Here is a 52,115-nt window from a genome sequence, read left to right as displayed (position 1 = left end):
TACACAATAACAAGTAGAACTGGTTTTTGAGTATGGGTGTGAGAGGCTAAGGGTGAGGCTCTCAAATGATTTATCACTGTGCTTAGGGAAATAACTTAAGTTTGAGTGGAAGACCACTGCTACTCCTCCACCTCGGCCTGTTCTTCAAGGAATATGACAGTTTTGATGACGGGGTGATTCATTTAGACTGACATATTCATCCTACTGTAGCCAGGTTTCAGTGAGACAAAGTCAATTTGTTGATCACTTATCAAAATAAAGATTTAGACAAGAGAGACTTGATTTTCAAGAATCCACGTTTGACTGTTCTGTTTTTCTGTTCAGTAAGAGGAGTGGTCTAGAGCCACAGCACTAGCACAGCTAATCATCCAATCACGAACTGATAGTAAATCGGTTTCAGTCCTGGTACAGTGGTGCCCTTATTACAGTGCAATACAAGCTAACGGTTTTTTTTTTTTAGTGACAAACTGATACTTAACACCAAAGACCTATCATAACCTTATTCTGCCACTATTTCAATTAAAATAAATACACATTATATTTGTTGAATTCCTTTGCTGCCAAATCAGACTTTTTTATTTTTGTTTCTATCAAAACCAGTCATCTGCTGATTATATTTGATGTATTTGTCACTGACCTGCACATCTGTTCTGCTCCCACTTATGTTTCCCTCATGGCATCCAAACAGAAGAAATATGTTTTGTTTACACAACCAGAGGTTTTTTGTTTTACACTGGTTTTCTGTCTGAAAGCAGCCATGTTGTTTATGGTGGAAGGAACCAGTTTGTTGTTTCTTCCCTTTCCTCTGTTTGAATCTACAGGCAGTAGTGAAGCTCTGTTATTCTGCTGTGTCTACAGCTGGCTTGTGCTGAAAAACCCCAAATGTTTCCTCTCTCTGAAGACCTTCTCTTTAAATAGCTTTCCTTTTCTGCTGCAGACATTCAAGACAAAAAAAATGAGCCTGACCCCCTCCCTGTGCTGTCCATGTGGCTGTCAGTTTACTAGCTTGATAGCTCAACAGAAAGCAGTGCAAGCAATGCAAATATACATCGAAGCCATATTGAGATTAGAATATGTGTAATGTGTAATCTTTCCAAAATGGAGAACGAGCAGTCGTGGAGGTTACTGTTCTGGATGTTTCTCTGTCTGCTGAGCTCCCTTCCCCCAACGCATAAAGAACTGAGCTGCAGGGCTGGCTGCAGAGCAGAGCAGCTTGGAAGTGGTCTGGTCTGACAAGTGACACTGTGGGGGGAGTGAAAACTGGAGAGCCTGACCTCCACTGTTGCTAGCTGGCTGGGTGCTTACCACCACTGCAAACCTCACTGATAACTCATGTGAGGTCTTTTACTTGGCAAAACATTGCAATCAAATTTGGTGTAGAGCCAAGACAATGCTAAAAGTGACAGACGGAAAGCGAAGACCTCAGTAGGGAAGTGATTAATCATTAGTCAATTAATTGTTAAGAATTTAACCAATTAAAATAATAATCGACTGTTTTGCATAACATTTCTCGTTGGCCCTCATGGGTTTGCATATCTATTAACTTGTGGACCACAAGAGAGCCTACTTCAGTTCAGCCAATTGTTGGTGCTGAGAGAAACAGCAAAAACGCTGCCTGTGGTAAAATGGAGAGAGAAAACCATACGTGGAACTCCGTCCTCTCAACAAACCAGAAGGTATAGCGATGTACATGCAGAGGTTGTTACTCAGAAGCTTTGCTCTGTGATTGAAAGGGACATGATGCCTATCAACATGGCAGATGGCACAGTTTTTCATGAGCTTCTAAACGACATTGAGCCAGGCATCCACTCAAACGGTATAAATTGCAAAAACTGCATCCCTAGTTCTCACAGACACTCTCTCTAGTCTCTCAAGAAGAACAATACAATAAAAATGGTTCCCGAGGTCTGTGGTTTCAGCTCGCTGAAGTTCTACTGGAGAGAAATGTGAAGCAGTAGAGTGGCGTCCAAACAACTCTGAGGAAGGTTCAGCTTTACACGAATGTCCTCTGGTGAGCAGCAGTCCATCTTAGGAGTAAAACCCACAGAGGTGGGTCTGTGTCTGTGACCCAAGAAAAACAGGTCCCTCGATCTAGAAGAGGCACAATGACCAAACACTAAAGTTTGTGGGGAAATTACAAGATCGTTATTTATCTGGAGTATGTGAAGAGGGCTGAAGGGCAACCCCTGATCACCAAAGGATACAAACATTTGGGTGAGTATCAGTTTTCACACAAAGCACTTACTCAAAAAGACACCACCTCAGTGGACCAGCATCAGATTTCCTCCAGGTCTAGGTTTAGAGGAAGTAAAATTCATCATGACAAGTAAACGGCTGAATCATATGTCCCATCTTGAACAAATGGCTCTAGGAACATGACTCAGCAAAAGGGGTGGGTACCAACACTCAGTATTTAACAGGCCCCAGGAATAAATTAACGACTGTAGCATCAATAAACTCTGACATGATTGCTTCTGCTGTCAGTATGGAAGAATCTATTGAAATAGATTTCTAATTTATTATTACTGCATTAATGTTATCTTGCACATTTATCAGAAACTCAGTTTCAGATAAGGACATTTGTCTGTGATGTGTTCTCTCTATTGCTAATCCAGAAGAGAGTTCAAACCCTGCGACTGATTCAAATTATGTGCATTTACACAGTAAACAAGCACTGAGTGCTGCTGGAATCAATATGAAGACAATTTGTGGACATTTCTCGCAATGGTTATTGGGGTTGGCTGCCTGACAAGCCCTAAGACATTAAGATAAAAGAGAGAGAGCCTGTGTTTGCACATAACTGATCACCAAACTTCTGCTCTTCAATCAGTCAGAATCACCCTCTCCTCACTCATTGGCTAGACCTGATCTGTCCCTGATGGACCTTCCTATAGCTAATGTTGGCTCCAAGGAATGTCAGTCAAACTATCTTTATAAACCAAACAAACTTAAGAAAGCCTATTCTGAACAGGAAGCACAAACGAAAGCTATAAATACTAGTAGAACTGGTGGAGCAACATAAAGACAACAACCAGTATATTGAGAAAGATTAAGAAGAAACTGTCAACCAGCCCACCTATGTCTTGTGTATGGGTACAATTTCATACACAACTAGACTAATTATAGCCAGTGTAGCAACACTGGGCCACTGGGTCATTTTGTCAAAATCAAAGATCAGTGGCTGATGCCCAAACAAAGACAACCTGAGGTGAAGTGCTTGCCACAGTGAGGAACTGGAATTAAGACTGCTTCAAACAGTCACTGTCTCTCCCAGGAAGGATTAAAGTCCTTTTGATGTTACTGAGAAACAGGTCCTGAACAAAGACAGCGTTAAAGACAGACAACAGGACACTAGGCAGAAACACTGCCAGTTTGACAGCAACAAAAAATAAAGTTGTCTCTGGATGACAACTCTTAGAAGGGTCACTAGCACTTCCCTCTGATTAAAACTGAATCCTACAGTCTCTTTAATTTGTCATCTGTAAAATCTACCTTAACCCCCTGGGGTTGACGAACGCGCCGGCGCGTTTTGACGCATCTTTTCCTGATAAGGCCGAAACAAACTTAAATTACTCTGTCAATTCTGATCGCACAGATAAAAGAAGTATATCATTCAAATCTGTAAAGGGTCTAGTTTTAGTGGTATACCATCATAATAACAACAAAACGTTGTGCTTTTTTTAAATAAAGAAAGCCGACAGGGTGCGCACTTGGCCCTTTCTGTCTCTGCCATTTCTCTTCACAGACGCGTAAATAAAACAACCAGAATCTCAGCAAATACTTGCCTCATAAAAATAGGAATTATATGGCTAGAAAGCTTGAAATGTTTTCTTTTGAGTGAAACAACTCAAAAACAAATCATCACTTTTTATTTAATCCGTACGAACGTAAGGAGAAGTCCGTTTTTTCCTATCTCACCTCATTACAGGTAACAGTGTCCCGCCTTGTACACTGTCCACTGTTCATATGTAAATAATCTCAGGTGAACCAGGTAAATATGTGCACACCCCCGAGAAATGACACAAAATATCAAACTTCATCATAGAATTTACTCGCGTTTGGATGATGGTGCGTTACGCACGTGAAGCGGCGCTCCTTACATTCCACACAGAGACAAATAGTTTAGCTTGTCCTCAGAGTAAAAACACTGATTTTAACTCAAATGAGGATCGTTTGGCTCCTCATTGTTTTGTATTGTGCTGCACTAATCCGTCCCATCTACATTGACTGAAAGGCTCATTATGCGCGTCTTTGTCTGGTCGTTCAGTGCGTCTTTTGTGTTCTCAGGTAAATCACATGACTATTCATCCTCAGACACACCCTCTTGCATATGGCCTTTCTGGACAAAAAGTGTCTTAGAAAATTTAAATCAGTGTATTGTTTACTGTGAATGTGTGAACAAGATGACATTCACAGCATTCAGAAGTAAACACTTTAGCCTAGAACATGCAGGTCTCCAAAGTCTTGTGAACCAATGTTCTGTTTGTGTTTTATGGTCTTATTTCAGTGAGTAAAAAATTGTAGTTTTTCACTAACCATGCATAACCACTTTTTTCTCAAAAATACAATAATGTATAAACTTGCTGCTCACATATTATTGTAGCCAATTTTGTGCTGATTACAGTGTTATCAGACTTTAGACATTAATATGTTTAAAAAACACTGAAAAAAGCACAAATGTCAGGACATGTCAAAATTTGTCCAGGCCCAAAAACCCCCTCAGACCCCAGAGGGTTAACTGTGTGGACAAAAAAGTAAAGAAATCAAAAGAATCACTATGTGAAAGTCCAGTGAAATAAAAAAAAGAATTATATGGAACAAAGAGAAGACTCTCGCTCAGGCACACACTTTTAGAAGTTTCAAATTTTCCAGGTGTATAGCCTTTTCACTAAGAACGTAACAAAGCAACAAAGAGTCCAGTCCATCAAGATTGCGCCCTGCTTCGTGCTGATCAACAGCCCAAAGAGGACCAAATGACGAGCGAAAAATTAGCTAGCGACAAGGGCATTTCTATGGCCAGCAGTCAAAAGAAGCACCAGGGACTCCGCAGAACATCTCTACTCAGGACCCATGGGTTCAGAATCACAGGCTTCCTCCAACAGACCGAGCTAGCCTATTCCATTATGCTTTAACCAACGTCTCAAATTTCAGACGCCTAAAATAACTCACACTTGGTAAAGAAAACTGCAGACATGTCAGCACACTGTTGGTAAAATGACTGCAAATGCAGCTCCAACTGCATTACATCAATATATCTAGTATTAATACAGGTACAACCAATAGCGCTCAATATACAGCATAAGGGCTAAACAGTTTGCACATAACAACACAAAAGAAGGTAATTTAGGTAAGGTACCTTATGGGATTACAAGGTTAGAAGTATGACTAATTATCTTGCATGGACACTCCCAGGTAGGAACACCCCCTGTTCTGCCCATTATGTCATAATTGTTGAATGCAGCATAGGGCACTCTTAAGTCAATTAACAGTTCAAAACATTTCCCCTGTACAGGTATTGCATACTTATAGGTTAGAAACCATAAATTTACTCAGTTCCATGAGCAACATTTCAGATTCAATACACTCAAAGAGTATGAAGGGTTAAGCCTTCAATAATCTCTGTAGCCTTAAGATCCTTTCACTGTACTCTTGTTTCAAACCAAGTCAACTGGAGACTGTTTTAAAAACAACATGGAAAAACACTGATTACCTAAACTAGCGGGCTAACTACAGTACAGTCATAAAAATCCATAACACACAATTTCACTATGTATGTATTCTTACCATATAAATGTGCAAAATGTTTGGGGAAAAAAAAATGTCACTCACACAACACCGTTAGAAAGGCGTCTGATCAGGCCCCTGCCTCATGACCTCATGAAATCCAGCCACAGTCACAAAGAATTATGTTCAGAGATGAACAATAAGTCCTGAAGCAGATGGCCTGGTCCCTGATCTCAACATCATGGAGTCAGTCTGGGATCTCATGAAGAGACAAAAGACAGCCTGAATCTATAGAGAACCTCTCCAAGATGATGGAACAACCTACCTGACAGGTACCTTTAAAAAGTAAACTTGCAGCAATGGTGGATACACCAAATACTGACAATGTTTTTAAAAGCATCCTCAGTTTATCAGTAGGTAAGTAATATATTTGCACAGTAGGCCAACTGCATACAATGAAGAAAATTGCAGTATTCACGTACATACACTTTAAAAAATGATCTTTATATTTATAAAGAATGAATGCACGCATCAAATAGATAACCTACAACCCTCTCATATACAAACAAGATCAATAATCTAGATGTGGCCAACTAACAGCCCAGTACAGACTAACAACCACAAAGGACAGGTGACCAATATTAAAAGAAACGGGAAAATCCAGGAGCCTCGGCAGACTTTGTAACGATCCCGGTGCCTGAATAGACACCCACAATAACACAACAACTTGAGGCAAATCAGGAACAACAACAACTGCACTAGTCAAGTAAACATACTGTGTCACAGAAGCCATTTTCGCAGATCCCAAGGCTCGGGAGCAGGCAGGTTAACCACTAACTATAACTAAAGGCAATTGATTGGGACCAGAGTTAAGGGTAGATTCGGATTGGGTTAAGGATTCGGATTGGGTTAAGGAGAAAGATAGCACATGTCTTCGGGGAAACAGACTTCAAAAACTCCCAGAACCTAACGTTACTCCCGAGCATTGAGTCCTAACGCTATGAAAATAGAGTATAAAATGGAGACTGTGCATGACTTACGATATGAAGACAGCTGTTCTTCTCCGTGGAGGCAAACTTTTCGTTATCCAGCCTTTAAATGTCCAACTGCAAATATTGCTGCCAACGGCGGAAGTCAATCTTTGCTTCTTGCTAAGTTTACGCAGCGTTAGTTAGCATTAACTCGGCTAATAGTGTTAGCAACGGTTAGCTAGCGTTTGGTGTTCACTTAGTTTAACTTTGTTAACTTTCCACAGTTCGCTACGCCCAAAGACGACTGTCTTAACAACGGTTTTACACAGTTTTGTCCAGTTACTACACCGAATATTTCAATTAACTTCACCTGGACCGACAACCAAACGCGACCCGCCCCTATTGGAGCGGGGCACCCACGCTGTTACCATCGTAGGAGTAGCTAGTGCTAGCTAACTTTGTTTCTCACAGACACGCACACACACGTGTATTTTATATAAAATTAAGTATTTTCAATAGTCTTATATATTTTTTAAAACCCTCACATAAAAAATATAGAGAAACAAGATAAACCTAATATTTGCATTGAGTGAATTTAATGAATTAAGTTCCGGACTACAACTTGAGCCTCTACATTTTGTAAACTTTACTATAACTTTACTAAATTCGCTATTAACAGCTCCTGTTGGTGTAGCTTATACCAGTAAAGTTAGATATAAAGACAGCCATCACTGGATTATTGAGTATTAAACAAATCTTCAAAATTTGATGATCTTTAGTGGTATCTTTTTCCTATTATTTCATCATTGACTTTATGGACATTTATTCAGGATGGGTATTAGAGATTAGTTTTATCACTTAAAAGTGCATCTAAAATGTGTATCATGTCTGACACAGTTATTCCACTTTTAGACAACTTATAGCAACTCGAGAGTTACAATTTATGGTACCCCTTTTTCACTGCAATTTACTATGTTACATTGCAGTTAAGAGGGGGTGCTGCTTTGGTGGTATTTTTCCATAATGTGAAATCCAACTTCCGAGTGTCCAGTGATTTATTCAATGTTATTCAACGTCCATCCATCCATCATCTATACCCACTTATTCCTATTTAGGGTCACAGGAATCTGCTGGAGCCTTGTTCCTCAACACAGAAATACAAAATTAAAAACAAATAAATGAATGCAGTTTAATATCACGGCAATCTAATTTGATAATTTCATCTTTATGTCTAAGAATAGTGCTTGATGAATGCCTCAGAAGATGCAAATTTGTTTTTTGGTAAACATTATCAGCATTGGAGCTGCTGTTAAGAGTACTGTACCTGCTCAACAGAATAAATCTCTATAAAATGTTATAGTTGGGGGAAAAAATACACACTCTTTTCAGATCAGTTTTATTGAACAAAACGTCTTCAAAGATGTAGGAAATACAATATTATACAAGTGTTGCACAAACAAGACTAACAGAAAAAAGGTCTAGAAAAGAGAATTGTGGGTGAGCATGAACATGACTTACAGAGAGACTGAAGAGGGGCACAAAGAAACCAAAAGACTCTCCCAAAATAACGATGTGAAAATCTGTTTCAGTCAAAACAAGGGCTACTGAGTTATAATTTGAGAATGAAAAACAGATTTTCACAGCAAATTAGTTTAGTTCTCTCTACCTTGCAGTTTTTTTTGTCAAATAATTGTTTCCAAGGCCAAAAATTTATTTTAGTGCTCTGTAATGCATTCATCTTGTGGAATTTGGCTTTGCCTGAACAACACTAACAAATATTTTAAAGTAATCTGAAAGTTTTCATAGATAATAACATGAAAATGGACTGAGGTGGTTCCTCATACTGCAAACCCTTTAGAAAGTACACATGGCGGTTTGGTATGTTCATCACAACCTGCAGGGGACAGCAGCGCAATCAGAGGATAGCCATCAAAAGAAGTCACTGATCTTAAATGCTCCAAGCTGGACTAAGTGGTACGAAACCAGATGACACTTAAGTCAGCACCAACATTGCGAAGTTAGCACCTGTAGCAAAAAATGAGTTGAAAGAAAGTCAAACTAAATTTTAGAGATTATTTCAAACATTCCCTACATGCTGAGGAAAACAGTGTACTAACTTTCATGTTGAGGAACAGGTGATAATCAATTACATCACACTCTCAAAGTGATTTTTCTTTTTTTAGTTTTAGGCAGAGCCACAAAAATCTAGACACAGCTGAGGAATTCAAGAAACTATAATATATTTTGTTGAACAACTTCTGATAGGAAATAAAAGTTTCATTTTAACTGGTCAGGAAACAGGCCTGCAGCTCAAGTTAACAGATTTCACCACCATTTTTTCAGACTTTTCCAGCCAATGTCTTACATTAGTACTTTGGCCATCTTTGAACTATAGACATTTATTGGGCAAAAGAGCTTGAGCATTAAATCAGCAATTGATGGTATTTTCCTAACCCAAGTGCACCACTTAGCATTTTTGTGTTCATCTGTAAAATATCTTAAAACTATGAAGGAGGACTAGTGCCACATTATGGAATGGAAGAGTCTAAGAGAAAAAACCCTAGTCTGCAATCAAGTATTAACTATGAGAAAACAAGACCAATCCTTTAAGGGTGAAGAAAGAATTCTTCTTTCTCAGTATTAATAATTCTTTAAAATTTATTTTAAGATTAATCTTAAACATTTTAGCAAGGCCAGGGTCCTCTTCCATAGTCAGTTTTCTGCAGTTTCCTTCACTGAGACTTTAAATATTACAGTCAAAAATACCTGTTAATCCATCTTTTGCCTCCATGTGCAAACTAAACCAAAGGAACACTTTGTGAAGGACTGTAGTTTAAACAAACTAGCCAGGTATCAGTCTATCTGTCTTTGTGCTGTGGGCTCACTTCCTCACTGTACTCACTCCCAGGGCCTTCCTGTTTTCCATTGGAAACAAAAATATATATAAAAAAAGAAGCTAAACTAAGAGTTCTCTCTCCCTCCTTTTGTTTCATTTTGTTTTGCTGAAGCCAACCAACCGCCACATTGCTTGTCTGAAGACTCTGTAAACTGACCCTGATTTTCCACCATTATGTTGGCCACCTGTACCACCACTAGCTTAATTTTCTCCATATTTCCAATGAACAATATGCTATTGTGGAGTGATAGTACTGTTTAAGGTCTACAAGGAAAAATACTGAACAAATAGCACTGTACTTCAAATTAGGTATAAATACTCTTCAAACTACTGAGAATCACCCCTATGCCATGGTTCAAGGGCTGAGAGTTCACCTTCGACCTTACAACTACAGTGAGTGGTACTGCCATATATTCATCAGCAACATCAGCTGGCAGCCAGTCAACTCAAAGCAGAATGATGGTTGGTTAAAGTAAGGTGTAGCATAAACTAATGTTGACATTTAGCCAATAATCATTTCCCAGCCTGCTAGGAAAAGCATCACCCAACTTCAAATGCCTTTCAATCCAGAGTGCCCATGTCAGGACCAACAACATCCACAAACAGACTAACTTTTTCTACCTCCAACATCCAGCAGATGTCACAAAAAGCATCTGCTATTAACAGCGGAGCTCAGCCAGTTAGAGGCTAATAGATATAAAACACTAACATCTGCTAAGGGAAACCATGTGTGTGGGTTTTGGGGGGAATTGTCACTTATTCTGGTATCTGAAGTTTCTCAGAACATGACTGAGCGGTTGGATTTGAATCACTGGAGACAGGTTGACCTGTAGGATCTTCTGCGCTTTCCTGCGGGCCTCAGCCACTGATCGAGAGTCATCCACCTTTATCACTTTCCATCTGAAACTGTTCTTGTCCTTCCAGTTGTTTCTTTGCCCAGTTGGGTTGTTTAGTTCCTTGGGTCCCCGAACATCTTGGTGGAAGCCGTTGCTTTTCCAGCCATTGCTGGTCAGCTCTGTGTGAGTCTGTGGGAAGAGCCGTCCATTAGCATAGAAGACAGGTGCAGAATCTCCAATGAGGGCGCCGTCCAATCGGATGGGGCAAGACAGGCTCTTCTGGCTGAACAAGGCCACAGCTTTGGTGGGTGTCCCACCACCATTCTGAGAAGGCTGCAAAGGTATTCCTGAAAGCACTGGATGGTGCTGTTGCTTTGAAGAGGCAATAGAGGTCACCTCCAAGGACGAGTCCCAGGTAGTGTGGATCTGCAGTCTGGCCGTGTGACAGCCCGACACACCTTGAATGTTGGTCAATCTGAGGCATGGCTGCACCTGCATTGCCTGTGACATTTCTACAGTCCGACTGGATGTCCTGCTGCAGAAAATAGTGCGATGGTCCACCAGCAGGTCTAGAGGGCGGACCCCTTGAATCCTGGGGTTGCTCCTCTCAGGGGTGTTCCAGGATGGGTGCACCTCTTTCTTCTTGACTAGAGGCCTCTTTCCCCGCCTCCTGGCAGTGGGTCTGACGTTTCTGTTGGATGGCTTCAACATGTCTTCAGTCAGAGGTTGGTTTGTGCAGGAGCGGTAGCCATACACATCCTTGCTGCGCAGCACAGTGGGCTTGTGACCCTCCTCACTTAGCTCCTGCATGAAGGTGACCAGCTCCTCAGTACTCAATAGGTCATGGGACATCGGGCTGAGGATCTTCAGAGCATCCAGGACGACACTATGCCCCGCTGATGAGATCCTGGACCAAGAGTGAATTGCCCTTTCTTCTTCATTGGCAAAGGCCAATGGCTGGCTGACCACGGGACCTTGTGCCGCGTCAGCCATATTTATAGTCCTGCTGGGGAGAAAAGAGAAGGCATTCGGTTCAACAGAATCATAGTAGAGTAAAACTCAAGAATTTATACCAAAATTAGTGATAATCATTCAATCCTTTTCAGTCACAAGTTTCATATGTTGCATCTTCTTTTAACCCCTATTTGCTATATTCCTGTTTATTGTATAAAAATGTGGATAGATTTAGCAGATGGTAGTATAAAGACCTCCATGCTGTAAATTTGCCCAAATGTATCCTTTTTATCCAATTATCCTTCTTGGACATCAGAGATACTGCAGTTCTTGGAATCTTTGAGTTACATTGATTTTATTTCAATTTGTTGTGCTGCTAACAAATATGATGTGTATTTTAAATTAGTTTTGAAATACAAAAGGCCAAGACAACACTTGTCATTTGGGCAACAAAATTATCTGTATTTGCATTTCTTCAGAGCAGATTATCTGTTCAAAGCCAAAAAAATCTATTCAGACTCAAGTCCCAGCTGTAGAGTGTTTTGGATAGCATTGAACCAAAAAAAAAAAAAAGAAAATTCTGTATTATTAAATTTGTCCACTTTAATGCATACATTTTCTAGGTCTTTACTAACCATTTCTTCATCATCACTTCTGCTAGCCCTTGGTGCTGTGACCTTCTGACTGCTGAGATACTTCCTACTCATTAAATGTGATCAAGAAACTGAAGCCTTTTCTGCAGCTGAGCTCACTGTGTGAGGTGTCTGTGATAAAGGTTGCATAAATATAAATTATTTGCATTAATATGTACTGCTGCAGCTTTAAACATACACTGGAGATTTATAATAGACAGATTAATGCTTGGGGGAGAACCTAGTTTACTGTCAGCCACAGTGCAATCATAAACCGCACATAGCCAGGCCAATGGAGTGACAGCAAATGTAAGGATACATCTCATCTGCACTCTCATCTGCTGAGACTGACCCCAGCTGGCTTGTTACTCTGAACTGACAAGCAGAGGCCAGTCTAGACTTTGCTAGTTCACTGGCAGTTTTACACACCGTTAAACCCTTCGTCTAAATGACCTGTTAGTTGCCATGGCAACCAGGACCACTGGGACAAGAAAAGCAACGCCCTGGGATCCTCATCCACGAAAAGAAAGGAACCTCCCAAATATTTACACCTTTATTTGCAGCATCACAAACAAAAAGACAATGAATAAGAAGTATGAAAAAGATCTAAAGACTACATTTTCAGTTTTTCGATGATCAACAGTTCTTCAAATATTGCAGTTTTGAAATGTCTTCCTGTGTCAAATGGACAAAGACAAAAACATGCAAAGTCTTGGTATCTTATTTATTATCCCTGAATGATGAGGATTTATTGTCATTTGCTTCTTAATATAAAGTTCAGAGAAGAATAGACGGCTATTTAATGTATTATTAAAATAATAATAATAATAATATATTATAATTTGTTTGCCAAGCATTGGTCTCCATAATTGTAAACTGTTGTCTTGGACTGTTAGTCACACAACAGGACATTTAAAGATATCAAGAGGGGCTTTAGGATCTTGTGATTGTTAAAATCCTGATATTGCTTTGCTTGTCTTTTTTTCAATCCTTGGGTGAGAGATGGGGTACAACCTGGACAGATCACCAGAATATCACACGGCTGACACTAATAACATATGATAGCTATAGTATTAGCTGCACTGAGACATGACAGTCATGAGTGTGGTTACAGTCAATGTAAGAAAAGATGTGTTGATAACACTGTTTTTACAGCAAGGATCAACAGAGGTCGAGGAAACTAATCAGCTCTCGTGATAAGAGACCAGAAAGTCATCAACACAAACGGTAGAGGAGAAAAACCTACAATCGGAGTGAAACGACCCATGAGAATACCTGTAGCCGTTAATTAGCTGCCTGATAGAAAAGACCTAATGATTACAGCATCAGTCTGGTGACTGTTGGTAATTTTCCACCTCAGACATTATATTATATTACATGGCATTTCTGTTTACCTTTCATCAAAGCTGCAGACAAGCGTTTTTATAACAAACCGCTCAGTTTAAACCGCCCAAATATGAGTAATTCATGTAATGCAGAAGACAAAGCCTGCAGAAACAGAGCAGGCCAAGGAGTACTGTGACTTGTCTGCAGTTAAACATGGACGCCAGCAAGTCTATTAAACAGTGGCAGCAACACACAAAGCAACTCTGCTGCTGCTGAAGAGACGAGGACTGCACACCCCCAGTAATTTCATTTTTCTTTCACATCTCCACCTGAATTACTGATCTGTATCTGCATAACTGCATCTGATTACAGGTGTTTGCATTTAAAACTTTTATTAATAAGTGAATATTGTTATCACTGTTCTGCCAACATTGTGATTGGGTCTCATCCTGCAAATCAGAGCGACAACGCAGTATGAATTCCATCAACAATAAAAAATAAAAAATAAAAAAATAAAAAAAAAAAGAAAAGAAAAAACTGTAGCCCGATCAATAAATATTACTAGACAATATAATATAATACAATAAATATTACACTACACAAAACAAAATGTTAAGAGATATTTTTGTTTATGCCGTGATTTGGAAAAAAGGAGCTGATATATTGGCCTATCATATGTTAAAATCATCAAATATCAGAATCTGTATCAGTCTTAAATATCCTGCAGCAGTCAGACTAGTGAAAAAGGATAAAAACTGTGGGACTGCTGAAAAGTTATTTGAAATGATCAAATATCTGCACAGAGCTTATAATATTTCTAGATCAGCATAAGGTTGGATGAAATTGACAAAATGTATGAGTTATGTATAATAGCATTAAAAAAAAAAACATGATACAAATATAAATAGAGTCAAGTGATTAATTAAAAAAATATATATATATTTAACAGTTCAGACAAGCTATTGGCGTTGAGCGAAACAGGAAGAAGTTGCCTGTGGGAAGTTAAGAGATGAAACCATATTAAAGTACAGCTTGAGTAGCATGCTACTGGTGTACCAGCTGAAAACCCAACACCCAGTGGTTGCAGTGCAGGATGAAAGTGGAACTCCATCCTCTCAACAAACTATTACGTCCATGTTAGCTACCAGAAGCTGTAGCGACGTGCATGCAGAGGCTGTTACTCAGAAGGTCTCTGGTTGAAAAGGACAAGATGCCTTGGAGCGTATTTGATGGCACAGGCTTTCATGTGCTCCTCAACTACATTGAGCCAGGCTGTGAATCCCTTCAAGAGGTATGATCATTTATGATTAATCAATAATTGATTGCTAGTTGAGAAAAACAAAAGATTTGCAACCCTAGTTAAAATCCACTGACAGTAATCACCTTGAGGCCCAGACAGAAAAATACTGACAATACAAAACAGCATCACTTCCACTCAAAATTTGTTCAGGGCTTGAAAAGGTCAAAGGCGAAAAACAAAGAGCAAAGGAATAAGACAGAAGGATGGGGAAAAAAAACAGAATAGAGAGTAAAATGAGTCAAGAAGCAGAGGTAAGAAAAACGATATAAAAGAAAAACCAGGGGGACATTTGCTGTTTCCAGAGATCCAAGATCCAACTTCAAACAAGGCAACTTCCCATGACTCACCATGTCCACACGACTCTCGCAGGGAGTCTCTTCATGAGCAGTTTCCTCAGTAGGCAGGCAGCGACAGAAGGATGAGGGGGATGGGTGAAGAATGAGGCTGGTGGGGGTGGGGGTTAGGGAGTGCCTGATCCATTTCAAAAGGAATGTGGAGATCACCTTTAATATATATATATCTGTTACATGTTAAAACATGACTTCATGTACACTAATCTTTGACTCATGACACTGCTCAAGACCTTTGAGTCACGGACTACATTGGATCTATTCCAGTGAGTCAAACATGTTCACCAACAGCTGTTTGAAACTGAAAACCCCACTTTTCCAATCAAACTTCTGAGAGCAGAATTAACCATTTGGGGTCTTAGAATGTTTTGGGGCCCTGGACAAATTTGCCCTGACATTTGTGCTTTTTTCAGTTGCTTTTAAACATATTAATGTCTAAAGTCTGATAACACTGTAATCAGCACAAACTGGGCTGCGATAAGTGAGAAAACAGTTTTCACTAACCATGCATAAATGAACATTTTTGAGTCACTGAAATAAGGTCGGGGCAGCATGGTGGCTGAGTGGTTAGCACTGTTGCCTCACAGCAAGAAGGTCGTGGTTGTTCGCAACCCGGCCTTTCTGTGTGGAGTTATCATGTTCTCCCTGTGCTTGTGTGGGTTTTCTCCAGGTACTCTGGTTTCCTCCCACAGTCCAAAAACATGTATGTCAGGTTGATTGGTGACTCTAAATTGCCCATAGCAGTGAGTGTGAGTGTGTGAGGTTGTTTGTCTCTATGTGGCCCTGTGATGGACTGGTGACCTGTCCAGGGTGTACCCCTGCCTTTCACCCAAAGAGAGCTGGGATAGGCTCCAGCAGATCCCTGTGACCCTGGTTAAGGAATAATAGTATAGAAGATGGATGGATGGATGGATGGATGAAATAAGGCCATAAAACACATACAGAACATTGGTTAACAAGACTTTTGAGAACTGGATCTTGTAGTCTAGAGTGTTTGCTTCAAAATGAAATGAAAATCATCTTGTTCACTTGTTCTCAGAAAACAATACACTGATTAGACTTTTCTAAGGCCCTTTGTTGTAGAAAGGGCATATGCAAGAAGGCCTGCATGATCATGAATAATCATGTGATTCACCTGGGAAGACAAAGACTCGCATAATGACCCTTTCAGTCAGGAATGTGGCTGAGAGGGAATTAAATTCCTCTGCTTGGTCCAGACGCTCTTCAAATGCAAACGTTCATCTCATCTGAGTAACATTTTTCCTCTGACAAGAAAGTAAACTATTCGTCGTTGTCCAGAACCATCCAAAATGCTTCTTCACCCGCGTAACGTGTCATCACGCATACAAGCAGAAAAAGTGAGTAAATTCTATGATGAAGCTTGATGTTTTATGCCATTTCTCGGGGACGTGTACATAATTACCTGGTTCACCTCAGATTATTTTCATATGAATATCTATAATGAGGTGAGACAGGAGAAACCATACCATTTCTTACTTTTATATGGATAGCATAGAGCGCACCCTGTCTGCTTTCTTTATTTTACAAAAGCACAGCGTTTTGTTATTACAAGAGTATACAAATAAAAGCAGAGCCTTTACAGATTCAAATGATATATTGCTGTTAATCCGCAGACAGTGCCATTACTTTTTTTTGCAACTGTAGTTGGTATTGTTAAAGGTTGGATCACTGGGAGAGACACTATGTTATGTGGCACTGGCATGCTCCTGACTGTCTCAGCATTCTTATCATTCTGTGCATTCCAGAGCAGATAAAGCAAAACATTCAAAAATGTGGAATGTATCAGGTTTTGCTTTTTTGGAGCATTACCACTAAAAAAACAAACAAAAAAACAAAAAACAAAAAAAAAAGAAAGAAAAAAAAGAAAAGAAATATTAACTGCTAAACTAAAACAAGGATGCGGTTGCAATTTTGATTCCAAAATGTATTTATTTCAACAAATTGGTATAGAACATATATATAATGAACCATAGAACAATCTTCACAAAACATTTAATCAAATAAGAAATAATGATTAAAAATGAATGGAATATGAGTAACAAAACTGTATAAGAAACTGGAACACTGAAATTCCCTGTTAATTCTGTGTGGTAAACATTGAAATTAGTAGGAAAATGATCCTACCTATTGAATGAATAATCAATGTGTTAACTTTATCAAACAGAAATACAAATGTTTTATCTAAAAAACCAAACAGCATTTCACAAAAGCTAAAGCGCAATACAAATAATTCTTAAAATTATGTAAAACCTCTGAAGCCTTTCCTTTAACCTCTACAGTTTTGCCAAGAATACCAGCATGTCAGCCTTTGCCGGTTTCAGACATGAACACTGACACGTCAAAAGTGTCCCCAGTACTAAGGAGTCTCTCTGATAGAGAACTCAAGGCTGATATGCACAGATATTTGTGAGCAAGTTTGCTTAGCATTGGAAAGCTAACACTGTGACACACACACACACACACACACACACACACAGGTAGAGAAAGAGGGAGAGAGAATTACACTTACCAATAGCCAGGTGCAGCCTGTGGCCAAAATACTGGAGCCACATCCACTGATTGAGCTCCACAACTTTAACGACGTTAGCTGCATTGTCTGTCGTGATGAACTTCTGGCCCTCGTCTTTTGTAAGCCCCAGCTTTGCAAACTACTTTAGCCCACTAGCTACATTTTCTCAAGTGTCCTCAAGACAACAGTAAGATGTTTGTAGGCAGATGCTCCTCAGGTTAAAATCGCCATCAATAAAATGCACTGTGAGGGTTAAATACGGCTCAGTGGTTCTGCTCAACCAAAAATCTGTTGTGGCGTAATATTCTACAGCTTCAACTTTACCCCTATATTTGGTGTACAGTTGCAGGATTGCCACTGAAGTATGTGCAGGATGGAATGGTGTATCTTTTGGCCAGTGTTAGGAGCAGGTTTTGAAAGCCATTTATACTTATTGTATTAATAGCATTAATACCATGTCTTTCATGAGGTAATGAGTAATAGTAAATCATGGTATCTCCGTGAGCCCATATCAATGGCATTACTGTTGCAATGACTGTGATGGAGATTTGCTTCCTTCTGTCTTGGACAGCACCACCAGCAGTAGTAGCACCTTCGTGACCTTTTTCGCACTTAGAAACTTTACAATTGTCATACTGCGGCCAATGGTGATTTTTCAAATGTTGATACAAGTTCGTAGTCTTTCCTCTGGAGGTAGCTATGGTCTGATAGACTTTGCACATGACATTCGTTTGTAGCACATCACTTCTCCCAAAGCTGAAATACTGCCAAATAACTGAAGTGCACTAAATCCTCAACCTCCTCCTGCATTTCAGGCTCTATAGTAGCCATTTTCACACCATGAGAATCTTTACTTGTTTTTTTGTTAGTGGACATATACACAGATTTTTCAACTGCAGCTTCTTCTGATTGGTGAGCATGCCAAAGTCGTGATTGGTGCGTATGACTGTCTGTTACACAAGGATACAGACATAAATTTAAAACGGATAGCATAAATGTAGATGTTACATAACATAAATAACTGCAGCTAAATAACTAACATGCTAATCACATTAAATAAAATTTCAATTTCAGTTAAAAAAAAAAAAATCATTCAGCCCTAATTGATTTTGAACAAGAGTGTACTCAATTTTGTTGCAAACTTCACATACTGGATTTTTAAAATGGGTATCTACAAGTGTAAACTTCAGTATCAGTATCACAAAGTTGAACACTTTTCCTTAATATAAGCTTGTTTCAAATAATGGCTCACTTCGCTCTCTAATTGAAGCCATTACCTGAAAGTTTGCTCTAATTGTATTTTCAAAATTATTAAATTCATTTTAACTAAACCTGCAATCAAGTATTATTGGGGTTCAAGCACTCTGGGAAATTCAGACCCAGAGGTTAACTGACCCAAGCAATCAAGGAACCAACAGCAGTGGCCAACAGGGCTTAACGCTGTGTCCCATTTACCCACTTATCGTCCAAATGTGCTGTTGAGTTTTACTTCCTTGGCATACCTATTGTTTTCATATCAAATGATTGTCTGTTCATGGCATTTAATATGGTTTTTGTCAGCCTGCATCCTGTTTGCTTCTGTTGAGTGCCTGTCATTTAAGGACCTCAAAAATGACCAATACCTTGCTTTTGAGTCAGCACAATGTTCTACAGAATGCTACACCTTGCCTTGAAGCAAGACTGAGTGTGAAGCACAATGTTGTGGCGCAAAAGTAGCACTGATCATAGTGCATATTTTAGTGGCTTCTGAAGGAGGCTTCATGTGTTTTTGATGTAGTCAATACAGTAATATAAGGATTGAAAGAAAGTTTACACAATTGCCTTAAGCTATTACAACACTGTGCTGTTAAAAAAAAAAAAAAAAAAAAAAAAAAACAAGCTATGATTTTATAACAATGTAAAAATCTTCAGCCCTCAAAAACAACAACATATACCTTAAAAAACAAAAAAATAGACCTCAGCCCCACTTCTTCTTTGGAGAATGTCATTAACATCGCTCTAATGCATTGGGTCAGAAGTGATTGGCTTTAACCCTCTGGGGTCGACGAACGCGCCGGCGCGTTTTGACGCATCTTTTTCTGATAAGGCCGAAACAAACTTAAATTACTCCGTCAATTCTGATCGTACAGATAAAAGAAGTATATCATTCAAATCTGTAAAGGGTCTAGTTTTAGTGGTATACCATCATAATAACAACAAAACGTTGTGCTTTTTTTAAATAAAGAAAGCCGACAGGGTGCGCTCTCGGCCTTTTCTGTCTCTGCCATTTCTCTTCACAGACGCGTAAATAAAACAACCAGAATCTCAGCGAATACTTGCCTCATAAAAATAAGAATTATATGGCTAGAAAGCTTGAAATGTTTTCTTTTGAGTGAAACAATTCAAGTCAAAAACAATCCCTATCTCACCTCATTACAGGTAATGCGGTCCCGCCTTGTACTCTGTTCACTATTCACATGTAAATAATCTCAGGTGAACCAGGTAAATATGTGCACACCCCGAGAAATGACACAAAATATCAAACTTCATCATAGAATTTACTCACTTTTTCTGCGCGTTTGGATGATGGCGCGTTACGCACGTGAAGCGGTGCTCCTTACATTCCTCACAGAGACAAATAGTTTAGCTTGTCCTCAGAGTAAAAACACTGATTTGAACTCAAATGAGGATCATTTGGCTCCTCATTGTTTTGTATTGTGCTGCACTAATCCGTCCCATCTACATTGACTGAAAGGCTCATTATGCGTGTCTTTGTCTGGTCGTTCAGTGCGTCTTTTGTGTTCTCAGGTAAATCACATGACTATTCATCCTCAGACACACCCTCTTGCATATGGCCTTTCTGGACAAAAAGTGTCTTAGAAAATTTAAATCAGTGTATTGTTTACTGTGAATGTGTGAACAAGATGACATTCACAGCATTCAGAAGTAAACACTTTAGCCTACAACATGCAGGTCTCCAAAGTCTTGTGAACCAATGTTCTGTTTGTGTTTTATGGTCTTATTTCAGTGAGTAAAAAATTGTAGTTTTTCACTAACCATGCATAACTTTTTTCTCAAAAACACAATAATGTATAAACTTGCTGCTCACATATTATTGTAGCCAATTTTGTGCTGATTACAGTGTTATTAGACTTTAGACATTAATATGTTTAAAATACACTGAAAAAAGCACAAATGTCAGGACATGTCAAAATTTGTCCAGGCCCCAAAACCCCCCTAGACCCCAGAGGGTTAATAGCAAAAATGAAGTGTGTTGGCATCAAATAAGTCACTTCTGTTGCTTATTTAGCTTATTAACCCTCAGGGGTCAAAGAACGCGCCGGTGCGTTTTGTGCCATCTTCTCCTGGTTACGCCGAAACGAACTTAAATTACTCTGTCAGTTTTCATAATACAGACAAGAGGAATATATCATTCGAATCTGTAAAGGGTCTAGTTTTATTTGTATACACTAACAAAACACTGTGCTTTTGTAAAATAAAAAGGAGCAGACAATGTGCGCTCTCTGTCTTCTCTGTCACCTCTCCTCACAGACACGTAAATAAAACAACCTGAATCTCAGCGAATACTTGCCTCAAAAACATAAGAAATATATGCCTAGAAAGCTTGAAATGTCTTCTTTTAATTTGAACAATTCAAGCCTAGAACAAATCATCTCTTTTTATTTAATCCATATGAAAGTAAGGAGCAGTACGGCTTCTCCTGTCTCATTAAAACTAATGTGATCCCACTTTGCATTGAGCGCACTGTTCATATGGAAATAATCTGAGGTTCTGTACACGCCCCCAAGAAATGGAATAAAACGTCAAGCGTCTGAGTGATGGCACGTTACGCGGGTGAAGAAGCGCTTTGTACGGTTCCAGACAGCGATGAAAAGTTTACTTTGTCCTCAGAGGAAAACGTGACTCAGATGACAAACATTTGCATTACATCGCAGTAATTCCCTCTCAGCCACATTCCTGACTGAAAGGCTCATTATGCGGGTCTTTGTCTTCTCAGGTGAATCACAAACCATGCATAAACGTTGTTTTCTCAAAAACACAATCATGTATAAACTTGCTGCTCACATATTATGGCAGCCCAATTTGTGCTGATTACAGTGTTATCAGACTTTAGCCATTAATATGTTTAAAAGTAACTGAAAAAAAAAAAGTCACGGCATGTCAAAACTTGTCCAGGGCCCCAACACACCCTTCGCCCCAACTAGCGGTGCGTGATTTTGAGTAATGCTATCTACTTATCCTTCCTGTCTGATTCTTCTCAAGTTCAGTGTCCTTGTCACTACTAGTAGCATGAGCCAAGATATGCAGCCCAATCAATTTGCAAAGGTATTAATTGCTCTGATGAAACTGATGCAACTTGGATGTGCTTGTGATTTTAAAATTTCATGCATATCCTCAGTGTTATTTTGAATACAGCCCTCCAAGGGGTGAAGAATTTGCCTTCCATTGGATGTTTTTTTGTCATTTTGCTTTGAACAATTTATACAAAAGCCATTAGTAAAGATTTTCAACTTTAATAATTTGCTCAAGAACTAATGTGTGATTTAAGTGTTCCCTTCTTTTTTGAGCAGTATATAGGGTTATAGATAAGGGTACAGTTAGCTTGAGCTGTAGAGGACTGCATGGTATTGAGATTGATGGAAAGTTTTCTCATGTTCAACAACAGGAACTAATTCAAATGCTGTGTCAGGTTTCAACCCAGACACAGACCCAGTCAGACAGAAGTAGAAAATGTAAAGGTCTTTACTGTGGGAATTAACCCTCTGGGGTCGACGAACGCGCTGGCGCGTTTTGACGCATCTTCTACTGATAACGCCGAAACAAACTTAAATTACTCTGTCAATTCTGATCATACAGATAAAAGCAATATATCATTCAAATCTGTAAAGGATGTAGTTTTAGTTGTATACCATCATAATAACAAAACGCTGTGCTTTTATTAAATAAAGAAAGCCGACAGGGTTTTCTGTCTCTGTCATTTCTCTTCACAGACACGTAAATAAAACCACCAGAATCTCAGAGAATACTTGGCTCATAAAAATAAGAAATATATGGTTAGAAAACTTGAAACATCTTCTTTTAAGTGAATCACTTCAAGTCGAAAACAAATCATCACTTTTTATTTAATCTGTATGAATGTAAAGAAGTACGTTTTCTCCTGTCTCACTGCATTACAGTTAATTTGATTCCGCCTCACGCTGAGCGAACTGTTCTCATGTAAATAATCTGAGGTGAGCCAGGTAATTCTGTGCACGCCCCTGAGAAATGACATAAAACGTCAAACTTCATCATAGAATCTACTCACTTTTTCTGCGCGTTTGGATGATGGCACCTTACGCAGGTGAAGAAGCGCTTCTTATATTCCACACAGAGACGAATAGTTTAGTTTGTCCTCAGAGTAAAAACACGGCTCAAATGACGAACGTTTGGATCCACATTGTATTGTATTGTGCTACACTAATCCCCTCTCAGCCACATTGACTGAAAGGCTCATTATGCAGTTCTTTGCCTGGTCGTTGGATGCGTCTTTTGTCTTCTCAGGTAAAATCACTATTCATCCTGAGACACACCTTCCTGCATATGTCTTTTCTAAACAAAAATGTCTTAGAAAATTTAAATCTGTGTTTTGTTTTGTGAATGAGTGAACAAGATTACTTTCACATCATTTTGAAGCAAACACTTTACACTACAGCATCCTGTTCTCAAAAGTCTTGTGAACCAATGTTCTGTATGCGTTTTATGGTCTTATTTCAGTGACTTAAAAAGAAGAAGTTTTTCACTAACCATGTATAAACATGATCATGTATAAACTTGCTGCTCACATATTATTGTAGCCCAGTTTGTGCTGATTACAGTGTTATCAGACTTTAGCCATTAATATGTTTAAAAGCAACTGAAAAAAAGCAAAAATGTCAGGGCATGTCAAAACTTGTCCAGGACCCCAAAACACCCTCACACCCCAGAGAGTTAAAGTGTGACAAACAAAAAAATAAGAAGCCAGGAAGGGGGCCAACACTTTTTCACACCACCAGTGCACACAAACCCACCAGCAAGATTCATTTTGGCCTGTCATCAATTCATATCATAGAATTACCATTAACTAGTGGTACCTTATATGATCTATTGGCCAAATCATCAACAGCAAAACTCTGTCCAACCTAAAAATGCAATGTCGAATGTTGTGTACCATGAGCTTTGCTATGAAGTGTGAGAACTTTTGGGGTAAAAAGCCCCAACTTGGGAAAGATGTGGTCTATCCAACAACACAAAATAAAATGAATAAAACACAAAAGACAAGCTAAAACTGATGTGGCACTCTTGAGCTACATGGAAAGGCTAAAATACACCAGTTAGGTATGAGGAATTGAGCAGCTTGTGCGCTTCCAAACTCTCCCTTCTATACCATTTCTGAAACCCCTCCTATTGTCGAGCGTGAAACACTAGCTCCCTCTAGATTTGTTTTCTGGAAGATTTAGAACCTTCCAGAAATACCTATCATACACTGGTTTTCTATTTACTTTAAAAACTAAGTCTAGCAAGTGGTGATTGGAGTATATTAAAAGATACATAAAAGTAGATTTCTTAATGCTAAATCACACATTTCAATCCTCAAACAACATTTCTATATTATCTTACTTTACACAGAACTCAAAGATTCAAAAACCCTCTAGTTAATTGACATGGAGAACTTAGCTGATTAAAACGTATTAATCGACAATGTTTGTTTTGCACGCTTCTCTGTAGCGGTCACACAAACTCAAAAAACATTCAACAGTCCAAACAAGCTAATGCCGCTGAGAGAACCAGAATGAAGCAGCCAATGAGAAACAGAGATGAAGCCCTATTAAAATACCACCTCAATGCTGTACCAGCTGTAAACACAACACCCAATAGTTACAGTGCAAGATGAAAGTTTAACTCCGACCTCTCAACAAACTAACTATGTGAGCTAGAAGAAGCTGTAGTGAAGTAGGTGCAGTCGCTGTTACTCAGACGCTTTGCTCTATGACTGAAAAGGACATGATACTGAAAAAAGGAATAGGCATTCATGATGGATTTAGAGCACATCATAGTACAGAAACAGCACTGTTGAAAGTTACCAACGATCTTCTCTTAGCCTCAGATAATGGACTTGTTTCAATACTTGTCCTCCTAGACCTTAGTGCAGCATTCGACACCATTGACCACAACATCTTATTACAGAGACTGGAGCATGTGATTGGTATCAGAGGAACAGCGTTAAAGTGGTTCCAATCCTATTTATCGGACAGATTCCAGTTTGTTCATGTCCATGATGAACCTTCCACACGAACAAAAGTTAGTTATGGAGTTCCACAAGGCTCCGTGCTAGGACCGATTCTGTTCACCCTGTACATGCTTCCTTTAGGATATGTCATTAGGAAGCACTCTATTAATTACCACTGCTATGCAGATGACACTCAGTTATATCTATCTATTAAACCTGTTAACACAAACCAGTTAACCAGACTTCAAGCCTGTCTAACTGACATAAAGGCTTGGATGACCAGTAACTTTTTACTTTTAAACTCGGAGAAAACAGAAGTCATTATATTTGGGCCTAAAAATCTCAGAAATAACTTTTCTCAAATTATAGCTACTCTAGATGGCATAACCCTGGCCTCTAGCACTACTGTAAAAAACCTTGGAGTTATTTTTGACCAGGACATGTCCTTTAACTCACACATAAAACAAATCTCTAGAACTGCATTCTTTCACCTGCGCAACATTTCCAAAATTAGGAACATCGTGTCTCAAAATGATGCAGAAAAACTAGTCCATGCATTTGTTACCTCAAGGCTAGATTACTGTAACTCATTACTATCTGGATGTCCCAATATCTCCATAAAAAGCCTCCAATTAATCCAGAATGCCGCAGCCAGAGTCCTGACAGGAACTAGCAAGAGAGATCATATTTCTCCTATATTGGCTTCTCTTCATTGGCTCCCTGTAAAATATAGAATAGAATTTAAAATCCTTCTTCTCACATACAAATCCCTTCATAATCAAGCTCCTTCATACCTTAAAGACCTTATAGTACCAAATTATCCCAATAGACCACTTCGCTCTCAGAGTGCAGGTCTACTTGTGGTTCCCAGAGTTTCCAAAAGCAGAATGGGAGGCAGAGCCTTTAGTTATCAAGCTCCTCTCCTATGGAACCAGCTCCCAGCCTGGGTTCAGGAGGCAGACACTCTCTATACTTTTAAGGCTAGACTTAAAACCTTCCTCTTTGACAAAGCATATAGTTAGGGCTGGCTTCAGGCAACCCTGAACCATCCCTTAGTTATGCTGCTATAGGCCTAGACTGCCCGAGGACCATCGGGCACTGAGCTCCCCTACCCTAACCCCCCCCCTTTCCCTTCCCCTCCCCTCTCTTCTCTCCTCCCACCTTATGTATATTCCACCATTGAATGTTACTAACCTTGTGCTCTCTCTCTCTTCCCTAGTTTGTGCTCTCTCCCTCTCTCTCTGTTCTCTCTGTACCTTCTGCAGGTGTCCCTGGTCCTGGAGCTGTATATCGCTGATGTGCAGTTACTGGTCCCACCAACCTGCAGTGTCTATTTGTTGTTTATTGTTGCTGTTCTTTTCTCTCTGCTCTATCCACTCACCCCAACCGGTCGAGGCAGATGGCCGCCCAAACTGAGCCCGGTTCTGCTGGAGGTTTTTTCTTCCGTTAAAGGGAGTTTTTCCTCTCCACTGTCGCCAAGTGCTTGCTCATAAGGGAATTGTTGGGTTTTTAGTTTTAGTTTTTGTAAAGTGCCTTGAAATGATTTGTATTGTGATTTGGCGCTATACAAATAAAATTGGATTGAATTGAATTAAATATATTGATCCAGGCTATCACATCTTAGTACACTACAGTACAGTAACCTACTGACTAAACTATTAAGGATTTTTAATATGTTTTAACTATCGGTTAAGGAAAACACACCACATTCGCAATCCTATTTCAAAAAGCTTTCTTGATTTCTGATTCTCTGGCTCTTGTTTGTTGCGTGGATAATCAACGCAGTTACAACAGATAACAAAGCTCGCGAAACCGTAATCTGACTTACATCGTTACATGTGATGCTCTGATCATGGTGATTTATTAAAAACGAAGGAACTGCGCCATTTTAAACACTGGAACATTCATTGGTCACTCTCCAACAACAGCACTGTCAAAACACTAGCAACAAACATTTGATATGTTTACTTAAGTCATAAGAACAATCTAAGACAATCTTATATAAACTCAGAAATTAGATCAGAAACACTAAAAAAAAAACACAGGCTAGCTAACAAGTAAACGTGCGCAAACCTAACGTCACGTCGTTTTGTAGCTCTCGCGCGCCCCCTTTATAAACGTGCGGAAAAGTCTCGGTATAATTTCCACATCACAGCTCAGCAACACTGAACTGTAGTTAAATATACGTCCGTGTAGTCGTCACAATAAAGCTCATGAACAACTTTGACCGCTTTGGTGGAAAACGTCGCCATTTTTCACACGGACTTGTGAAGTGCCAGCTTCGCTCCCAGCAATCTTCCCTCTGTCTAAGCAGCTACTAGTTGTTGAGGCTCCCTCAGCCCCTCCGGGCGGCCCGCAGCCCGCCACACATTCACCGAGATATTTGCCGAATCGGAGACGTAATAGTCACCGACAGGAACGACAGCGCTCAACAGAAATGCAAGATTACCTTTTAACGGTGCTGTGTGGACATCCTCCGGTCGCCACTGCGCCGACGCTCCACGGTAAAATGGCTGCAACAACAGCGGTGTGGATGACAGAGCAGGGAAGGGAGGCGGAGGCTGCCGGGGAGGGAGTGCAGGGGGCGGGCTCTGTTAACCCCGCCGATGGGGAAGGGGTGGAGAACGGAAACAAGTTACCACAGAAATTTTGTGAACTCGGAAAAATTCTCGAGAAACTGCAAATGAAGAGCAGTGTGACATAGATGTACACATCTCTGAAAGGCAAACAGCGCGCAATCCTGCGTGATACGTGGCGTCACCACTGGGCGGGGCTTATTAATTTGGGGAGTTTTTTTGTGACCAAAACTTTTAGCCTCTCCAACCAACTAACCAACATGGTTAACTACAACCATTACACTTGATATAATCTTATAGCTACCACTTTCTTTTACTGTAGTTGCTGCAGAAGTAGTATAACAAACCAAGCCTTACAAAGATTTTGTGATTCCAAGCGTTAACAATCGGCATCCACATTGTTTTTGCCAAGGAACATAATAGCTAAAACAATATTTCAGTAGCACTTATTTTGAGAGGGACCATAGATGGTGAACTGTGACCATGATAATAGGTGGTCATCCTCAGCCAAAATTTATCTACTCTTTCCAGAAGCCTGCTTAGGGGCTAAGGTTTATGTTAATGGTGCATTTCGTTTGAAACGGAAGTCGTAAATTCTGAGGAATTTCAGTATTTTTTCAGTTTTTTTGTGATATCAAAAACTAATCTGGTAACCAAACCAGCTGTCCATCATAGCGATATGCCCGAGCCTATCCCAGCTCTCTTCAGGGGAAAGGTACACCCTGGACAGGTTGCCAGTCCATCGCAGAGCGGTAACCAAACCATTGATACAAATTATACATTCATTTTTAAAAACCAATTCAGTTAGTAGATTATGCCATCTTACCTTATCACAGCAAAATTTATTTGCACATGTTGAGGATTAATACAAAGCGCAGCATGGTGATGAGTGGCTAGCACTGTTGCCTCACAGAGAGAAGGTTCACAACCCCACCTTTCTGTGTGGAGTTTGCATGTTCTCCCTGTGCTTTCGTGGGTTTTCTCCAGGTACTCTGGTTTCCTCCCACAGTCCAAAAACATGTATGTTAAGTTGATTGGTGACTCTAAATTGCCCATAGGAGTGAGTGTGAGTGTGAGTGGTTGTTTGTCTTTGTGTCTCTATGTGGCCCTGTGATGGACTGCCCAGGGTGTACCCCTGCCTTTCACCCAAAGAGAGCTGGGATAGGCTCAAGCAGATCCCTGTGACCCTGGTTAGGAATAAGCGGGTATAGATAATGGATGGAGGATTAATACAGTAGTTGGTACCCTAATAGCTAAATAGTAATTATGGTAAACCATGTATGTAGGCATAGTCTATGTGCAGTGATAGGTGTTTGCATTAAGATAAAAACAAAAAACAAAAAAAAAACTGTAGACATACTTAGGCATGATATCATTATTTCTGGACTAGACAAACAGAGGAGTGGTCAGTGGTTTAAGCTCCACACCAGGAGGAATTTGGAATCTGTATAAATAGACCTGCCACGGAAGGCTACGTTCAGTTGGCTTCCCTGGGGATCAGCTTAAGGTTTATTGATTGTACCCATGGACATTCTGAAAAGCAAAATAAACCTTTTGCTTCAGACTTTGTTGAGACTCCAGTATTTTACTCAAGACTTAAGAGTTGGAGAACAAGTGTTGGTGTGCTATCCAGACTATATCCAGCCCTTGCCAGGATTTACTTCCACAGTGTACAACCAAGGTCATGAAGTAAATGGTGTATTGAGAAGATTGAGGGTGTTGGGTATGAAGTTTCATTTGTGAAAAAACTGGAAGGTGTAGGAATCTAGAAAGTGAGAATAAAAAGATAAAATAAGAGTGTACTACGGTACATTGCACTTGCTGAAACTAGCTTGGTCACAAACTGGACAAAAAGTTAATACTATGCATTCAAGAAGTGTTTGTTTTATTGGGTCCTGGGTAGTGACTGACTGCAGACTGTGCTTCTTTAGTAGAAGGCTTTACAGCTCATAGGGTTACATGAAAGCCTCTGTTTGAAACTCCCAGCTTCTCTATTCCTCAAAGGTCAGCCCTGTCTGCCATAGCACACTTGGTCAGTCAAAAGTTAATAGACTTAGATACTGCTTTTCTTTTCTTTAACAAAGTGCAATCACACACCATCACTCAGACACTGCCAACAGGAGCAACTTGGGGTTCAGTGTATTGCCCAAGGACACTTCAACATCTGGAGCAGATAAGCTGAGGATCAAACCACCAACCTTTTATATTTTGCACAACCTGCTGTAGCTCCTGAGCCACAGCCTCCCACCTGTTGGGGCTGATTAATCCAATGTGTTTTACAGCATAGAGAGAAAAACAAAGCAAAAGGCAGAGAAAACAAAAATAAATAAGAAGGGTAAACAATTATAGTAATAATTAAAGAAATAATCATAACATCACATAGTAACACACTGTAAAATGATACAAACAGTAGCTTTAGGAGAAATATTTGAGCTAAAAATGTGAAAAGAGTGACAATTTGAAAGTGGTTGCATATAATCTACACAGGATAATTGCCTGAATCCAGTCAGCCCACAGATTTACCGTACTGGTTGAGACTTACTGCTCTCATTGTGTCATTTTTGGAAGCTGTGGAACAGGTCTAATCCTGTTGTATGCAACCTGCTCAGCAGCAACAACCAGTTAATTTTGTACAAAAAGTATATATAGTTTTGAAGGATATTCACCTGCCTGGACTGCCCCATATATGGGCCATCAATAAACCTCTGAACACATTTATGCACAAAACAAGAACTTTTAATCCTAATTTATTTCCCCTAATACATTTTAGAAGGGGAATTTTTAATTGCACTAGATTATCACATTCACTATAGATGTAGCAATATTTACAGTAGCCTTGCAGTATTTACACTGTTAGCACTATACAGTAACAGTTCTCATAGTTAAACACGATTGATCTGCTGGGCTGATAACATCTCTCCATCCCTGTTAATCTGATTATTAGTTAACAGATTACATTCAATAGCAGAAAAGATAACACATTCTCAGATACAACTGGATTAAATATTAATCTTATAGCAATCAAAATATTCAGCAAAGGCAGTCATTGCCATAAAATACCTCCCTTCACTAAGAAATATAATACACTATGTCTGGACACTTGACAAAAGCCGCATCAATAAAGCTAGGCATGCCTTCAATACCCTGCGGCCCATCTGGAAATCTACCGCACTTTCCAGGCAGACAAAAATCCGCATCTTCAACACCAGTGTGAAAGCAGTTTTACTGTATGGTTCAGAAACCTGGAGACTGACCAAGACAACAACCACCAAACTACAGGTTTTCATCAACAGATGCCTTCACACTATCCTACGCATCAGATGGCCAGAAAGGATCTCTAATACCACCCTGTGGGAAAGAGCAAAGCAGACCCCCATTAACCAAGAGATCCGAAAGAGAAAATGGGGCTGGATAGGCCACACTCTGCGCAAGAGCCTGGATAGTGTCACAAGGCAGGCGCTGGAGTGGAACCCACAGGGAAAGAGGAAAGTAGGCAGGCCAAGGGAGACGTGGAGACGCTGCACTGAGCGAGAGATGAAGGCAGCCGGATGGACATGGGCTCAGTTGAAGAGAGGTGCCCAGAATCGAGTTTGCTGGGGAAGTGTTGCTGAGGCCCTATGCTCCCAAGAGGAGCAAAATGGATAAAGAAAGATGTCTGGACACTATAGAAATGAAGGAGCATCTCTTCCATAATAAAATTCCCATAGTCTTTTTAAAGTTTGGTGCATTACAGTCATAACAGTATTTTTACCATCTAGTGTGACGTGGCTGCTCAAACCTATCATCCCCTCCAGGTGAATCTTCTCACTGAGAGGTGTTGTCACTTTGTTTGAACCTGCACCTTCTTTAAGCCAACAAAACATTGAATTCTTGCTTTTCACCAGTAGGTACACATAAAAATTGGCTGTGCATCACTGTACATAATTGCTTCCCCAATTGCCCGCTTGTGGAAACTAACACCTAAATATTTTTCTTTGGAGAAATGTATTCAGAGATTCACAATATGCAGGCAAAATACAAATAAATGAACTGGAAGGGATGTGAAAATTTGTGCAATTATTTGGGAAATATTACTTCGCAAAACCCCCAACAACAGCAGACTTGTAGTACAAACATATATTTGAAATGACAGCAGTACAGGAAGTGTGGGAGGTTTGGCAACCTCAAAGCTTTCTGAGTGCTTTTACACACACAGCTGTTATTCACTGTGCTAGCCTACTAGGATAGCATTGATCTCAAAGTAGCTGAAGCTGATGGGAATTTGGTTATTGATTTGGCAGTATCTTGTCGTTAACTGACAAGTTGGACAAGAGGACATTTTGAGCAGTGGGGGCGCTACAGCTATTACTAGGAGATCCTAATTTACAACAAAATCCTGAAATTAATTTTGTAATTTTATAACAAAGTTATTAGGATTTCTCTCCTGGGGAACTTGAATGTCTGTACTACATTCCATGACAATAGTAGTTGAGATATTCTATATTAGTATATTTATATTAGTGTTGTTTTATAGAGAGAACTTTATAAAACAACACTGCCAATATCACAGAAAACTGCATATTTAATAGTGATATTTCCAGCTATAAGGCTTAAACTACTGCTCAGTTTACTGCATTTAGAAGATGCTCTTCTGGACTTGTTTCATCCCACCTTGCTGTTAATTACACTGATATGATGTATCATAAAGGAGCTTTTAAACAGAGCTGCTTGTGTTGTGAAACCACCAAGACCTTTGGACATTGTGATGCTACCTGTTTTTTTTTTTTTTTACAGACTTTATTCTTTGGGATGTTGCAGCTACACTGTATGCATCTTACTGCATTTTTTGACCAATTCAATACCACCAATTAAGCTTTTAGCATAAATTGAAGCAGGGACAAAAGAGCCAGCTGGGCTCATCCCAACATCACACACCACGAGCACCTTGTGTACAAAAGAATTCTTTCTCCAATTATCATCTTAGCTGAGGAATCTTTAAACAACCTTACTGATGTTGTCTTTCTGCTCATACTGCAGTCTATGCCCCCTTGCAAATTAGCCTGTTCACTGTCTAGCACAGTGGATCTTGAATCAGGCTGCTGTTCAAAGTGATTCATCTCTCATTTTGTTGAGGTCAATGCCAAAACCCTATACAAAATTCCTGCATTCATGTTAATTTGTGTCTCTACTGACTGAGGGTCTGTATTAGTGGAAATGTGCTGCTTCAAGTAGCTGTGACTAACCTGGAAACAGATTTCTGCAAGGCTGGTTCCAGGGATGAATTCAAGAGTATAAAGATTTTTTAAGCACTCATTCAATAGTTGTACTACTCAATGAGACCCAATTTTGTAGATCTGAAAAGTTACCACAGTGACAAACCATCTATCCTTTGCCACTACAATTGTGAGAGTAAATAGAAATATGGTGTAATCTACCAGGAATGTGTACATATGTTCAGGGCTTTGTTGGACAACATGACATTATGTTACAACAGAAGTCGACACCTCTGTGTCGCTTTCAGGATCCCTGCTCTTTCAACACACTGAATTGATTTAAATGAATGAGAGGGGTGCTACTGTGAATGTGTGGGTATAACTGTGGCACCCACCTGATGCAGCCCTTTGATTGGCTATAAATTCGTAAGTGTAACCACCCACTGTTGTGCTTGTGTTTCTCGAGGTCTGAATCAGGCCTGAGCAAAGAGGCATTCATGCAGGTTTTGTTCTATCTCTGTAGGTGTTCACAAGCTGGGTAACAAAATTCTATAGAGGCTAAATGGCAGAAAAACAAATAGGACCTCAGCACACACTACCATCATATGCATAGATTTAAACGAACCAAAACTTTTGTACCACAGAAGTGTATTTCCCATTTGTCATTCAAATGTAAGTAGGCTGAGGAGGAGTCAAGGTTGTAATTTAACGATAAGGTGTTAAAAATGGCAAAGTAGATGACACTACCACAGAAACACTAGAAGCTGCTCCATAACACACTGGCTGCTCATTCAATTTAAAGAGACAGAGATGACACATGCTGAAGCCTCATATTAGCTTCCAATTAACTTTTGAATAAGACTGTGGATATTGTCCTCTATCACCTACATTGGAAGGGATTTCTTGATGATCACTATGGCCAGGAATGAGTACAGCAAGAAAAACCTGTTCCAGTGCTCATATGTGCACCAGGCTCTTGTTTAAAGACAGATGAAATGTGACCCTATGCTTTACTTTGTTCTAACACTGGATGGGGAAAAAGGAGAACCCAGGATTGTAGTGGAGGTTCTGAAATGTATGATAAAAAACAGATCCTTGGTTTCCTGGTTTCTGTATTCACATTTATAAGCGAGCACATTCGCTCAGTATGTCCAAGCGAATGAAATTCAAGGCTTGTCAAACAGAGATATCACCTCTGATAAAAGACAGCTAGAACATAGATACATTTGACACAAAAATGCTCGATGAGAACATTCTGAGACAGTGCTTGTCACAATTTGACCAAAACAAATTCCAAAAGAGCAGCAAGATGGTGCAGTGGTAAGCACTACTCACAGCAAGAAGGCTCCAGGTTCAAATTGCCATTCTGCATGTTCTCCCTGTGCCTGCCTGTAGGTGTGACTGTTTTTCTCTTTCATTCCTGCTATGATGATCTGCCAAGGGATCTGTACAAGGTGTACAGCACCTCTTGCCCAGTGTCAGCTAGGACTGGCCCAAGTCTCCCAACAGCCCTCTACAATAATAAGAGCTAAAGATAAAGGATGAATGGAAGTTACAAAAGTACAATTAGCTAAAACATGACAACAAGCTGCACCAGCATCCTCAACTGGGCATCAGATATCATAACCATATTAAGACATAAAACATTTATTCATTCATACAGCAGTGATTTGGAATTTCACTCAGACCATTTTATACAGACCATTTTCACTATTTCACCATTTTCAGATATTTTATTATATTTTATTTTATCAGCAGTTAATATTCATTCCTATTTACACATTGCCAGATATGAAGCTACCTTATACTACATGGCCATTTGAACACTGCAAGACATAAACTGATAAGAAATATGATTCCACTTGCATAATCATGCTCCAGTTTCATCTCAGATGTGTTGTATGGGGCAGACATCAGGGTTCCTGTGCCACGTTGAATTAGAAAGCACCAAACACAAAGTGATGACACAAAGATGGAAGAAGCCTATTATGAAAAATATGATTGTGTTGGAGAAGCATCCATATACTGTGAATATGATAAAAGGTCAGATGTTTATGTTTCATGATAATGTACCTAATGTGGCTAATGTGCTAGCTACCTCTCAGTGGGCAGAATGAATGACTGAAAAACAATACATATCCTTCAAAACTAACAAATGTCTGTCTGCAGAAACCAGAATGACATCTTCTGTCCATTCTTTAGTCATTGACCTTGCGAACTCGTCGGCAGAAAGTCCAGTGATGTTCCACAGTGTTCTCATTAGCCCGTTCACTCATGTGATGAACGCGTGTGTTGCGTATTGTGAAACCCTGGAAAATAATAACAAAAAAAAAAAAAAAAAAAAAAACAGACAGCAGGGATCAGCTATGATCTAATTACTTGAATGTGTTCTAGATGCTGTTTTCTCCCAGATAGATGGTTTCTACACACAGTGTTAAAGGTGAAATTAAAGCCACATACTGCTTTAGAGATGAAGTCAAGCAGGTGGACACGCAGGCTAACTTCCTGCTGGTGGTCACATGGTCCAAAGGTAAAGGACACCTGGTAGTCTCTGGTGTCCATCATGTGTTTGTTCCACTTTGTGAAGCTGCTGGAGATGGACTCCAACACAGAGTGTACCTAAAGATAAACAGAGTAATACTGATTAAACTGTACTTTATTAATTTTGTGATTTTATACCATAGTGTTATCACTACATTCAAATACATTATTGTTTCTTGTAAAAATATTATTATATTACACTTGGATGTAATAAAAATTAGCACACTGCTTGTTGCACTTGAAATTTTATTGAACACAATGTAGAGACTAATTTTGTTTTTGTACCAGGCAGACTGCACTGTATATAACTTTACTGACCCCTCAAGAGAAAATAAATCATAAGAAGATAAATCAGTTACAACTGACACAGAACTGTCCTTCTTACCAGGACCAGAAGGAGAAAGCTCTTTACAACTGTTAAGGTTCCAACGTTGCCTGCCTGTCAAATTTCTGCAGTGTGTGATCCAGGATGGCCTCTCAGATCTTCTGGCATATTAAGTTTTTCAGTTGGTTCCAAAGACAAAAACCTTTGGTGATGGAGTTTTTAGATTTTATGCTCTGAGCTGGTGGGATTTAAGAAAAGCTCAAAGTGTTGATGTTTGTGTTGATCAGCTGCTGTAATGTAAAAAATGAAATGCAGGACTTTGACAGTATTTTTACTGTACTAAATCCATCCCTGCTCTGAGCGCTCTGAAACTGTGAGTTTCTCAATGACAATTCAGACGACACTCTGACAATTTGAATTTATGAATGCAGTTTTTCTACATGGTTCCACAGGCTGCTGGTTCCGCCCTTAAATGCAAAAGACTTGTTGCCACACAGTCAACATCAACCCTAGTGAAGTGTAACATCACATACTGTAGTTAGGCTAAGGTCTACAAATAGTACTAGTTAAGATCTATCTACTGGGTGTGTGCACTACATGGTGCTGCAGTCTGTGTCTGAGCGCGTGTGCGTGCGTGTGTGCGTGCGTGTATGTGTGTGTGTGTGTGTGTGTGTGAGAGAGAGAGAAACACACAGCTGCCCCCCCTCCCTGCAATGATATAGGTTAGTGTTTTGGATTGGAAAAAATGTGCAAGATAACTTTTATGTAGAAATAATAAATAAATGTGTTTTCTTAATTTCTCTATCGGTATCAATAGTGGAACCGATAATGTCAGGGCTTACTGATAGTTTGGTCATTAATAAATTACCCCTGGTTCTTGTTTAATACTGCGATTTGTTACCCATCCCTAACCGCGAACCCAATAAAGTGGGATTTTCTATAATTGTATTGACATGATTATGAGGGTTAAATGATTGTAAAGGACTATAAGTGATGGTCTTATGGAAAACAATCTTGTTTAACAGGGTGATTTGAAAACATAATGTGTGGGTATCTCTGAACTTGTGCTTGCAGAGAGAAGAACAAACAGGCAAAGATGCTTTGGTAAAGAAGGGACGGCCTTGTCAAGAGCTGTAGTCTGTCACAGCAACAAAAACACTAGTTCAGGGCCAGGTAACGTGACAGACCAAATAATTTTTGCATTATATAAATAAGGCTTGGCTACACTGTAAGGGGCCACTGCTACAGGAAGGCTGTGATCCTCTTTCTATTTCTGTTATTTTGCTTTTTTGTTTACCCACCCACCAACCCTGTACTCCAACATCAAGCTGGCAGCAGCTCTGAACCCCAGCTCCTTTGCAGGGGCAGTTACGAACAGCCAGGGCAGCTTCCCTTGCAGCACCCTTCATCAAAGGCTCTGAGAGGGTCTGAAATACTCTGCTGCAGGCCCCCTGTTGGGGGGACAGGGGGCGGTTGATTGTTTCAGAGTAAGAGCTTTGTGAATTTGAGAGGAAAACTAATACATCATCTGCATAAAGGCTTATTTCATGATATACATGTTCTGTTTGAACTCCAAAGATACTGTTTTTGTTTTGCAGAATAGCAGCAGCTAGAGGCTCGATAAAAATGGTGAATTGTGAAGGAGAGAGCTGGCAACCCTGCCTGGGGCCCCTTTGAAGACTGAACTTTGAGGAAGTTTTGGTCATTTGTACTGATAGAGAACTATACAATGCTTTGATCCAATCTATGAAGGTGTTTCTGAATCTAAATTTATGCAATGTGGCAATAAAGAATTTCTAATTAACCCTGTCCGCATTTAAACAGATAATAGTACTTCTGGATTTATTACTGGTAGTCTTTTATATTGATTATTACTCTTCGAGTATTGTTAGCCACCTGTCCACTCTTAATAAATCCTGTTTGAACAGGGTGTGTTATGTGAGGAGTCATTTTTTCTAGCCTCCTGGCTAGAGCTATGCAAATGATTTTGAGATCTACATTAATGATTAATATGGGATTTTCTTGTTTTATCATAATCTGTACAGGGTTTCCTCCTCGGTGATGTAAAACTACACATTGTTGACCAAGCTACATCCAGAGATGAAGGTTCTTGTCAGACTCTGAAATTAACATTTCCTTACCAGCAAAAGTATAACGGCAGCTTGAATAATTTCCATAACATCGGTAACAATAAGAAGGAAGCTCTTGTTACCTAAAGTGTTTTCACCATTTAGATCAGGCCTATTTTCAGGTGACAGTCCTAACAACTGTTCCACTGTGACGTCCCTGAAATCCCTTAGTAGACCCCACTTTCTAAAACAAATACGATAAATACTGTTGCTCAGTTGCATTTTACAATAGAATCCAATAGAAAAATGTTACCAGAAGGAAGGCTGTGTAGATTTGCACTGAGCAGAAGATATTAGAAAGAAAATGTTCTGGATTTAGAGAAAATTAGTGGCTAAAACAAAGAAAACAGAAATGGGTGTGGAAAATAAAGTAATTTATATAATCATGTTTTTGTGTCTCAGAATTTCTCCACAAACATGTCAATACAACCCTAACCAGAGCTGCTTTCACTGACCTTGGTGGTGATGGTGAGCTGGGTGATGATGACAGCGACAGGATTTGAGTACTTGGACAGCTTCCTGGTGCTGGACAGCTCCACCACCTCTTCATAGGTGTCAGTGGGGTAGGGAAGCAGTGGTTTGGGGTCTCCCAGGCACTGGATCAGGGGCTCGATCTGGTAGAAGTCAGCCTCCTTCCTGAGCAGCTCGGTCTCTTTGAAATCACATGGCAGCGTCAGCTCTGACGTCCGCAGGAAGTTGAGGATGTAGCTGAAACAACAGTAACAGAGACAGGATCAGACCGGACAGCTGAGCCTGTGATTTCATTAACCCGATATACGCGGCAGTGCGTTTTGTGGCATCTTCTCTTGATAACACTGAAAAGAACTTAAATTACTCTGTCAGTTTTGATAATACAGATAAGAGCAATATCTCATTTGAATCTGTAAAGGGTCTACTTTTATTTGTTTAGACTTGTAATAACAAAATGCTGTTCTGCTGTTAAAATAAAGCAGACGGTGTATTCCGTCTTCTCCGTCTTTGTCACCTCACTTCACAGACACATAAATAAACTAACCTGAATCTCAGCGAATACTTGCCTCAAAGACATGAGAAATATATGTATCGAAAGCTTGAAATGTCGTCTTTTAAAGGAAACAATTAAAGTTCAAAACAAATTTTTACGTTATCCATATGAAAATAAGGAGCGGTACTGTTTCTACTGTCTCACCTCATTATAACTAATGTGATCGCACTGAGCACAATGTTCATATGGAAATGATCTGAGGTGAGCCAGGTAATTATGTGCACACCCCCGAGAAATGGCATAAAACGTCAATCTTCATCATAGAATTTACTTCTGGACAGCAATGAAGAGTTTACTTTCTCCTCAGAGGAAGAACGCAACTCAGATGACAAACATTTGCATTTTAAAGAGTGACTGGAGGCAGCGGAGGATATAATTCCTGACGAGTAACTCCCTCTCAGCCACATTCCTGAGTGAAAGGCTCATTATGCAGCTCATTATGCGATTCTTTGTCTTCTCAGGTGAATCACATGATTATTCATGATCATGCAAGCCTTCTTGCAAATGCCCTTTCGAAACAAAAAGTGTCTTAGAAAATTTAAATCAGTCTATTGTTTTCTGTGAATGAGTGAAGAAGACGATTTTCATATAATTTTTGAAGCAAACACTTTAGGCTACAATATCCAGTTCTCAAAAGTCTTGTGAACCAATGTTCTGTATGTTTTATAGTCTTATTGACTTAAAAATGTTTTTCCCAAACCATGCGTAAAAACACAATCATCTATAAACTTGCTGCTCATATATTATTGTAGCCCAGTTTGTGCTGATTACAGTCTTATCAGACTTTAGCCATTAATATGTTTAAAAGCAACTGAAAAAACCACAAATGTCAGGGCATGTCAAAACTTGCCCAGGGCCCCAAAACACCCTTAGACCCCACAGGATTAAATTCTGGGCTACAAGTTAAACCAGGACATGAGAGAAGAGAGCTCAAAATCTGATTCAACCCCAACCTTATTGAGAAGCTGGTGTGTTACTCATACATTTTTTAACAAATCCAATGAAAAAACATAACAAAAAAAAACTCTCAGACTCAACACGACAGGCTCAGCTCCACACTGTCAGACTTAAACTTTTATACGGTGGAGTTTTTAGGTCATCTCGAGCCTTTTTAATACAGTGAAACTCCTGCCACGAACAGGAAGTGTAAAGGGGTTTCAGATTCAGTTTGGTGGGCTCAGCTCTTCACCAGGCTGAACTTTGATCTGGCTGAGCCAGACTTTAACATGTTATAGTTTGAACGCTGATATGCATGTAAATATTAACACGCAGCGTGCCACATAACTGTAACTTTAGTTTCAGCATGATTAGCGTACTGGCATATCTGAACAGCTAGCTGAAGATTTTACTATTCAAAAACATGTCATTCTGCCACACAGACACACACTCACCGAAACAGTGGCCCGTCGCGATCAATGAAGTAGTTTCCATGTGCGTCTCTAACGGTGGGGAGGTCTCCTCTAAACATGGCTCCCAGCATGGAGTCTGGGTAGCGCCGCAGAGTGGACAGGGAGGTGCTGTACACACACCCACCCACATTCAGAGTCACAGGCTCCCCCATCTAGAGACAGCAGGACCAGCAGTCAGGGACAATACTAATGGTCTTTGTGTATACCAAATAAAGAACTAATAGTAATTTGGATTCTTTGGAATTTAAACTTGGCAAGTATGAAGTCCTGAGGAGGATTTGAAGATACCTGTTCATCTGTTATCCTCACTCTAACATATATATAAAATAAAACCAATCTAATCTACACCAGATATGACCTATGGTGCAGACATAAACTGAACTTAAACCTAATTTCACCCTTTGCTCTAAAACCACAAGTTTTATCCCCCACACAAACTTTAAAAGAACCAGCCAAAATGACAATTAGCTAAAATGTCAAGTTACAAGTTAGCTTACACTCATTTCCTGAAGACACTAAGCCCTGAAGACCCTTAACCCTAAGCACTACATGTCTAGCTCTGACCCAAGCTTTAAACCAAGTCAGCTTTATAAAATGTAATGACATATATTAGGAATATGTTTTTGCTCCCATATGAATGTTGAGCCCCCACATGGGTGAAAAGGCTTAGATCCCCAAAACTGAGTAATACCAGCCCACACACACCATGTGACCCAGGTCTCCATTCTCCATCTGTATCTCTATGATGGCAGACTGTTGATTCTCTTCAGGTCAGACTGTTGAGAAGAACATTTCTGTGTTTCCACCAATATCTGCAACAAGAGAAGGAACAGCTGTGATGCGACTAACAGTAAGATGGTTACCATGGAGATAAGCAGCCAACTGATGCACCAGCGTTGCCATGGCCCAGACATCATCTGGCTGATTAGTCTTGCATCCCTGATGTGTCTGCACACTGCCAGCCAGTAAGAAACTGCAGAATTTCTTAAATCTCAAGAAAACCAGGACTCAAAACAGATGAATAAAGCTCCCTGCCACAAATTAATGAAACTGACAAAGCATTTTAACGAGCTCTGATTAAATCATATATCACAGTAAGCTGTAAATAAAAGGCTGGGGAGCACTCAAGTTCAACTTATTGTGATGCAAATTATGGACAAAACCTTTCATGCCATCATGCAGCAGAACCACTTTTTAATTGTATGCATTTTTTTTTTGTCATCAAAATTTCGTACCTACCTTACCCACAATCCAACACTAGCACCAACACTTTGGTCAGAGATTCAAATATGTTATGCTAGCAGTGGCTAACACATCATAGAGACTCCAGCAGAGATAAGGTAAGGTCCCTTCTTTTTAACTTCACATCCAGAGATGGTTTTCAGTTTCAGACTTGTAGTATTCAGAACAAAGCCAGACTGATACATTGCCCAGACCTATATAATCGACTGATACTAGATTACTGCAGATCGCCATCAGTATCTAAGTCAGCCAGTAAGTCACAAGTAATGCCAAACTAGAGCTGAGGTAATTTAGAAATCATGTCCCAACTGTCACATATAAGTGTTTTATACTTGAGAGTTGCTAGTTCTCTAAAGAATAAAAAAAAAAAATAAAAAAAAAAAAACTCGTGTTGATGAATCATTTCTATGGGAGAAAAATGATAGAGGGGTAAGATAAGATAAGAAGAACCTTGATTTGTCCCACAGCGGGCAAATTTCCATCAAGATAAAAAATAAGAGCAGAATAAGAAAAATGAAAAACACTGTATTGACAATACAAATATATTAGAAATGGAAAAGAAATACAAAGTAAAGTTTTTACAGCCTATACGTGATGAGGTTATTAGCTGGGGGTCTACTAGTTGCAGTGCTGGTTGTACAGTCTGATAGCAGCAGAAAGGAAGGACCTGGTGTGGCAGGTCACATACTGGGTGAATGTGGAGAGTGGAGGACAGAGACAAAGACACATGGTTGAAGTCCCCAGAGATAAGCAGAAGGGCCTGTGGGTGCTGTGTCTGCAGCCTGCTCACAGCTGAGTGCAGGACGTCACAGGCCGCATCAGTGTTTGCAGAGGGGGGATGTACACAGCCATCACACCCTCTGTAGATAGCACGGCCTCATGCTAACACCAAGCAGTCAGCATGTCTCCCACAAACAATACTGGTAAATGTATAAGTTGGCATCCTCTCATATATTCATATACTCACGTTTTGGTTGATGAGATTCAGTAAAGAGTGGAATGTGATCTAATGCTTTCTATGTTCAGTATTCCTATTGATGTAAAACCATCTGGTGGTTTGCCAGCACTAGTGGCTGCCATATTGTTGGATAACACCAATAGAGTTGAAAGTCAACCTACAGGTCAAACATTTGACAATTAATTTTTAGAAGCTTGTGCACTTAACAAAAATAAGAATAAAAGAAACTTAGTGTACTGAGCTCCACAGTCGGTGGATGTGTTTAAAAGGGGATAAATACAGGAGGTCAAGAGCACCAGGTTCAGCTAAGTTCCTGTGAACTCAGCTCAGTCTATTGTGTGTCTTTTTCAAGCCCGAAATAAACCTTTCACATCAGCCTGTACTCAGAGCATTTTTGAGAAGACGTCTGCACATTTTTTGGGAAGTTATTGAGGCTCAGGTCAGCACTTTCATATTTGACATTTACAGTGTACCAGAATAGACGGGTCAGCGTGTCTCAAACATCTTTCTTCATTTAGTGTGTAACTGGACAAAAGATTCACCCTCAAAGAGAAAGACATTCAGGTGCCTGTTGTCCATTATGTTCAGGCAGCTCCTCAGGAAATAAACCTTATCTTCCTAGTTTTCCTGCAGCCCAAGCAGTGCTAAACCCATTGTCTGCTTCATCTTAAGCATTCTTCTGGGCAATATAACAGCAGCCTCTCTCAGGGCTGGTTATCTTACCATTCTTTAACACAACACCCTCGATATGACCCCTTGAAAAAGCTCCCACTCATTTCACTACTGGGACAAGACTTCTCATCCTCCACAAACAATAACCCACTGATACATAATATCTTTGACCCAATATGTTTCACTTCCTACAAATCTACATATTTCACCCAACAGAAAGCGCCGATACATTTATTTTAACACCTTAAAATGACCCATGGAGTACATACCTTGGTTGCAATTCCTAAAAATGTTAAAATGATTTGTATTAAGACTGTTATTTTTATTATGTTTTAATGGTATAAAACATTACTATTGCTTGTTATTGGGTTTTGGACCCAGAGGTGCTCAGATATATTTCAGTCAGGCTATGCTTCAGACTGAGCTGATGCTAATTTCAGTAACATCACTTCACAGCACAAAGCCTTGGTGTTGGTACATCCCAACCTGAGTAAAAAGTCTGGGCAACAGCGTTTGTTAATTTGTGAAGTAAAATAAGTTTTTAAAAAAACTGAAGCAAATGGAAACAACTTACTTTTTATTTCTTGAATTTACCAAAACAGTAAGTGGGACATGTACAAACATCTAAGGAGTCGAGGAAAGTCGGTTTGAGGTACAATTTACATCACTGTCCTGTTTCAAAAATCAGCCTCTCTTCCTAGGTGGGCAACCCTGGTCCTCGAGGGCCACTGTCCTGCTTGTTTTCACACTATCTCGGCCCTAGCCACAGCAGATTACATGGATCTGGTGTGTTTAGTCAACCAGAAGCTGGAAGATACCATCTCAGATGAAGCTGTGAAGTGGGGGATGATAAGGAGCATTTCCCCATCCTCTTATCAGATTGTCTCTTGATGAACCCTGAAGTTGCTCTGGTCTGCCATGATGAAAGAAGTTCCAAAGCTCTTATTTCTGCTTGGAGGACTGAGAAGGCTGTCTGTGGAAGTTATAACCGCAGTTTGACAAGTCCCTTTATCAGTTTGTCATTGGATGCTCCACATTAAGAATCTAAGAAAAAAAAAAAAAAACATCTGATTCTACTTCAGTTCTGATTCAGTTCTCTGTCCTTGTGTCTTTTCCTTGCATTGTATGTAGGTGGGAGTAAGATGCAAGGAAAAGACACCAGTGAGGAAACACCCAAAATGAAGCAGCATCTTCCAGGTTCAGACTGACTGGACAGACCTGATCCAGGTAATCAGCGGCAGGCAGTGGCCCTGGAGGAACATGGGTGAGATACCTTGCTCTGTTCAGTTTTAGTTTACTGACTCACAGACTGACAGCAGTTGAATCTATTCTTGCCTCCATTTGTAAAATGATATTTGTGCCACACAACCTTAGGTTGAACATTCAGTCTTTTCCACATATTTATTTTTTTAAGACCCTTTTTAAAACCTTTGCATACAAATATAAATGGAAAAGCTCCACCCACGGAAATAGGAGGTGTTAGTCTAAAGGCTGTAGCTTGTTGTGTTGTCCTTTTATTAGACGATGAAGAATATTAGCAGCCTAAATATGATGTAAACAGCTGTGCATGTGATAATCAGCCAAATACTCGGTCTAACAGAAAGGCTAGCTAACAGCAGCTAACCTAGTTAGCTAGTTAGCGAGATGGGCAGAAAAACCAGGCGACACACAGCTAAAAATCACATTTGAAAGGTTGTCCAGTCTTACCTAGAACTGCTCCATCACTGCTCAATGCTGCTTTCACCGACTTTAACGCAGCTGCAGGTTAAAGCTCCAAGCTAACCTGGTCGTTTACCTCCATATTTACGCCACTGTCACCTCAGAAGCTTCCGGTCCGGCTTATCAAAATAAGAGTTAACATTTTGTGTTGTTTGATTTAGATTTGGTCAATTATATTAATGATTAATCCAAAATTAAACTGATTGTAAGGTCATCATAGTGATTGGTCTAGTAGTAAAATTAGCTCCAGAAATACCAACAAACAAACAATAATGCATTAATAATAGTAATCCACTTTAATGTGAAGTGTTTCATTCTACATAATGAATTATTTTACTGTTAGAACTCCAAGTATACTGTGATATTAATGCTTTTGTATTTAAGTAAAATTCTGTTTTTTGTTTGTTGAGGATCTGGATGACTTGTTGAGCCAACAGAGTTACTTTTCCAACTATTGTTAAACCAGCTCCTCTAGTTGAACAGATCTTGTTTATTTTGATGATGCCAGCTACAAGACAAGTCGGGGGGAGGGGGGCAGAAGGGATAGGGACAGAGAGTAGATAGATAACAGTAAAAGACAGACAATAGAAAACAACAACTGCAGTGATGCATATTCAATATAAACAAGAGTGCTTGTCATTGGTAACAGTGCAATATCCATTCATCCATCATCTATACCCACTTATTCCTTAACCAGGGTCCCAGGGATCCGCTGGAGTCTATCCCAGCTCTCTTTGGGTGAAAGGCAGGGGTCCACCCTGGACAGGTCACCAGTCCATCACAGGGCCACATAGAGACAAACAACCTCACACACTCACACTCACTCCTATGGGCAATTTAGAGTCACCAATCAACCTCACATACATGTTTTTGGACTGTGGGAGGAAACCAGAGTACCTGGAGAAAACCCACGCAAGCACAGGGAGAAATTCTACACAGAAACACCTGCAGGGTTTCAAATCAGGAACCTTCTTGCAGTGAGGCAACAGTGCACTCAGTTACTGTGCTGCCTGCAATACAATAATATTAATAATAATAACAATAATAATGTACTTAAGTAAATGCAGGACCTTTACTAGAAACAGACTATTTACTGTGGTATTTGTAGTTTCATTTAATTTAAAAAAACAAACAAAAAAAAAACAAAAAGTGTCATACCTACCTCCCACCACCAGGAGCGCCAGCAGCAGTCCAATACCGGAAAAACTTTTTTTTTTTAATCTGTGGTCACATCCTGTTAGTGAGAGTTCTCTGTGTTTTCCATCCGCTCCGGTGATATTCCCACTCAAATTCAGTCTCTGCTTTAGTCTAGTTTGTTTTTAATTTTCTACAAACTTCGTTGCAAACGTTGCTAAAGTTTTACTTTGAAACATCTGTTTTGAATCTGCCGAGCTTGTAGCATTATCAATTAGCATTAGCATTAGCCTGCCGCTCGGTGAACAGCGATGAGCGCGGACAGACTTTTCTGTTCCTGCTGACTCCGAACAGGACCAGTCACCGTCCATCATGGCCAGCGAAACCACCGAGACCACCGCGGGGAACGATGAAGTAGCTGCTCCTCCATCCGAGACCAACGAGCACGACTATGCCCACACTGGGGACAGCAACTTCACCTCCACAGAGGCGCCCCTCTCCTCCGGTGCACCGGTGACTGACTGCGGAGTCACCGCGCAGGAAAGCTTCGCCACACCGGCTGATCCCGAGCAAACCGCGCCTGGGCAGCCCCCCGCCTCTTTGCCAACAGAGCTTCCCGAACCGCCCGTGGGTGCGGAGGTGGACTGCCCCGGCGGGAATGATGTGGAAGCGTCCTCACTATCGCTACAGACAAAAGAAGCGCCCCAGAGGTCTGCACCCTCTGGGGGTCCTGTTGCGCATTCCTGCCATCGCAGTCGCACCCGGCGTGTTAGTCGGCCGGAGGACAAGAACTGCTCCAGCTGCAAGTCTGAGTTTGAGCGACAGGGCCGCAGCTTCAACCGCAGGACGGTGTACACCTTTACCACGCCAGAGACCGTGAAGTGGGTGTTCCCAGACTCTGTGGTCCACGACACGTCCTTCCTGTGTGAGACCTGCGCACAGTTCATCAGGAGCAAATGCAAACGCAAACAAGCCGGGAAACGGTCTCTGTGGGTGAAACCGCCTGTGCCTAAACAGGTGTGACTAATAAAATCATGATATGCGATTCTCCGATGTTATGGTGCTGTCACACCGGCACTGGATTGAAATCCAGGAGCAGGAGGGACAGGGGGTGGTGTGGGTAAGGTTAACCTGCAGGAGACAGGATGGCAAAGCTGTTCTGACAGCTACTACACACTAACAGAATCCCTTCTCTGCAGCTTGTATAATGTCACCTGCATTCAAAAAAAGAATATAAACAAACACTTCCTGAATGAGAGGTCCGCCCCCTTCCCTCATCATTCTGGAAGTCATTTCTTTGGTCCATGCAGCATGAAAATCTAGAATAATGGAACAAGTTTGGTTTACACTGTACAAATCAAATCATGTTTGGCTACTGTCGTTGGATTAGAAAAACTCTGGAAGGGCTGACCATTGTTGAAAGTGTACAGTACCGTAGACAGTCTGAGAGGTTAGACTGTTTAGACATTTATAATGCCACATAATATGTGTTCATGTCAAAAACCCAGTCAGAGCCTACTCTAAATATTCCTAAAGTAGTGTCCAGTCAGTGGTGACTGCCAGTCTGCACTGATAAAGGGAATGATGATGATTTAGTGACACAACAATTCTCTGTAAAACTTCCTGTATAGTAACAGGTGAATAATGGTGGACATAGATAGCCCATCAACTACAGCTCACAAGACTATACTGTAATATAACTTATGCAGAGCCCCTGGTGTTTTATACACTAGAGACTGGTGGAGAAGTTTAACGTTTTCTGCCTGTGTCCTTGGTGACTGCAGCCAGACGTGCAAGACAAGAGGAAGAAAGTCTGCAGGATGGGGAAGAAGAGCAAAGCGGCACAGCTGGTGAGCAAGTCCTGTTACAAGGCTGCCTTCAAAATGCTCTGGTCTGCCAAAGGTGCCAGGAAGCCCATGATGGAGTTTTGGAGTAAACAACTGAAAGAGGAGGTGAGGATGGAAGTGCTTACTGTTAGTAAGTCAATCAATAGTCAGAACAAACATATCCTGCTACATAAACACTTGCTCTTTATTATTGTAATAGCAGAATGATGTGTTTCTTGTTGTGGTGCAGATGAAGGTGCTGTCGCGGCATGCAGATAGTCCCTTTCATCAGAAGGTGTCGAGCAGGAAGCCACTGTCATCCTTCCCGTGGCGGCGCTGTCTGAACTGGGCCCAGGACAAAGCTCCGCTTGTCACCACCTGCCTCCGATCCCTGTTCCCCGACATCAACGCTCTGGCCAAGAGCAGCCAGTAAGTCTGAGTTTGGACAGAGCTTTAACATGAGTCACAGGGTCAAATGATCCTTCTGGTTCAGAAAGTTCATTTGAGTTTTAAAGTTATCCCACTCAAACCTCATCGTGAGTCTAAACCTGACCAGATGTGAGTTGGCGGTCTGATGATAATGTCTTTCCCGTCTGTTTTCTGTGTTGTAGCCAGCTGTCGGAGGAGCAGGCCCAGACGCTGCTGGAGCGCCGGGCTGTGGTGGCGCTCTCCATCCCGCTCTTCACCAGGAACATCTGGAAGAACAACTTCCTGCAAGCTGCCCTGGGAGCAGAGCTCCGCCTACAGGGCTGCTCTGGCTCCTCCCTTGATGCCCTCAACACTATGGGGCTGTGTCAGAATAAAGACACTGTCAGATTACTGCTGCACAAGCTCCGAAATGGCAAGAAGACTGTGAGTATCATGATCAATGCTGCTCGAAGTAAATTGTTACACGAGCACTGGCTGCCAAATTCAGATACCAGAAAAAATAAACCCAACAAAACATAATCAGGAGAACATGGGTTTAGAAAACATTCTTCTTAATGGTAAACCAATTTCAGTTCTAGATGTGTGTGAATCGCACATCAAAAAGTCTTTTCTGCTATAATCTCATCTGGAACCACTCCCATCTATCACAACAGAAATGCCGACCATGGCTACATTATAATAGAGGCTACATTAAAATTAGACTAAAATGTCATTAACTAGACTAGACAGCCTTTAGGTTTTGTCGACTAAGACTGAAAAGAAACAAATACACATTTCTGAGAATCACAAATAATGCAAATAATTGTTAGTTGTATCTCCCTTCTCTTGATGCAGAGCTGAACTTTACATACCATAATCAAAGGGTGACTTATGTTAGTACCAGTAACATGTTTAAAGCAGCTATAATGCTGTATTTTAGTCGCAGAGAATCAAATGACAATATAATGTGGCAGAGCTACTCAGCTGACTACCCAACACTTTCACTCTCATACTGTCAGTTTTGGATGCAGCTGCTTTCAGTGAAAAACAAACCCACTGTACAGAACCTCAACAACAGACACAGACTAATTGCTGAGCATTTAGCAGCTACGCAACCAGATGTTTCCCTGAGCAGTTGGTAAAGACCAAACACAGAGCCAAAAGTGAATATTGGACTTACATTTCTTAGGCAAGCAAAAACACGTCCACATGTGATTAAAGGTGTTGCTCCTTAATGGCTGGGTGTGTAAACAGGCAGCTGTTTATGGAATCGGCTTGGAAGAGGACACATCACTACTGTCTGTTTCTTTAACTTTGTGCTGTTTTTCTGACAGGCAACACAAAATGGCCGACAAAGAATGAAGCTGAAACAGGAGCAGATGAAGGCAGAAGAGATGGCAGATGTTGAAGAGGAGGATATTGAAGACGAGGAGGAGGATATTGAAGACGAGGAGGAGGAAGAGGATGATGAGGAGGAGGAAGAAGAGGATGATGAGGAGGATGAGGAAGAAGAGGATGAAGTAGAGATGGCAGTAGAGGAAGAAGTGGAAGAGGAAGAAGTGCAGGATGGAGTACAAGAGGAAGATGAAGAGGACGAAGAGCAGGATCGAGCAGCGGAAGAAAAGGAAGAGAAGAGGAGGAAGAAGGCAGCAAAGAAGCAGAGAAAAGAGGAGAAGAGAAAGGAGAGAGGCAAACGAAAGGCGAAGGAGAGAGAGGAAGAAGAGGAGGAGGATGATGATGAAGAAGGCTCAAAGAAGAGGAGGGTGGTGGTGGTAAGGCTTGGCCTGCTGAAAGGACACTCAGAGGTCGGAAGATCCGACCTGTCAGCTCCCTAAGAATCGGTAGACTCCGTTCATGGAGATATCAGGTCCTTTCTGGTCAGTGTTGAAAGTCATTCTGACAAGGGCAGCAGCTGTCGATGGAAACTGATGAGAGCTTTACTTTAAATTTTATTTTAAAGTTTGAGTAGGAGAAAATTCACTGAAACTACCAATAAAACACAGACAGCTGTGATGATTATCTGCATCATTTGTACCACTGATAGCCGCATGTCAAAGGTGAGCTGCTCCTCAGATTCACCACCTGACAATCAGCTTCCATAAATAATGGTAGCAGCTGTCAACAACATTTCAATTTACAGGCCACATATTCTCCTGGAAAGACAGGGGTATGTAATTGTCACACTTTAGAAAGATTTAAAGCCAGAGTTGTAATTTTGTGCTAACTGTAGGATCTTATAACATTGTACTGGGTCAGCTGGGGGATAAAAGAAATTAGACATTTGACAAATGAAGTCTTTATGATTTCAAAATATAAAGAGAATGTCTTGGTTCCAAAGAAAAGGACACATTGAGTAAAGCTCCAATTTAACAAGAAAGTAAATGTTATTGTAACTTCACAGGAAAAAGACTATTGAATAATTGGCTTCATGACTCAAGACTTTAAACCACTTCCTGCCTGCTTCAAAACACATCCAGTTATAGGCTCGTACATAATGTATATTTCCTCAGTTATCTTGAGATCTACAATAAGGCTGATTTGTGAAACCCATAAGTTCAGTTCTTGTCATCAAATGACACATAGGAAACTCTTAACGGCAGTATTTATCCTTCAATATTACATTTACCAGACAATGACTTTTTCTTTTATGCTTTTGTGAGAATAATTACTTTTATCTTAAAGTTTACTTAGAATCAGAATCAGTGGCCCAAACAACTCATGCAAACTGAAGATGACGCTCAGTTAGTTAATCCCATTTAACTGCTGTAATGTAGCTGTCGCCTTCTACTGTGAACAGGCAACACTAAAACAAAAGGTGAAGGAGAAAAGTCGTTGCATGATTGAAAATTCTAGGTAACCAAATAGAACCCACTAAAATAAATTTTCTAGAAATAAAATTTTACTTCCTTTTTTTTTCAATTTCTGAATATAAACCTGACTCCTCTGTGTCACATACTGGCTTCTTCTTAAAAACTGGATATTCACATGTACTTTTAGAAATATTTCCCTACAGTTAGTACCATTGCTTTTTTTGTTGTTGTTTTTTTTTTAAAGACTTTGAAATGCACATGTGTAAAGTACAGGGAGGGAGAAGTGCTCGACAACCCAAAACACGCCTTGATTAAAGCCATGAGCCACCAATAAATGTCTTTAAATGTCAAATTACAGCTAGAGTGACCATCTGCAGGAGTTCTTGATGTTCGTCCAGCTGCTGAATTACGGAAGTTTTAGGGAGGTGAAACTTTAAAAAAAAAAAAAAAAAACTGAAAATTGTTTGATTTTTCTTTTTGTATTATTCTGAACACTGTGGAAATCTCAAACTATTGAGACTGTTGTTTATGTTTCTAGACTGAAGCTGCATTTGTTCTTTTTTTTTTTTTAACACTTTCTATAAAGTGGATGCAGAGCTGAAAAGAGGATGGGGAATCAGTCCCAGGTCTATTTTTTTACTTATTGGTCATAGTGAACTCAACAGAACAGACTCGAGGCTTCGGTATGTTTGTGCTGCGTTCACATCATGTGGGACATTAGAAATGAGATGGATTTGTGTTTCTGACTGCTGTAAACATCAAGCAACACGTAAACACGAGTTGACTGATGATGTCCATGTGTTTGGTTTAGTTCAAGATTAAGTGCCAATTTGATAATTTTGACTGATGCCATTTACAGGTGAGACAACTGGCAAATCCAACATGACATGAACGTAACTTTAGAGCCATGGGGAAAAAAAAGAGCTAAAGTTGAAGTTACAGTGGGTACGGAAAGTATTCAGACCCCTTTAAAATTTTCACTCTTTGTGTCATTGCAGCCGTTTCCCAAAATCAAAAAAGTTCATTTTATTTCTCATTAATGTACACTCAGCACCCCATCTTGACAGAAAAAACCAGAAATGTAGAAATTTTTGCAAATTTATTAAAAAAGAAAAACTGAAATATCACATGGTCATAAGTATTCAGACCCTGTGCTCAGTATTGACTAGAAGCACCCTTTTGAGCTAGTACAGCCATGAGTCTTCTTGGGAATGATGCAACAAGTTTTTCACACCTGGATTTGGGGATCCTCTGCCATTCTTCCTTGCAGATCCTCTCCAGTTCTGTCAGGTTGGATGGTGAACGTTGGTGGACAGCCATTTTCAGGTCTCTCCAGAGATGCTCAATTGGGTTTAGGTCAGGGCTCTGGCTGGGCCAGTCAAGAA

The 52,115-nt window shown here is 40.2% G+C and overlaps 3 protein-coding genes across 6 annotated transcripts; 1 reads left to right on the top strand and 2 right to left on the bottom strand.

Annotated features, from left to right (window-relative positions):
• Window positions 1-8,089: 8,089 nt before the first annotated feature.
• ccdc71 (coiled-coil domain containing 71) lies at window positions 8,090-27,366 on the bottom strand. Of its 4 annotated transcripts, none has more exons than XM_026307499.1 (2): window positions 27,215-27,366; window positions 8,090-11,430 (listed from the first exon to the last, which is right to left on the bottom strand). In XM_026307499.1, exon 2 carries the CDS (start codon window positions 11,418-11,420, stop codon window positions 10,344-10,346), a length of 1,077 nt encoding a protein of 358 aa, XP_026163284.1. In that variant the 5' UTR covers window positions 11,421-11,430; window positions 27,215-27,366; the 3' UTR covers window positions 8,090-10,343. The 4 variants fall into 4 exon arrangements, with proteins under 4 accessions (XP_026163284.1, XP_026163283.1, XP_026163281.1 ...); XM_026307498.1 differs by having other exon boundaries at window positions 8,090-11,433; window positions 27,215-27,355; XM_026307496.1 differs by lacking the exon at window positions 27,215-27,366 and adding an exon at window positions 12,467-12,675 and having other exon boundaries at window positions 8,090-11,433.
• Window positions 27,367-34,246: 6,880 nt separating this feature from the next.
• Window positions 34,247-44,822, bottom strand: kctd6a (potassium channel tetramerization domain containing 6a). The gene is made up of 6 exons (XM_026306118.1): window positions 44,541-44,822; window positions 40,667-40,773; window positions 39,944-40,113; window positions 37,984-38,236; window positions 34,994-35,152; window positions 34,247-34,842 (listed from the first exon to the last, which is right to left on the bottom strand). The coding sequence occupies exons 2-6, from the start codon at window positions 40,691-40,693 to the stop codon at window positions 34,732-34,734; spliced, it is 720 nt and encodes a 239-aa protein (XP_026161903.1). The 5' UTR covers window positions 40,694-40,773; window positions 44,541-44,822; the 3' UTR covers window positions 34,247-34,731.
• A 960-nt stretch (window positions 44,823-45,782) lies between these two features.
• On the top strand, window positions 45,783-51,741 carry LOC113129902 (uncharacterized). Its single transcript, XM_026306116.2, has 5 exons — window positions 45,783-46,703; window positions 47,471-47,638; window positions 47,763-47,941; window positions 48,124-48,364; window positions 49,255-51,741. Exons 1-5 carry the CDS (start codon window positions 46,059-46,061, stop codon window positions 49,753-49,755), a joined length of 1,734 nt encoding a protein of 577 aa, XP_026161901.1. The 5' UTR covers window positions 45,783-46,058; the 3' UTR covers window positions 49,756-51,741.
• The last annotated feature ends 374 nt before the right edge of the window (window positions 51,742-52,115 follow it).

Source organism: Mastacembelus armatus, chromosome 5 (assembly GCF_900324485.2).
Source record: "Mastacembelus armatus chromosome 5, fMasArm1.2, whole genome shotgun sequence".
Lineage (NCBI taxonomy): Eukaryota > Metazoa > Chordata > Actinopteri > Synbranchiformes > Mastacembelidae > Mastacembelus > Mastacembelus armatus.
The sequence above is the reverse complement of the archived record's forward strand: the minus strand, read 5'-3'. Positions and strand labels throughout refer to the sequence as shown.

Coding starts and splice junctions, on each gene's coding strand:
- kctd6a (XM_026306118.1), bottom strand. CDS start 40,693: ATGGAGAATGGAGACCTGGGTCACATG. Junction 35,153..37,983: donor AGCTCACCATCACCACCAAG/GTCAGTGAAAGC, acceptor GTTTATCTTTAG/GTACACTCTGTGTTGGAGTC. Junction 34,843..34,993: donor TTGACTTCATCTCTAAAGCA/GTATGTGGCTTT, acceptor ATTATTTTCCAG/GGTTTCACAATACGCAACAC.
- LOC113129902 (XM_026306116.2), top strand. CDS start 46,059: ATGGCCAGCGAAACCACCGAGACCACCGCGGGGAACGATGAAGTAGCT. Junction 46,704..47,470: donor AACCGCCTGTGCCTAAACAG/GTGTGACTAATA, acceptor TGGTGACTGCAG/CCAGACGTGCAAGACAAGAG. Junction 47,639..47,762: donor GTAAACAACTGAAAGAGGAG/GTGAGGATGGAA, acceptor GTTGTGGTGCAG/ATGAAGGTGCTGTCGCGGCA.